The 72,089-nt window shown below is 39.8% G+C and overlaps 2 protein-coding genes across 3 annotated transcripts; one reads left to right on the plus strand and one right to left on the minus strand.

Moving 5' to 3' along the window:
* The first annotated feature begins 912 nt into the window (after positions 1 to 912).
* Positions 913 to 11,939, plus strand: LOC101164095 (tissue factor). The gene is made up of 7 exons (XM_004078886.4): positions 913 to 1,117; positions 1,706 to 1,820; positions 4,221 to 4,310; positions 5,316 to 5,416; positions 5,871 to 6,049; positions 10,535 to 10,700; positions 11,145 to 11,939. Exons 1-7 carry the CDS (start codon positions 1,051 to 1,053, stop codon positions 11,285 to 11,287), a joined length of 861 nt encoding a protein of 286 aa, XP_004078934.1. The 5' UTR covers positions 913 to 1,050; the 3' UTR covers positions 11,288 to 11,939.
* A 9,454-nt stretch (positions 11,940 to 21,393) lies between these two features.
* LOC105356173 lies at positions 21,394 to 39,217 on the minus strand. Of its 2 annotated transcripts, none has more exons than XM_020710846.2 (10): positions 38,913 to 39,217; positions 35,242 to 35,403; positions 32,451 to 32,648; positions 30,753 to 30,911; positions 29,424 to 29,501; positions 29,173 to 29,326; positions 28,051 to 28,095; positions 26,228 to 26,695; positions 24,632 to 26,130; positions 21,394 to 21,763 (listed from the first exon to the last, which is right to left on the minus strand). In XM_020710846.2, exons 1-10 carry the CDS (start codon positions 39,141 to 39,143, stop codon positions 21,722 to 21,724), a joined length of 3,036 nt encoding a protein of 1,011 aa, XP_020566505.1. In that variant the 5' UTR covers positions 39,144 to 39,217; the 3' UTR covers positions 21,394 to 21,721. The 2 variants fall into 2 exon arrangements, with proteins under 2 accessions (XP_020566505.1, XP_011484678.2); XM_011486376.3 differs by having other exon boundaries at positions 38,940 to 39,208.
* Between the last annotated feature and the right edge of the window lie 32,872 nt (positions 39,218 to 72,089).

Here is a 72,089-nt window from a genome sequence, read left to right on the forward strand (position 1 = left end):
GACATTAAATAATTTGTAGGCTTCATGGTTACAGTTAACACAAAGGAGAATTGAAACTTTGCAGGTAAGGAAACTAAAAAGCAAAAGTGAGGTCCAGGACAAGACAGGACAAGACTGTGAAGATGTTTTGATATGTTTTCAAGCAGAAACTCCTCAAAATCTCGACATCTAACCAACTTCCAACTGACTGCCCTAAAAAAAAGTAATAGAAAAAAAAAAAAAGTATGCAGTTGATTCAAAGCCAAAAAGATAAAGCAGGTTTCTCTAATCTTTCTTACTCTGACTTTGTGTTTTTCATCTGGAATGCGTATCTGTGTTCGTTGGCAAACAATTTGTCATTGCTTCTTTAATATAAATCTGAAAAAGAGATATTTGGTGCTTAACAGCTGATTTTATTGTTCCAACAGAGTTACTTGAACTTCCCTCCAGTTTTTTTGTTTTTTTCTGACAGGCTAGACTTTCTCTTTATAATCCTAACAAAGAGAACATCTTCTTTTTTTGTGATAATAAAAATTTTAAATACAGTGAGGTTTGTTCTTTTTAAACAAAAGCTAAAATGTTGTCGTTTGCCAACAAAAAAACTTTCCTGGCAAAATAAATCAGTTTAAAGCTCGAACTTGGTCACTTAGACAAAACCAGCTAGTTGTCATAGCAACAAGGACTTCCACCGCTTGCTTGTCAAAACATCTTAAGCTCTCCTGTTCCATCCCACAAAGAAAAAATGGTTAAAAATCCTTTTAAATGTGAGACTTTTGCCCAAAAAAACCTGTCAGCCTGGGGATATTTGTGGTGTCGGCGCATGCCTTGATATGGGGGGAGGACTTCAGAAAGACCCCCCATATGTGGGCAAACATGTGGGAAGAATCAGCAAGTGAGGCGAAGCAGAACCCTGAATGGTCCCCCTGCCACTCCCCCTCCTCCCCTTCACACACAAACAGCTCCCTCTCTCACAGTTTGGCTGAAAGAAACGGTACTTAGCTGCCCGAACAGAACGAGGGAAGTCTGAGGCTGGGGATCTGTAGATACAGAGCTTCTGAGTTGGGATCCATCATGGCATCTGTGGAAACTCTGCTTTGGGTTGGAGTCTGGATGTCTGCTTTTAGCATCACCACTGCAGGTAAACCCGTGGCACGGCACAGACAACTGGACGCCTTGTTTTCATTTTCTAAATCCGCACAGATTTACATCCAGGTGACAGATAAATACTGAGAAGCATTCAGTGAACTCTATGATATTGTACAAAGACATGGAAAAATCAAGAACATAAACTAAAGAAAATCTCAATCGAACACATTTTGACTGGGTCAGCCGTGAGAGCAAAGGGGATGAATCACGTTAGTGTTGCTCAATTTTGATGCATTCCTTTTTCCAGGCATTTGGTAACATTTGCAGAAACTCGCGAGCAAAAACTGTTTCAAAATATGTCTTTAAACTTCAAAAATGCAAACTGAAGATCTGTGTATTATTGCAGAAAGTTTTACCCAAGATTGTTTTGTATTTTTTTTGCTTGTCCTTCCTTTACTTCCTCTTCTGCAAATTGCCAAAGTATGACTTTGATTAGGGCTCATCTGTGAGTAAGAGTTCTGTTTTATTGACGCATGGTTCATATTAGGGTGTGTTGCTTCATTCATTGTCTCAGTAAAAAGAAAAAAACATTACTGGAAGTTTATTCATGACAGCCGAGCTGTGTAATGTCACTCCACAGATGACAACTCGGTTCCCAAAGCAGAAAATGTGAGGTGGATGTCTCTGGACTTTACAACAGTTCTCACCTGGACTGCAAAACCATCAAGCTACAGCTTCACTGTCCAGTACGCAACGTGAGTTTACACCCACATCCATACATTATACTAAATGGCCACTAGACTTTGCCTTCTACTGAGTTTTTCCACTGAGTTATGCTAGACTTTAGGCAGAACTTGATTTCAAAGCACCTTTCTTGCACAGTTGAAATATGGGATCTTGTAGATCATTTTGACTTATCTGCTTTCATTTAATAAAATTGAAGGGACTTGGATTAGCTTGGGAGTCTGCAACCTTTAATACTAAAAGAACCACTTGGCTAGTTTCATACTGCAACCAAGGGACAGCAGGAAATTATATTTATGACAACAGCACATACAAGTTCCTATCAAAATAAAATACGTCCTGTGTCAAATAAGATTTGCCTGCTCTCGCAGATTTAATTGAATTAAAAATGCAAAAAGGTGAAGTCAAACATTTTCTAACATTATGATGCATTTCCACTTTTACTGTCAAATGTAAACATGACTACCGGCATGTTGGTGAAAAATGCATTTTTGTAAAATCGGTGCATGTAGATGCAATTACATTCTTTAAGAACTTTGCATCTGAACAGAAACTATGGGAAGATGTGCTTTGAGCTTATTCTAAAAAATTTTTTTTAAGCCTTAGAGTTGGTGCAAAGCATCTGATTAGCATCCTGCTGTTTCTTCTGTTAATATTGCTTTACATCAAAGAGAGCAGACCTTAAGAGGGGTGGTGGGGGGCCCAATGATGGTGGTTGCTCTGTGTGTGCAGTGCTTCTGCTAAACTTCTTTCATTTACAACAGATGGATTAACCGAGGATTTTGGCTGGCAGTCCAGCTTTTTCTAACTTTTCTAACTCAAAGATGTCTCCTGAAGTTGATGGACAAAAGCGGCACGAAGTTAAAAATGATTGTGTCCTTGGAGGGACACTTAAAACCCATAAATAATACAATTTAAAAATAAATAAAATAAAAATAACTTTTGTACTTAACTACAATAATTACAGAGCCTTTTCAAGTGCTTTTTACTAATTTAGCTTTTGCCCTGAAACAGTTTTTTGTGTCAATGCCTGATATGCATTTTTGTAGAAAACCCCAGTTTCTTTTTTTTAAAGACCCAGTCCATTAAAAATCGTGTTTTGGTTTTTTTAAATGTATTTTTCCAATAATTTAGGACTCATATAAAGAAAATGGAGCTCAAAATTGTGTTTCTGAGTATTTCTTTAGTCAATCATTGGGAATAAAGAACAGATTAAAAAATGCCGTTGAAATAGCTTGTAGCTGGGATATACTGTAGGTGCTACATCCAACAGACCACAGGTTCCCGCTCCACTCCATTCTGATCCATCCACATTGATAAAAAATCAAATAAATCCATGAAATTCTTTGTTTTCCTCTTCTGAGCTGAGATCTGGCTCAAATTTTGCTGGATAGCTCCAATAATGCTCGCCATTTTTGTTGCCCCGGTAAAACTAGGTTGGGACTGTGGGTGGCTGCAAGCTAGCAGGAGAGACTGAAAACAAAGGGATGATGGGAAATGTGGACAAGGTTACTTTGTGTCGACAGCCCAAAACTCAAAGGCAAAGTTCTAATGAACTACTCCTGCTCTGCATAAACTATGTCCTAGAAAAACAATTCAGTTTTTTTCTGGCTAAAAACAACATAATCTTAATTAAAAGACCACTGCGCATGCCTTAACAATAGATATAAGAATGAGTGAGATTTTCATTTTTTACATCAATTGCCACAATAAACCTGAAACTACAAAAAAATTTCAAATAGTGAATTTGGTCATTTCTATTGCAAAAATCCCCCAAAATTGAGATCAATTCGATTTTGTGTTTATTAACAGAGATCAAACATGTAAGGACAAATTCAAATGAATAAATACAAAAAAAATGTTATATTAAGCTAAGACCATGTCAAAACAATGGGTTAACAATCGAAATTCAGGCAAAGAAATTCAACTCCTAATCCCAAACTTTAGAAGAAAACAGAAAAAATAAATGAAGGCACAAAGCCCACAAGGACTTGGTCAGGAATAAAATATTTAGTCACGTGTTGAGACATTTGTGCAAAAAAATTGGGGACAGGATACATGACAAAAGCTGACATGATCTAATGCTGCTTAAAGGTTTGCAAGTTTTTAGAGTGTCTCCAAGGGAACCAGAGAAACACAAGAACAAGTTTCTATTTTTTTTTAAATCTGTCTTTGTAGGCATTTTCTTTCACGTTTTTTTTACAGCTTTGTTAAGGAAAGTGAAAAAGCATGGATTTTGTGTGTTTAGATTTAAATAAATCTGTTAAATCTCCTGAGTTTTTATGTTACATGAACCCAAAAAGATGTTGCATTTTTTTGTTTTTAACTTTACTTAGTAAAAAAAAAACTGTTTCTCTACTCGAGTCAGGATGTAAGTGTTGGTTGTGGTCAATGTTTTGCTTTTATTGCAGAGATGGGGATGACTGGACTGAGAGTCCTGACTGCATCAGAATATCAGATACAAAATGTGATCTGACTGAACATCTCATACCTTATGACATGTAAGAACATTTACTTTTTATAACTTTTTTCACATTTCTTCCAGTCGTGCATTCTTTTGATTCTGGATGATAAAAGCAGTAAAATATTTGTGGTGTGTCCGACAAAAAGGCCTTTTTCTTGGAGAAAAGTGATTCAGAGACAAGGCTGAAGTTAGCCTCTAATTTTGAGCTTCTGATTTGACTGTTGAGCGGATAAATAGGGAACAACAGTTTTTTAAGTTTGCTCTTCATTTTCGCTCTTACGACAAAGCTGCTAAATTAAAAAAAATCCTTAATTTGGTTTTGCACTAAAAAAGAAGTCTCTTAAAATGACAATACATCTGAAATTACATGAACAGCAGCTAAGATCTTTGTCAAAAGCATTTTTTTCTGTAATAATTGAAACTTTCTCTTGGCCTGTATGGGATCTTAATAGTAAATCAATGGAAACAGTCTTTAAAAATAGCTGCCGACTTTTTATCTACATATAAATGCAATTCATTTTAGCCAAAAGAACAACTTACTTTTCTTATTTTATCAAATTCTTTAATATATTAAACCTGCTCTGGCCTCACAATTATATGTTCTTTGATTGTAGTTAATCTAAGATTTTTTTTTTAATTAATTCAATTCTAACTTTGTTTAGTTTAAATCCGTTGTTGTTGTTAAAACAGGGAGGCGGTTTAGCTCATGCTGGTTTGCGGCGCCTTCCGTCTGTGAAACCAGGATTCGACTCCGGGCTGCTCCCTGTTCCCTTCTCTACCTCTGCCGGTTCCAAGCCCGGTTTGAGAAGGTTGCGTCAGGAAGGGCATCCGGCGTAAAACAATGCCAACCTTACCATGCGACTTGTTCGCTGTGGCGACCCCTGATGGGAGAAGCCGAAAGTGGAAGGAGTTGTTGTTAAAACAGATTTTTTATAAGAAGAAAAATAGGGTTTGGAACAAAAATTTGAATGAAAAACTATTCAAATTTATAAAAACTTGTTTGAAAGTCTTTTCAATGGTTCTTTTTTTTTTTTTTAAACAGGAATTACATCGCTGATATCCAGACGGAGCATCTGGAGGCCGACTACGACGTGGAAAATTTACCTCACACTTATTCCCCTAAATTTAACCCTTTCAGCGAAAGTAAGACATCGATGTTTCTTTAGAAATTCATCAACTTTTGGATGTTAGGTTTTTTTCAAATGAACAGAAACAAAATGTCTAGCAGCAGTCATTTATATGGCAACAAATAAAAGAAACATTTTTTTGTATGACAAAGCAGTTGACTTTAAATCCTCATTTCCACTCTTGATGGTCGTGGGATTAAGGAGGCATTCACTAAAGGCTGAGTTTTTCACTTAACACAAGCTCTGAATTCCTAAACTGGGCTAAAGCTGCTTCTTAGTGCCAGGGAAACAGCCATAAACTGCAGGGAAATGCTTACTGTTGTTAAGTTCTGTCAAATTGCTGCAATTCCATTCATTATTTGTCTTGCAAATCATTAATTGGAAAAAGTGATCTTTCCTTCTTTGCTGGTTGCCTTTACACTGACGCAGCTGCTTTGGTTCCATTGGGCACATGTGATTGGCCCCTGCAGGTAACATCAGTGCTGTGGAGTTCTCTGTGACGCAGCTGAATGAGACCACGGTCTGCGTGAACATCACAGATCCGCTGACAGCCATCCATCAGAAAAATCAGCAGCTCAGCATCAGAGACATTCTCAAAAAGGATCTCAAGTACAAGATCAGCTATTACAAGTCTGGAAACACCAGAAAGGTACAGTAACTTTTGGTATAGTACAAATTATGAAGACCCACTCTAAACTTTTTATCTATTGTAAAAGTGTTCCCAGTGGTCTTTCAATAATAATTTTTTCATTTTTAGCCAAAACCCCCCACAAAAACAACAGTATTTTTAGGACTTAGTTTCTGCATAGCAGAAGGAGATTGTTAGGAATTCACTTCTAAATTGAGGTGGAGCAATCTCGCCCCCCCCATCTCCCTCCTAGTTGCAGAGCAGAGCAGGGACCTTGTGGCCTGTCCAGTGTATTTTCCACAACCCTGATTCACAGCACTTAAAATAAAGAAATACAGAGAAATGCATTTTTTACTTATTTTTTTTTTATGGATGATCAGAAAAATGTGACAAGAACATGTTAAAAAAACAACAAAAAAACAGATTTTCATCAGCGTGGGTCTTTAAGCAAAAAGGATGCTCAGATCAGTATAGATCAGCAAAATAATCACCTGGGCCTAATTATTTACAATCTTAGACTATATTTTGTGATTTGTGTTATTAAAAGTGTTAACTAACAACCTACAGAAACACACATCCTTTACAACTCGTCTTCTCTGATCAAAATGCATTAAAATCCATAAAAGACAGATATTTTAGCAAACATTAACCCCTTCTTCAGTGCCATTCCTTTCCATGTCTGAGGCTAATTTTTTACACCTCTCTGTGCACTATATTCAACAGTGTAACTAAGATGTCAATTTGGGATTGGTTTGAGTGCACTGAAAGGCGAAAGTTGAAATAGTTGAAACATTTGAGGGACATTTGGAGACAGATAACGGTGGACAAGATTCTGCAGTAAAGTCGGACAGTTATTAGCCTGATTTTCATGAAAACAGCAAATGTCCTTTATTTAGCGTAGATATTGATTCCTGAGTTTAGACAGCTCAGAGGCACCTCAATGAAAATCCTATTTTTAAAGGTAAACAAGACAGTAGTGTGTCCATTTATACTGCTGTTGTGTGTCACACATTAGACAGATCAACATAAAATCATGCTCTTTCTGTTCATGCGTGGCTTTTCTCTAGATACTCCAGGTTCCTCCCATTGTCCAACAACATGTCAAATGGATTAATCAGTACCTTAAAAATAACAACTGACCTTTAGGTCTGAATGTGAGTGTGTTAGTGAGTGTCGTTCTCTTTTGTTGTGTGGCCCTGTGATGTCTGGTGACCTGTCCAGGGAGTACCCCTCCCTTGCCCTACATAGTTCGGATAAGATCCAGTGTCCATGTGACCCTACATGGAATAACTGCAATTAAATAAAAGGACCCAGTTTTTGTTTAAAAGTGAATATCTCAAGGTTCAGATTGACACACGAACAGTTTTGCTCTTCTTCACATTTTTCTAAAAATATTCTGATTGCTAATTGCAGCCATTAATAGTGTTGATTCACCAAAGAAGCCTAAAGCACAAAAGAAATTGAAAATGTCTTTTGGGTAAACCCACATGGTAAGGAGTTGTAAATGCCATTTCCACCCTGTTTTGCCTCCTGCTGATAAGCAAGAAACAAACTACTACAGTTCTTGAGTGAATAATTTTTAACACTGATCAGAGAAAGTATTACATTTTACTGGGGTAACTGTTTGAGGAGTTGATTTTTCCAGGCAGTTTGGTCCTTTTCAGTTCAAGAAACACAAACTACGTAGTTGTAAAAGTATTTACATTATACACCCATTTGAACAAAGCCCATAGGACTATCCCAGATTTAACTAGCCTGACGTCACCAATAGATAACATAAAAATATAAAACGTAGTCCCTGTAATAATATTAAAATTATATTGAGAGGAATGACTCCCTGTTTATGAGTGATTGGAAAGAAACCTCCAGCAGAACCAGACTTGTTAGGGTCGGAAAAGACATTAAAAACACGAACAGAAACACCCCAAACGACTTGTTGTAAGAAAGAAATATTAGCAAGTTAGCCAGAGCAATAATGACATCACTTCTTTGGAAAAGGCAGGGAAAGGGAAGTTTTACAGTGAGGTTGGTGAGGAAAAACACCAATGTCATCCAAACAGTGTAAGTAAAGGCTCCTCTCTATGGCACTTGGAACAGTTCTCCACTGTAAGAAGTAATGTGAAGCACTGACCAACTTTGACACAACTGGGCTGAGATCGACACCCTTGGATTATTTCTGTTAGAAATAGTGATATCTGCTGGTTGTTTGTTATTAACACATCTGAGCATACATGCTGTCAAAAGACTTCAAGAAGATTTTAAAGCTCAGTCGATGTTTGTCTTTTTGTGAAATGTTTGAATAAAGGTGTGTAATTATTTTCATTTGATCTGGATAATGGTTTGACAACAATTTCACATGGCAAATATGTTGGATAGTTGTATTGGCAATATATGTACAGTACAAGCCAAACGTTTGGACACATCTTCTCATTTAAAGAGTTTTCTTTATTTTCATGACTATAAAAATTGTAGATTCACACTGAAGGCATCAAAACCGTGAATTAACACATGAGGAATTATATACATAACAGAAAAGTGTGAACTGTAAATATGTCATATTCTAGGTTCTTCATAGTAGCCACCTTTTGCTTTGATTACTGCTTTGCACACTCTTGGCATTCTCTTGATGAGATTCAAGAGGTGAACCTGAAACGGTCTTCCAACAGTCTTGAAGGATTCCCAGAGATGCTTAGCACTTGTTGGCCGCTTTACTTTCACACTGCGGTCCAGCTCCCCCCAATCCATCTCCATTGGGTTCAGGTCCAGTGACTCTGGAGGCCAGGTCATCTGGTGCAGCACCCCATCACTCTCCTTCTTGGTCAAATAGCCCTCACACAGCCTGGAGATGTGTTTGGGGTCATTGTCCGGTTGAAAAATAAATGATGGTCCAACTAAACGCAAAGCAGATGGAATAGCATGCCGCTGCAAGATGCTGTGGTAGCCATGCTGGTTAAGTGTGCCTTCAATTTGGAATAAATCCTCAACAGTGTCACCAGCAAAGCACCCCCACACCATCACACCTCCTCCTCCATGCTTCATGGTGGGAACCAGGCATGTAGAGTCCATCCGTTCCGTCTTTCTGCGTCACACAAAGACACGGTGGTTGGAACCAAAAATCTCCAATTTGGACTCATCAGACCAAAGCACAGATTTCCACTGGTCTAATGTCCATTCTTTGTGTTCTTTAGCCCAAACAAGTCTCTTCTGCTTGTTGCCTTTCTTTAGCAGTGGTTTCCTAGCAGATATTCTGCCATGAAGGCCTGATTCACACAGTCTCCTCTTAACAGTTGTTGTAGAGATGTGTCTGCTGCTAGAACTCTGTGTGCCATTGACCTGCCCTCTAATCTGAGCTGCTGTTAACCTGCCATTTCTGAGGCTGGTGACTCGGATGAACTTATTGATGCTGTGTCGAGAAAGAGGTGTCCAGCTTGTTAGGTTTGGAGTTGCTGGACCCAAAAAGGCAGACGAGGACTTGGTTTGATTTAGTGAGTTTTATTGTAGGATGAAACAGATGATGTTGGGCGTTGGATTTTTGGTGTTGGTCTTGGTTCTTTTGGGTTTTTGTTCTTTGGAGGAGGATTCAGAGTTTCTTGCGAAATTTTGATCTGGAGGCTTGGGTTCTTGTGGCTTCGGTTCTGGTGGCTTTGGAGTGGACGTTGGCTTTGGCGTTGGCTTGGGCGTCGGCTTGGCTTGGTGTGGACTGTGGGCGTTAGCTTTGGCTTGACTTGGCTTGGCTTTGGATTTGGCTTGGGTTTCGGCGTAGGTTTTAGCGTAGACTTCGGCTTTGGCCTTGGCGAGGGCTTTGGCGTAGGCTTTAGTTTGGCTTTGGCTTGGATCGGCGAGTCCTTCATTAGGGCAGACGAACCGACAATGGCTGGAGGGCCAGATGGACTAAATAGGGTCCCTGATTGGATGTTGAACAGGTGTGCGAGACCGGATCATCACGCAGGTGTGCGGGGACGACCCCGACGCCTGACACAGCTGGACATCTCTACTTACCAATCCCTGACAGTTGCATAGAAAATCAGTACATTATAAAACAATTGACCCTTAGGTATTGAGGTGAGGTAAAATACTGAGGAAGGAACCAATAAACAATACATATCCTTGTTCAGTTCAAAAACAAAGAATCTGTTTGGGAAAAACATTTGTCTTTGCTGACAGTGGACTCAAGAAAGTCAAAAATTGAATGTTTTAATAATAATTATTTACATTATTTAATCTAAAAAGTGATGATTGATCTAAGATTCTTGCAGACTGACTTCATATTCCATTTTCAGTATGTTTTTCCCCCCTTTGTATCATCTATGAATGCTATTATTCACAATTTTAAAAAGCAGTGCATAGTTTGCCCTATCAAGGTAAAACTTTGCAAAGTTAAAAAATGTAACAAATCAAAAGACAGACCTTTGGTGAATATTCAAAATCAAATTTATGCTTCATAACTGAGTTCCTAAAGGAAACTTTTGTGTTTTTTTACTGTAATGTACTGGTCATTCTTGACAGAGAGACTTCGAATCCCCCACCAGCACAGCAGAAATCTCAGGGCTGGATCCAGGCCAGAGTTACTGCTTCATGGTGGCAGCCTATATCCCATCCAGAGCCAAAGCCAATCAAAACGGAGCCTTGAGCTTGGAGCAGTGCACTGAGGGAGACGGCGGCATCCTGCAAGGTACACACAGCACATTACACAGTGCCAGACAACATCTAAAACTGCTACAGAATGTTGAACTCCAGAAGAACAAACACATTCCATGCCTTTTGCTAGCTCCTGTAGAGCATGTAGAAAATTTGAAGAGTAGAGGTGGAGTAGGGCAGGAAGTAGCAAAGATCTCAATAAGTGAGACCTTGAAGAGGATCAGGATCAAAGATCAGCTTTGAGCTACTTCACGCTTGCTGTGGTGATGGACAGACTGAGAGATGAGGTTAGAAATGACAGATGACATTGTTATCTGTAGTGAGAGAAGGGAGCAGGTGGAGGGACATCTTGAGAGGTGGAGGTTTGCCTTGGAAAATGAGACGAATGAAGATCTTTTTTCAGATAATATGGTCTGTTGTAGTTTGGGATAAGTCCCTGATGCACTGCAGTAACTATGATTCATCCTTTCTCTTTTAGAACTGAGTGTTGGAGCCTGGGTTGGAGTGGTCTTCCTCATCATCACCGTCATCATCGTCCTTGTCACAGTGATCGCCCTGTGCTGCAGAAATCCCAACAGAAACAAATCTCTCCAGTCAACTCAGTTATCTGCACCTGTTTAGGGTGTGATGTCATCTTTCTTTTTCTAACATAGAAGACAGTCCCTTCACTGCTTCCCTGTGTTTCAGGAAAAAATGTGATGCCTTGAAATTCAGTCCTCTATTAGGGGCTTAGCATCGTTGGGTGGCCTTTATACTGCAACAAACTTGCTAAAGTTATCTTTATTTTATTCTTGTGGATTTTTTTCTCCAGCTCTTCAAAGACAGTAAAGCTGCAAGGAAGGCATTAGGACAGAAATGTGCTCAAGTAAGAACTACCACAATTCTGGAAAAGGTGGGATATCCATAATTTTTCATAGAATAAAGGCTAAGGGACTTTTATATAAAATGAGATGACGTTTTGTTTAAAATACGGTTCTATTTTTATAAGCTTTTATCCACTAGTTGGATTGATATTAAATGTGATGCCTGCTGCACGTCTCAAAATAGTTGGAACAGGGGTTGAAAAAACAAAACATTTAAAAAATGGTTTCACGAGAAAACATCCAATCCCAGAAAAACTGCAAGAATTTGTGTTTGGTGGAATATCCCTCTGTTGTAACAATGTCCATGGGCCAGAAATGTTGTGAAGTATGTGGATTTTTCTTTTACAAATGTGGCACATTTTTAGGGAACTTTCATGTGTGATATATAAAGCAAAGTTGAAGATGTGAAATATTTGCCATATTTTCTCTACCAGCTGCAAGCAGCATAATTTACTGTTACTATTGACTTGCTTTGAGCTTCTGGTAGCTTTTGGCAGCACCTGGGTCTACTAGAAGCTTAAAACAGGTCAAGACCTTTTGTAACCTTGGGGAATTGTTTCAGTAGGCAGTATGGCAGTTGCCAGGTTCCCAACTGTAGTCTTTGGGGCTGACTGACCTGCATGTTTTGTATCCTGACCTGCTGAAACACACCTGCCTTTAATGGCGGTCATTGTCAAGTCCCCACAAAGGTTGATGATAAGTTTAATCAGATGTGTTGAGCACTGAAAACATGCAGGACATTGTGCCTGAAGGACCATAGATGCTTCAAGATTCACAATGCAACCTTTGATTTGAATGGGTGCTGTTCATAAAGCCTCGTTTCCACTGAGCAGTACTGTCCAGCTTAGAATGGTCCAGGCAATTCAGGTGAGCGTTTCCACTCAAAGTTAGACATTCACTGCGCATTCGGGGTACAGACCAATTGCATAGCTTTGAGTCATAGTAGGTCGACTACAGCAAAAATGAAGCTATCAACAACAACAGTGGAAGTCAACCAGCAGCTCTTTTTTTCCCGCTTGGCTTTTGGTACTTTATATACAAGTCAATTACAGTAAACCCTTGTTTTTCGCGGGGGTTACGTTCCAAAAAGAATAGAATAAAGAATAGGCAAAATCCGTGAAGTAGAAACCTCTTTTTTTTAAATAATTATTATACAATTAAATACTCTATTATACATTGAAAAGAAAGAACAAACCATTTTACAGGCTCAAGCATTTGTTTCACAAATCAAAGTACTTTAGAAACGTTTTTTTCAACAAATAACTTCTGTACTGTACTGTCAAATAATAATTTTAATCATCAATGTGGACAGAAGGCTTCAAATTGCGGAGATTAGCCCCGCCCACCGCGACCCGAGTAATTGGATTAAACGGCAGAAAATTTAAAATGATCATGAAAAAAATACAAAGTACAGTGGGACAAATAGTGACTCAGGTGTATTTCACTGCTCTTCAGACTGAGCTGCTTCATCCTGACTCCGCTCTGCAGTGCTTTCTCCTTTTGAAGCCCGCGGTGCAGGTGTGTTTGTTCGGGAGAAGAAGACAGTGATAGGCAGTTGTTGTCGCTCTTTTTACTATACTTTTAGAGTAACTCGAAATTACAAGATGATTTGCACGTACGTGTAAACTGCAACGTTATTGACGCACAGGTAGAGAAGAAGCAGAGGGACTTTTTAGCCAATCAGAATGCAGAACACAATGCAAATCCGTGAAGTAGCGAAGCCGTGAAAAGTTAACCGCGTTGTAGTGAGGGATCACTGTACTGTCGTTTGAGAGAAGATTGTGGGGGGTGACGAGGAATACAGCCGCTTTCTTGGATCGTCATAATGATCTTCCACCAATCAACGGGTTTCATCATGTGACGACGGTTGCTCCGCCCTAACCGATCCATTCTTTGCACCTACACATTCTGTGGGCCCAAAAAGGGTACGATTTGGTAAGGGTAATGGGTCCATTTCATAATGGAGACACTCAAAATACCTGACCAAACTGAACATTACCGTACCATGCCACTTAGTGGAAACGAGGCTTAATAGGCCAACTGACATTAGTGTTCTACAGAACCAAGTTGCAGCACTGTTTGGAGTTTTCCCTGCTACCATTGCTAAGCTAGAAGCAATGTTTCATGGAATGAGGAACTTTCTAGACGGATGCGGAGTGGATAACAAGACAACAGTTTCCTCAACCCTTGTAGAACAAGGTACTGCAGGCTGTTTTAGACCAGGGGTCCCCAAATCCAGGCCTAGAGGGCCAGTGTCCTACTTGTTTTCCAACCAACCTGCCATTGAAGCGCCTTGTTGACTAAACACACCTGATCCAGGTAATCAACAGAAAATAAGGCAGGGTTTCTGGAGAACCAGCAGTAAGCCGGCCCTCGAGGCCTGGATTTTGGGACCCCTGGTCCAGACAGACTGAGATTGACTGAAGAGTGACAATTTTTCAACCACTACAATGGGTTGTCCTAGAGGGTCAAAGTCTCTCAAAAGGAAAGTTTGGAGGAGCCTTTCCAGTCAATGAAAAAGCACAATAAAAGTCTGGAATATTTTGGAGATGCCACTGAAAGAGGAAACTCTAATCTTGGGGACATAAATCTTGAAATACCAACTACCGTAATGTATTTCTATTATAAGTGCAGTTTGTCAGGATCCATGCGAAACATTCTTCTGTCTAATCAGAGCATGCAAGTATTAGTGAAGGCTCCAAAACTGCTTTTGAACAAACCAGAATACTTCTTACTTTATGCATGTCCTGTATAAACAGGGATGAGATCAACATGAGGCAGCCACATTTATGAAAAATTGAAGTTTTTCATTTTGTGTGTGAATGTTAATTTTAATGCTTGTGCAGATGCTGGTCTGAAACCAGCTGCAGATGGGGCAATATATCTAGCTATTTAATGCTTGTTGTATTGAGACCTCTGTCTTTTCTTTCTTTTTATGAAAATATGCAAAATTTAAAATTGATTGAATGTGATTTTTTTTCCTGGCTAAATTTGAAGTAGAAATTGGAGTCGATAAGGTTTCTTGAGTTCTTTTCTGTGCCATTGGGTTGTAACTCCTTTATGGTGAACACAGAGTACAGGGATCGCTGCCTCCAGCTGGCCTGGATCATTTAGCAGCTGATCAGTCAATTCTTTTCTTAGTTTAAGTCAGCTTTTTTTTTATCTTGTGGATGAACAGGCTGTAGAGAGAATGAGAAGAAACTGCTGGACTTGGGTTTTCAGGCATTTTTCTCTGTCATCAACAGAGCTTGCTTTGGGTGATGTGGTTTCCTGATTTGCAACCATTAATCTGTATTTTATTTTTTTAACCCTTGTGCTATCCTAGGCACTTTAACATTGGGAGTTGGGTCATCTAGACCCACTAGACAGTGCGTTCGACCTTTTTTCTTCAACGATTTGTTAACGTCACTCATGTCCATAGATTACATGAAATCTTTCCACCTTTATCCACCTTTGTCATGGTAGGGAGAACACGTCAATGTCAGGGTGGGGTCATCTAAGATAGCACAAGGGTTAATGTAGGGTTTAATCTGCTTCTCCCTTGAGGGTGCTGTACAAAGCAAAACAGCACAAAGGTGCAACATTTATCAACATTTCTGCCAATTTCCAACAGGGTCTGTGGGTTGTTCCAGTGTGAAAGACTCAAACTGTTGTGTTTTGTCTCTGGTACAGATTTTCCAGAAAATATTTCACTTACTCTGTTAATTTGTTGGGATACCAAATTCATTAGCGGTGTAAAGCAAGGCTTTTTTCCACCAAGTGTGCATGTCTTCCAATCCACCTTGCAGGGATGCTGAAAAATTCCAACTCCTCAAAGTCTCAGAAGCACCTATAAAGAAGACATTAACATTTGTGTAAAGATGTGGCAGATAACATTATGAGTCTATACCAGAGGGTGTGTATTTTTGTGAGCAGTCATTTGTTGGACTGCAGCATCAGAGACAGCAGTTAAAATAATTCCTAATAAATGATGGAGAGAGGAGATGAGGACCCAGAAGGGACACAGAATGACGAATAAACACATTTACAGAACAAAAGGAATAGAACAGGACATCATTCCAGCCTGAAGCTTTAGTAGACATTTTTTTTCTTGTTTTATTTATTTATTTATTTTTATTAGTGATCTGCAAAAGCCAGAAAAAGCTTGAAAAAAGATGCTGAATAAAAGTTGAGATGGATCAGATTACAGAAGCGCCCAATGTTTGGCCGTTGACACAGCTGCTTAACACAATATTGACATTTTGATGCTAGAATTTGAATCTGGAAAACTTTTTTTTTTCAAAAGAAACTCTGACAAGTTTCAAATGTTAAATTTTCCAGAGTTGCATGTTTTCAAACAATCACTCAGATATTTCTGTCTCTTGCTTATTGTGGATTGGTTCATCCCGGTTCTCTTCAGGTCTACAATCCTGTCCCTGGTGTCCTTTGACAGAACGTTGGTCTTGGTCATGGTGGAGAGGTTGCAGTCTGTCTGTTTAACCCTGGAGAGCCCATGGGGTTTTAATTTATACATTCTTTAAATTATTTTTCTTTTTGTTCTTTAATTTTTATATTTTTGACTGCTGGTAATTGCTACCACCCAAAACAAACAAACAAATTAAAACATATTTAAATGAGCTTTAAAAGCTCGGAAGAAAATTGTTTTGGGTTCTCCAGGGTTAGGGGCGAAGTCAGGTGTCATGCTTTCAGGTGTCAAGGTGATAAGCTAGGTGCCATTAACACAGGTAATGAGTGGAGGATAGAAGAGCTTCTTAAAGAAGAAGTAAAAGGTCTTTGAGGAATAGAATTCTTACTTCTGTGTGTTTACACAAATATATTCTCAAAAAGAATCACACAATGTGATTATATGGATTCTGTTTTTAGATTCTGTCTCTTGCCTCTATCATCTCTTTTAACCCTTGTGCTATCTTAGATGACCCCTCCCTTGCATTGATGTGTTCTCCCTACCATGACAAAGGTGGATAAAGGTGGAAAGATTTCATGTAATCTATGGACATGAGTGACGTTAACAAATCGTTGAAGAAAAAAGGTCGAACGCACTGTCTAGTGGGTCTAGATGACCCAACTCCCAATGTTAAAGTGCCTAGGATAGCACAAGGGTTACGTGAAATCACTTGCAGAATTGGTGACTGCTTAGTTCTATTTTCCCCAGTTTATCTATCACTAGATTGGATATTATAATAAAACCAGGGAATCCAGAATTGTTCCTTTTATACAACTCCACAACTGTTGCTCAGAGGCAAAAAGTGTATAATTTCTTAAACATGAATAGATTTTTGATTTTTGATTTTGGATCATAAACCGGTGTTGTCAAGTTTATATTCAATATCAGGAAGAGAAAATGAACATTGGCTTACTAAAGTAGCCTCTTGTCATAACAACCAGAAATTTTGGACAGGGCTCATCTTAAATCCTTTTTGTTATGTTTTGTTTTTATTTCAAAAAGAATGTGTATTTACTGTAGTGAATAGAAATTTCAATTGTAATGTTCATAAAATATACACTTTTTTGCAATTAAATGAGTTCAAAACCACATTTTACAAATAATTTTATAATGGTTTGGAAAAGACGTTATTTTTTTCCTTTTGACACCCTTTTTGATGAAACTTTACTGGGTTTTGGTCAGTTGGAAACTGGCTTAAACGGCCCTTTTGGTATTACAGATTTCAGATCCCTGGTCTGAATTCTTTCTAACTTCATTGCAAATTACAGGCTGTCCTCTTGTGGCAAATCTTTGTATTACACAGATGAATACTCGATACGATTTTTTTTTTTGATTTATTGCATTCATTGATGACACATTAATGTGATTTCTTTATCCTTTGTATTCGAATCACAAAACACACACATACGTACAGGGAAACAGGTCATCAATCATACAGCTCACTGAACCCAAAAGCCTAATTTTGATAAATTAAGTTTATCTGAACAAAGATTTAAATTGGGATTTTTTCTGACTGTAAAAATAGAATAGTTCTAAACTGAATTTTTTTCTAATCCCATACTGTTGCAACTTTCCCCTTGGATAAAAAGGCTCTGCTAATGTCCATTTTCCCTCCTCATTGGTTTCTTAAAGTCCCACAAACATGACTTTATTTTCTTAAACAGAAAAAAAGGATAGGTTAGTCAGCATCTTCAGCTATTGAAAACCAAATGATGCTCACAGTCATCCAACAAGCTGTAGGGTGCGCACATGATGCAACCACTTTGCATGCACAATCTGATGAGATCTTTACACTTTCTTTGCATGAACTTTGACGATCCATAAAAGACCAATAAAAAAAATAAAAAACACGTTTCTGTTATGGCCTTTAAACACATGACCACGACTTTGCACAACAGTCACCTTGTAGCAGGATCAGCCTCTAATGGGCCTGAGTTAGGCTGATTACACTGATTATTATATAACTAGATCACAGTGGCCAGACAGTTAAGCACTGACAACCGATTGGTGTGGATTTTCTTTTTTAAATGGGATGCTACTGCTCTGGGCTTGCATTGTTTCAAACCTCCTCAACGTTAAGCATAATGCAATCAAGTTACTTGTCATTTACTATTTCCAATGTTCCACTACAATCAGCTGTTCCCAACCAAATTCTCCTCCTTCAATCTGAGAGGGCTGTAGAGCAATGCTGTAAAGTTATGAGAGCATACAACAGATTTCAGCTGTGATTTGCCAAAAAGTGGTTGAACGTGGAGATGCAGCATAATAATAGCTCTTGAGCATGAGCATATTAAAATACATAGATTTTCTAATATATTATGTTTGTTGTAACTGTCGTTTTAATGATGTTATTAACACTCGACAGTCCTAAAAAGATCTAGTTACTGGTGCTGAAGAACCAACCAAACAGACACTTCCACCTGAATTAAAATAAGTCAATCCTATGGCTGTAGGGGACATAAAATAAATGCTGAACCGCATATTAGTTCAATTTTATTGGCTGTCATCCAGATAGAAGTACAGCAATCCCCCATATCCTGTCCAAATTCTCAGAACTTTGTGCAACATTATGTCAAAAAGCTTCTACCGGTAGTTTGTTTTGGCGTTTGGAGTGGCAGGAAAATCCTATAGTGCTTATGTTGCCCATAAAAGTCACCTCAGCTTCCAAGCTAAAGGTGTTTGTCTGAGAAAGACAAATACTTTTGTATGAAGCAGCTGACAGACCAGGGGCCTCATTTATAAAACTTTGCGTAGGATTTGCGTCAGAAGTGGCGTACGGATGAAACATAGGATGTGCGTACGCACAGAAATATTCGGAGTTATAAAACCGTGCGCACGCACATCCTACGCATCTTTCTCTTAATAAATCACAACCAATTCTAAATGCTGCGCAGCTTTTGCGGCCTCATGACACGCCTATAGTTGCCCATAAATAGTCCGTGAAACGCCCACAAATGAATATTCGTTGATTGCGAAACCATGCCAAACACGGAGAGAAAATCAAAAAAAACGTAACTTCACTCAATGTGAAGTAGAAGTTATCGTTGGCGAGGTGGAAAAGAGGAGAAAAATGTTGTTTGGAGGGCACAGTGTGGCCTTACTATTGCCAAAAAGGCACGTGAGTGGCAGACGGCGGCAGACGCTGTAAATGCTGCAGCCTCACAACCTCGGACCGTGGCCGAAATAAAAAAGAAAAGGTCGGACATCAAAGTCAAGGCAAAAAAACGTCTAGCGCTGAACCCCCCCCCCCCACACACACACACCCGTGTCTGCCACGGGTGTGTGTGTGTGGGGGGGGGACACCGGAGCTGACCCCTCCTGATGAGAGACTGGCGGCAATAATTGGGGAATCCCTTTTAAGTGGAGTGGTGACTGAGGCGCAGGGGGACAACGACGCGCCAGATGCACCGGGTGACACACCCCCAAAATCCCGCAGAGGAAGTCGGAACCGGCTCATAAGCCACTCGTCCTCGTTTGCCAACAAGTTTCCTTGCTGTCTAAAGATGCGTTCACTCCGAATTCTTCCATTTGCCACATCTTCTAAGAGCGCAAGATCAGCCATTGTGCGTCATTACGCATTGTGATGGGGCATTTTATTTCCCTCCATTTAATTACATCTGACAAGCTGCAGAAGTCGGTAATAATCGACGTGGAAATGGGAAATTGATCAGCGCAAATGTAATTTCTTGTTGCTTTCTGAATGGTCGAGACATACGCCATACATTGTTTTATCAAAAATAAAACAAACTAAAGGCATATGCATGAATAACATAATTCTGTAGCTTATGAAGAAATGTTTTACTATGAAAACAACTTTCCCTAGTGGACAATTAATGCATCTCTCTCTATCTATCCATCTGTCTGTCTAATTGCACCTATATCTGCTCCGCCAGACGGACACATTGACGGAAATGTCAGTTTTGTACATTATTTCGTTCTGTTAAATATATTATTTATGAGGATGAATTGCACAACATGCCAATATTGCAGAACATATTTCACTTTTCTTTTTGCAAATATTTGTTCATTTGAATTTCTGTTGTAATTTTCGTTTGATTTTTTTTTTGTTTGTTTCACTGCTGATCGGTCCAACGGGTGTTCGTGTAGGCTGTTAATTGTAAGACTTGCTTTGTGAAGTCTTCATGTTATTTCTGAGAGGCAGGATCGTCATTTTCACTTTCACGTGTTTCTTCCATCTGCCGACGGTGTCGCCGTTTCTCATTTCACCCGTTTTTGTGCGTACGCCTGGGTCAGAGCTTGCGTGAAGGACCGCACATTTTCCCGTCAAGTATGCTTTTTATAAATCTCAACTATTGCGTAGAGAGTGGCGTACGCCTTCTTTTGTGCGTACGCAACGTTTATAAATGAGGCCCCAGGAAACCAACTGCACCAACTTACAGCTCTGTGTTCATCCAAATATTGATGCACCAAAGTTTAAAGTCTCACACTTGATACCTATCGTCAGAAGCTTTTAGCGCGTTCTTGAATGGGCATGGACACACTGGACTGTCCCTACCTGATACTAGCGCATGTCTGCCTTCTAGGGTTGGAAAAGGGTTGGTGCGAAATGTTGAAGTGGCACAAATATCGCGAATCTTGCTCCAGGCTTTTTCTTTCACTATTCTGATATAAAAAACTTGGTGCCCAGTCGGGCACAAACTGCAATTAGTAATTTTTTCTCCAAGATGAATTTTCAAACAGTCTGCATTTATGTGAATTAAAAAAGGAAGCAATCCATATGTCACTACCAAATCTGAGTCCTTAATTGCCAAAGGTTCAAGCTGTTTAACTACTTTCACCAATATTCTTGTTTTAACATGAACATCAACTGCAATATAAATAAAAATAAATGTATAAATTAACATAAATTACATATGTATTTACATTTTTCTTCTTTTTAGTCATGAGCGGAACAAAATCTGTGTTATGGACTGAGCAAGAACGAATGTCATTTTGAATCAATTTTGTTTTCAGACTCATAGGCTTTACTTCTTAAGCTAATTATAGAGATGAAACTTGACATGACAGAGGACATGGACAAACGAAACAGACAAACTAGAGATGTTCCACACTGCGGCTCATCCCTAAAATCCTGAGTACTGTAATCTCCTATAATGTAACAGAAAAAGAGTGTAGTTAGGGAAAGGACCTCCTACTAAAAAAATGAATGGAGTTGAGTCTTAAACAGTGCGTTGGATTAATTTAGAATCACAACAGTATAGTACAGCACACAGAGCTAATCTACGATACATTTGTTTCAGGTCCACTGACATTTTTCACACACTGTTAGCTAATCAAAAAAGGAACGTTTTTGTTTTATGTTGACCAAACCCCTATCCCCAAAAATCTTCAAATGAGAAATATTAAAAAATTGCTTTGTGGATTAAAACAACATGTGTAGTGAAATATCTGCAAAAACACTAGTTTGTACCTTTTTATTTTCATGATACGAATCTAGGCACAAAGCCAGAGACAAATCAGGTTGCATTTACTATCACCTAAAAGTTCAGTACTTGGCTGGTCCCAACATGGACGCTTCCCTTGTTTTGCATATGACAAAAATCAACAGATTTAACATTATAAATAAAAATAAGAGTTTTTTCCATCAGCTTTCCCTTGTTCTATTTACATATGTCCGTTTATCAGTCCGTGTCCTACTTTACATCATATTCCTTTGTTTTCTTGTGTTTTGCCTTTGCTGTATCAGCAGAGCTGCAGCCGCATCCTTGGATATTGACTTGAGAAAACTCACTTCAGGTCGATGCCCTTCGACGGAGCCTCTCCTTTGGCCTAAAGCACAGGAAATAGAAAGACACAAAAACATAAGTTTTGGTCAAGAAAGTTTCACAAAAAGTTTTTTCAAACTTAACATAAAAAGGTGGGCTTTTCAATTACATTAATAACAACAGAAAATGTATAACATGACAAATGTTAAAACTTAGCTGTGTTACACCTTTATGCAAAAAATCAGCTCACTTTGTTGGTTGCTACACTTGTCATAATTATTAGTTGTTAATACTGTTAAAACAATAAATGGCAGAAAAAGCAAGAAATTTTAAAGAATGTTCTATGAAAATATTCCAAACTAATTAGACTACTGTATTTTCCGGATTACAGGGCACACCGGATTATAAAGCACAATGTTAAGGAATGGTCTATATTAAGGGTGGGCGATACTGGGTATCGATCTGATACCAAAGAATTACAGGGCTATTATCCCGGATATCAATACAGATACTGATACCTTTCAAAAAAAATGCTGTATCATAGAATAATTTCAGAAACACATAATAACTAATAGAGACATTTGGCAAATAAAAATGTTAATTGACTAATCACATCAATCTAAACTGAACTTTCATCAACATTCATCCGCACAATTTGGGAGGGTATTTACTCAAATTGGGCTGTTTTTTTCCCAATCTAGCAACACTGCAGACAGATAGACGCTGTGCTTCCATTGAAAGCATCAATCCCACTCCGCTAGTATTGATACTTCACTTTTGGTATCAATACTATCAACACTGTTTTGTAGTAGGTTTAGGGGATGTCATCTGGACTTGGTTTTAAAGTTAGAAGACGTTTCACCTCTTATCCAAGAGGCTTTGTCAATTCTGAATTAGCTGGTCGAAGAGCTGGTATATATGCGCTCATAGGGGAGGAGTCAGACCTGAAACTGGATGGTATTGTCAACTGACTCCCTCCCCAAACTGGTCATCCCTTTCAGCTATTAACGACCCAGGTGGGTCCATCTGAATAAGAGGTGAAACGTCTTCTAACTTTAAAACCAAGTCCAGATGACATTCCCTAAACCTACTACAATGGAACCAACCTGGATGAATGAGAGTCTTCATAGACATATCAATACTCTTATTGATACGCCCACCTAGGGCCTAGTCTATCTTTTTAAACTTATGTTATACATAACTAACTATAAGGCTCATTAAAAGGACTGTAACATTCTATTCTTAAGCTTTTTAGAGTAAACTATATATATATATATATATATATATATATATATATATATATATATATATATATATATATATATATATATATATATATATATATATATATATGAATATGATAACATATTCAATTTGGCACATTAAAGAGCGTTTTTTAAAATAAAGTATTAGTTATTTTCGCAGCTAATTTTCATACTCGGAAGTTAGACTATCAATCTCTGAGGCACCGGTTTTCTCTCAACATACGAACTTTTGCAAAGATAGATGTGCATAATGTGCATGTAAAAGGAAAGCGTTTTGCTGATCACTGCTAGCTACGTGGAGAAAGTGTGTGTGTGTGTTGGGCTGGGGGCGGGGCTTGCAGCACAGACTCTTCCTGGAAGGGGCTGTTCTTCACTTTGTAATGTAACAATTTGAGGACCCACTCGTTTTCATGGCTTGGGAGGGGCCAGTGCTCAGAGAGTAGGTTTTTAGAGAAATACTCAGAAATACGTGAATACAGCAAAATATTGCCTTGGAGATGTTTATTTGTTAGGAATCAACATTCTAATACACCAAAAAGCTTAGAAGATTTTGTATTATATTGGCCCTTAAGGCAAGACAAAAGAGTCACAGATACGTCCGCCAGTCAGACATTTACTTACAGTAACTCGAGAACCTGTTTGTAACACATAAAAAAAGTCTGATACCACTGAAACAACACTAACTCCCAACCTTATTAGAAACCCGTAAAAAAACAAAAAACAATATAGCTATATATATGCTGTGTTAGCGTTTTCCCAATAACACCCAACAAAACTATTTTGACAAAGCTCAATGTACCTCTCAAAATTGCTTCAACATCAGTAATCACAACCAGAATTAATTCATATATAGGATACTCAAGATTATATTAAAGAAAAAAATAAGGATTTTAATTTGACCTCACAGTCCAGAAAATGTGGCAACTGCTCTTTGAATGACAATGTGATTAATGATTAACAGATGCCTCCGAGATGTAGAGTCTGTTAAAAATAGCAACGGCTTTTTACAGTGCATACAAAGATTCTGGAACACTAGAAAGTAATTACTGTGTTTCTGTGATCTTTTGCCTTCAGACAAAACTGCCAACACTTGTCATTATCGCATTGATGAAGTTACTTGATTATTTATGAGTGCTATGTCCCCTTTCTGCTATTTAATCGTTGTTTGGTTAAAAATAAAATGTTAATGCTAATTATTTGATTTTTAAAAGACAATCCAACAGAATTTGATCTAATAGCATCCAATATATTAGAATATTTGCACTGTATTTAGTAATGCTATTTTTTCCCAATCATTAAAAATGTAAATGCCAGATGATTCAGCCAGTTAATTTTTTTCGCTGTCTTGTAAACGCACTTTGACAGAATTAAGTAAGAAATTGTATCTACATTTCCACATGGACAGGTTCATCCTGCATGTGTTGATCTAAAAGGGAACAATGGTTTCCCATTGACTGCAATATAAGCTTAGCTTAGCTATAGTCCCTGCCTACAGTCTTTACTTCACGCTCCCCTCTTCTGGCTTCCCCTTCATATCGTGTACTTTTTGTCTTTTTGTTTAAGTGTGATGTGTGTTAAATTGTATTCACATAATACAAAATGTAAAAGTTGCTGTTTTTTAAGATCATAAATTTGTTTTTTTTAAAGGTTTTAATTTTTCATCTTACCCTGAGCGATGGCCGAGGGGGTCTAACTGGCTTGATTGGTTGTGCACACTCGGCTACTGGGTGTCTCTGCCTTCTTTCCAAGGGCTCCAGGTCCTCGGCTACGTCAGGACAGCTGATGTAGCCACCAGCGCTGAACACCGACCCTAAGTCACCTTCCATCAAGGTTTGATGGCGTTGTGAAGTGAGCCTGTCCGGATCCTGTTTGGGTGGTGTATTGCTAATAGCAGTGAAGCTCATGTCATGTGTAGCGGTGTTCCTGGTGTTTGAAGCACTGGTACTTGAGCTGAAGAGCTCCAACCTCTCAAGGTCTTCTGATGTCAGATCACTATCTGAGCTGTTACTGGAGGAACAAAGATTGTGTTCTAGTTTAACGATGTATTGGTTGTTGTTAGCCTCAGGTAGATTGTCCTTACTAGACAACTCCAGAACCTCCTGGTTGACATGGCTGTGTAAATCCATCAGTTCTTGATTTTCATCACAACTAGGAACAGGAAATCCCTGGCTGAAATGGACATCAGAAACAAATACTTCCTGGTTTTCTTTGCTGCTTAAATCCAGAATTTCTTGGTTTTCATGGCTATCTAAATCTGGTACCTCCTGATTTTCAGGCTGGGAGAAGGTCACCAGGTCCTCACTGCCATAGCTACAAAGTAGTAGCATCTCTTGGTTATCATAGTTGCAGGGTTCTGGAAGTTCCTTGTTGTCAGTATTAGAGCAAGGCTCCACCACCTCCTGGTTCTCGTAACAAAAATCCAGAACTTGTTGATTTCCATGGGCATGCTGCTCCCTGCTTTCAAGTCTTAATGGTCCCAGCACTTCCTGGTTTGGAATGTTTCTGCAGTCTCCCAGGTCTAAGAGATATTCTCCGCAATGCTCAAGCACTTCTTGATTTTCACAGTTAAAAGGTTTCAGATCATCTTGGTTGCTGTTGTTAAAATGCTCTGTTTTCTCATAATTTTCATGACTGCTGAGTCCAATTACCTCCAGGTTATCATGGTCACAAAGATCTATTACCTCCTGGTTCTCTTCCTCAGGGCTGAGTTTGAAACCATAAGGGTCAGAGTCATGCACTGGGAGTGAGGCAGTGATGTCAAAACTGTAGAGATCAAATTTTAACTGTGACTGAGAAGACATGGCTTCGTGGTGGAAATTCAAATCACTTTCAACAGAGTCTGGACTCTGTTGATCTTCATCTGGGTCTAGAAGGGTCAAACTAGAATGCTCTGGACTGAGTTTAAACCCATAGGGGTCGTAAGAAGATTGACTGGTTGGTTCATAGTTCAACTCAAAGCTACTTTGACCTGATTCTGGCAGGGCAGCAAGGTTCTGGGTTGTTGCAGTGTTGTTGTGTTCATCTTTGACAGTGTCAGGATGCTCTGCATCATAACTTGAGGGTAAATTATGGGGTGGATTTTGATCTGTGTCCTCCGTCGAATCTGGTTCTGATGGAACATCTGGGTTGCTTTCAGGGACATCCTGAAAAGGGTCTGAGCTCCAACCTAAAAGCAGCACAAATAAATGAATTTCTTAAACACAGTCATGTATAAACTACACTGAAAGAGAGAAATTGTAAAAGCAAAGCTTAAGTCACTCCACCTTGCTGCAATGCTGTTGCTCCAGTGGCAGTGTCACCTCCTAGAGATCCAAGACTGATTTCTTCAATGTCAGAAGGTGGGGAGACAGGACAAAGGTCCAGTTCATACCCATTAGGGTCTGATTCCACAGAGTACTGGCCCTGGGACCTCCAGCCCTGCACTGGTTCTGGAGCCAGCTCTTCTGATGAGCTCTGAATGGGTTTAAATCCCTGGGAATCTTGCGCCAACGCAATGGCGTCCAGGTCCTCTCTGCTGTAACTGATCTCAATGTCGCTGTCTTCATCTGGAAATTCGGACTCAAAGCACTGAGTTCCTGTTGAAGCTTTGTTTTCTGCACAGGACAGGCTGGTTTCTGCCTCTTCACAGACACCTTCTATCCTCTCATCAGTGGAGGAAGCGTTTGCCTCGGAAAATAGCATGTCTGCAGCAAACGGGTTGCTTCCCTTGAAAGGGTCAGACGCAAATCCACCTATGGAACAAACCATTTAACAGAAATTTAGTTTATTGCTGTAAACCAGGGGTCTGCAACCTGTGCCTCTCAAAGAGCCATTTGGATCAGTTTCCCACTGAGATGAAACCACAGGGAGCCGCAACACAAGGTGTGTTAGAAAAAATGTTTTTGCCGACATATTGTGATAGTTTATTTGGCATTTCTATGGATGACAACTATTTTTTATTAGGAAGCAGCTGTTAGTTTGTTGCGGGTCTGGAATCATAAGCGGTGAGTCTAAGCCCCGCCCCCTCCTCTCTACCTGTTCGTTGTTTTCCCTCGCATGCAACCCCCCCCTCCAGCGTGTTCTACACAGACAGTGCAACTTATGGTCATCGTAGCAGCAAGGTGACAGGATAGTAAGGGGGCCCTAACGCAAATTTAATGATTTTAAGCGGAAATGGGTGGTTTTAGTCAAGGGGGGAAAAAATTGCTTTTTTGGGGGCGCTCATGTGTCCCCTACGAGATCTTTCCATCCCATAACAGACTCAGGTCGGCGTTCACAGCTTCAGACACGCCCCTTCCGCGCGTTCACGCTGCTCTCTTCCTCCTGCCCGCTCGCACTACCTGATGGTGTTAAAGGCACCACGACAATCTTAGATCATGATGGTTATTTTAAAAAACCACAGAGAGCCGCAGCACAAGGATGAAAGAGCCGCATGCAGCTCCGCAGCCGCCGGTTGCCAACCTCTGGCATAAACTTAGACTCACTCTGATCATCTTTTGATCTATTGCAAACGCCTTCCCAGTGGCCTTTTGATCATGATTATGCTAGTTTTTAATCAAAATAAAAAAAACCTGTGTTGTTTCCTAGGACACAGCAGCAGTATGTCATTCGAAATTCGCCTGTGAGTTGTGGGTGGGATGTTGGCACGGAGTAAGCCCGCCTCTACTTCTCGCCATTCATCTGTGCACGCGCTCTCGTACTAGATATCAGCTTAGACGAGGAAATGAATATGTAGGAAAAAAGTAGATGCATCAGAATGAAGCGGAGCAGGGATCTCGAGGCTTGTCTTGTACGTCATTTTTTGTCTGCTCCTGATACCCAACAATTTCAATAAATAGAACTCAGAAACACAAATTTAAGCTGACCTGACTTTATATATGTCCTTCATCTTGAACCACAAGAACGTGATAAAATGAAAAACACCAAAAACACAATTTTCATTGGAGTGGGTCTTTAAAGCTGTAAATGTGGAAACCTGATTGCAACAAAATGCTCCATAAGAGCAGTTTTACATTTGTTGATTTCACAATAACAGATAAAGCTTAAAATGTTGTGGGATCTTATCTTGTCTAATCTTCACATCCATGGTAAAATGTTATTCACTTACCAGAGGAGTCGGTTTTAGGGAACAGATCCTCATTGAAGAGATAATCTAACGCAAAAAACAAACAAACAAACAAACAAATAAACAGCAATTTGGAAATGTTTCAATGGAAGTAGTGCGACAATGAGGAAAATAGGATCATGTTTGATAATTCTGTATTGACCAGCTATTTAATATAATGATGAGTCAATTAGTTAATGGTGCTCCAACTATTTTTTTTCTTTCAAGATCCTTAATATTTTAAGTCAAATACGTGAATGAATAATTCAATGAATGAATGAATGAATTATTACTGGCTTGAGGCCCAAATGTACAGTGGCCCTTAAGTGCAACAAATCTCATAAACAAATCACACTATGCAAAAACAGTTTTAAGATCACAGGAATATTTAAAAAGCACAACAAATTTTAAACAAATAGCATTACTTAAATAAATAAAAAAATCCAAAAACAAAAATGCAAAAAACAAAAATGAAACAACAATTCAGAAAACATAAATACTTTCCAGAAAACCAATTGAAACGCTAACAAAAACATAACCCAATGAGAAACTGGAAAAGGTATAGGTACATTGCTGATTGGATGACGATATCCAGTATTGTCACATGCTAAATAACGTTTGATGGACATGATGGAAAAACCATGAAAAAAAAGTAAAGCAAAAGTAATTTACAGATATCAAAATGAAGTGTAGGTAGGTGTTGTGATTTTTGAAATGTTTTTGCGTCGATTGATTTTTTCATGTGATTTTCATTTCAGGGGCACTGTACAAAAAATAAGCCCTTAAAAACAAACAAATAGAATTTTTTTTTTCATATAAAGTACAATAAAATAGAGAGCATATAAAAAGAGAGGAACAATATACAAAATAAAGTAAAACACAAATTACAAACTTAAAAACTGAAGGGATTAAAGAAAAACCGCTGTAACCATAACTTTGTTTGAAAAACATGCAGAGTTGCAACATTTTGGTTGTCTCATCTAGACTGACACTAAATGTGAAAACCTGTTGGAGTATAAATCTAACAATAACGAAACAGGTGCGTGGTATGTAAAGGTTAGATCATGACCAAATACAAAAGCTTCCTGCAATTTGTTTTTCTTGTGAGTAATGTCAAAAACCTACGATCGCTCTGGCAGTGAGTGAAGGGGTTGTCCTTGAAGAAGTCCAGCTGGTTTAGCGCTCCTGGGTTTAGATCATAGTCTTCATCCTTTCGTTCTAGGTCCCCTTCAATCTGGATCTCCCCTTCATCTGTCTCCTCCTCAATGTCTGATCTGTCCTGTTGACAGATTTAGCATCAAAGTGTGACCTTTCTAATTTTAGTATTTGTCTGAACAGATAAGCAAAGCAGGAGGACTTGTAGTCCACTACAATACCTTTGATGAACTGGTCCCACTGTCCTGTTCTTCTCTGGTGCTTGCGAGATTGTTGCAGAAAGGTAATCCATCAGCAGCCTGTCAAAAACAGCCAGCAAATACAAAGATATTCATCAACTGTAAAGGCAAAAACATGTGTTGTTGGAGACAGTAGCATCTGCATCGTAAACATGTGACTTTCCTCCTTTTATTAAGACATACTCTGATGGAAATTGTGTTTTTGTTGTTTTTAACATGTTTTGTGGCATTTTTTCCATAATGGAGGACATACATAAAGGAAATTAAGCATTAAATTGCATTTCTGAGTATTTCTTTTATCAAATCATTCTGCAGAGTTTGTGGGCGAGTCACAAATTCCCTGCTCCAAACACTCAGATAGGGGATGAAAAAGGGCGTGGGGGTTGCTCTGTGCCAACAGTCCTCCCCACAACACGGAGGCAAATTTCAAATGAACTAATTTTGCTCTGCAGAAACTACGTCCTAAGACACAAGTTTTTTTATTTTGGCTAATAAAAGCATAATTATAATTAAAGGGCCACTCGGAACAGCTTTAAAATAGATCAATAGATGATCAAAGTGGGACTTTAAGCCACTAAAAGAAGCAAAATTTGCACATTCAGCTGTGTAATGGCCTAATGGGTCGAGGTTATTTTACTTTTTTATGCTGAGGCAGCAGAAAGCTAACAAAATAATAAAATTAAGAAAATGTTTGTTTGATATTCAGTTGAAATTGAAACATTGACAACGATGGATAATCACAATATGTAAGGCTTGAAGTAATATAAAAAAACAAACTCAATCCTTGTAGAGTTTTTTTTTCCATATTTCATTTTATATCTTACTGCAAGGAAAACTAGGTTTTGGATTTGAATTTCTCTTGAAATGTTTCTTTTCCACAAAAAGCAGCAGCATTGTCCTTCAGATTCAAAACAAATATGACACAAAAAACTGTAATAATAATGAAAAAAAAGAATGGACAGACAACATCTGCATTATAAGGTTATCAATGACTGCATGTTTTATGCGATATCTAAAAAGCACTCACTCATCAATAATATAAAATAGTTTGTTATTACATAATAGTGACATATTATTATTGGTAATCTTGGCTGAAGGAAACAGGTACCAGAAAGGTGATTATAGCATTCGGGAACAAGAAATAAATTCAGACTATTAGTCCAACTCTCATAAATTTGTTGGGCAGTTTATGTTTAGTCAAATTCCTGTAGGTCATTGTTTTCATTTAGCCTTAAAAAAAACATGTTTGAAAATATGAATCATATTTTGAACGTTTTGAATGCTTTTTAAATTCTGCAGGGTTTATTTTACCATAATAAGGTCTGCATATGCAGGCAGTGACTGGCTCCTTCCCCATGGCCTCATGGGAAGTGGATCATCATCAGCTGTGTCTGCAGGGGAAGCTGACTGCTCCAACATGCTCTCTGGAGTTACCATGCCTCCTGACAAGGAACACAGAGTGTTTTCCTCCTACAGGGAGAAACAAAAAGGTTTAGGATTAGCAACTAAATGCAGACGTTTAGAAAGACACACGGTTTATTTAGTTATTTATTTGTGTGTGTGTGTTATTTTGACACCACTAGTCATTTATTTTGGCATACTGTTTGCAAAGGAAGAACTGACATCTGCCTGTGGGTTACTATACTGTGTGGGAAAAATAAAAAAGGGTGGGGGGTTAAGGAAAGAAGAGAATGATTACAGAAGAGGGGTGGGTAGCAACAAGTTGCTAGAAATTTATAATCATTGCTGTCAGATGTAAATGTTAGTCTAAAAGGGGCGGGGCTTGTCTACACACACTCAAACGTTACATCAATGTTACTCAAACATACCAGTTTGCTCCAATAATGTTCACACACAGACATGTCAATGAGGACATAATACAACTAACATTCACCCACACATACTAATGCATTCAGACTAAACCATGTAAAAACCTTTCATTCAGTCACGAAAACTATTTGTGCAAAGGTAAGGTAGCACCTGTGCTCAAGTTAGTGCTTATGTTCTGCTGAGGTGGATGACGGATGTGTTTTGCACTTTCAAGCAAAGTAGGAAAGTCCCATACGGTCAGTATTCGCCATTTACCATGAACACCAAAAAAATACTCCTACTAAAAAATTTATCATCTAACAGCGCTACTAAGGTATTGTAGACATTATTGACTGCATTTCATACAAATTGAAATGCACCACAGGAATTAGCTTCTTATTCTCCATTGATGGGACTTTTTCCCCAAAATTCTTGCATAAACGATTTCGAAGAGAGTAACCCTTGTGCCATCCTAGGCACTTTACCATTGGGAGTTGGGTCATTTAGACCCACTAGACAGTGCGCTGAACCTTTTTTCTTCAATGATTTGTGATCTTCACTGGTGTTCATGGATTACATGAAATCTTTCCACCTTTATCCACCTTTGTCATGGTAGGAATAACACGTCAATGTGAGGGTGGGGTCATCTAAGATAGTACAAGGGTTTAAGGAAAAATTAATTGCAGACCTTGGACTTGTTAGACTTGATCAATAAAGAAAAATAACCAACCAACAAAAATTTCCATCTGAAGTGAGCTGCAGCTGATATTATCTTGGTTTTGAATTTACAAATGAAAATATTGGATGTAGATTTCAGTTCAAATCAGAAAAAGGGATGTACTTCAATCTCATTTGGCTGAACTAATGTGAATGACAAAAGCTGGAAAAAAACAGTACCACTTGAAAAATCAGTATCTGTTTGATCTGACTGACCATTTGAAGATACAAGTTTCTGTATTTGTAGTGACTCAATTAGTGTAACCATTTTGTCTGACAGTACTTCCAAAAATCTGTGAAGAATAAAGCAGCACATATTTTATCAGTCTTACCAACATCAATTATGGCAGCTGTGGTCAAAAGGACAACTGATAAGAACTCCACCTAGTTTCTCAAAAATATTTCTGGTTAAATTTAGTCCAGTAAGTCCTATCCTACATGTGTAACAGCATGAAACAAAGTACTGAAGGGGATCTTTTTTACCTGCAGTATTTCCTCATACGACTGTCGAATTGAGTCCTGCAAAGGTGTGTTTCTTTCTCCAGCCTCCTCCACCTTCTTCTTTGCCTTTTTCACTTCTTCCCTCAGCCTTTTCAGTCTCCACCTCGCCCTGGCAAGTTCTCTTTCGTACTCCTCCACCTGGTTTTCTTTTTGCACTTCTTCAGCTTGCAAAGACAGGATCTAGAATGAAAGAACAAATACTTTACTCATCAGATAAATACAAAATAAAAAACTACTCACAATAGTTGGGTCTTAGTTTCCATCTTTATTTTGCAAACCACAAAAAACCCAAAACAAAATGACGGATTTGTTGAAAAATGCACGAGGACTAAGGCTACACATTTACAAAACTCCGTAAGAACAAACTGCACAATCTGTTGCATTTCTCTCCCTAAGAGAGGACGACAGAGGGCAATAAGCACATGCATCACTTTAAAAAGTGAATTCCCCACAGAGGATGACAGCAAGAGGTTATGGATATTTTTAACCACACTCCCAACACCAACAGACTTGAAAGAGATCTTCAGCATGTTCCCACCTCAAGTGAGCTTGACCTTGAAAACATGGAAACCAAGCCCCTGTCTTATGGAATAAACTCCCAGCTCATGTAAGAGAGGCCGACTCAGTTTCTACATTCAAAGCTAGACTGAAAACATTCCTCTTTGGACAGGCTTATTGTCAGACTAGTTAGTATTAAGAGATTATTTAACTTAATGTTAGTTTGTTTAAATTAAACTTAATAATAACTATTTCTTTTAAAAGGCTGCTAGAAGTTGAAGCTGGGGTAACTATGGTACACTGGGGTTCTGTCCTCTTTCCTTTTTTACTTCTAGCCTTCCTCTCCTCTATTCTTGATCATAATTTATCATTTAGTTCTCCATGCCTCTGTTTGGTGCAGTGCGATTCATGTATTGTCCCTCTTTTCCTCTCCCCTCCTGGGGAGTGGGAGTGCTTCCAGACTCCAGTTGGCTCATCCGTGCTCCAGTTCCTGACCGTTTACCTCGCCTTTGCTCCTGCTCCTACACCTGGCTGTGGATCCTGCCTCTGGCTCATCTCTGGCTCGTCTCTGCTCTGTACCTGACCGAGTACCTCGTCTCTGCTCCTGCTCCTACACCTGGCTGTGGTTCCTGTCTCCGGCTCGACTCGCGCCTTTGACTGTCCCCACAACCACGGCTGGATGAAGCTCGTCTGCTGGACTTTTATATATGTAGTTGTAGATTTAGATAAGTTAATTCTTCTCTAAGAGTTCTGGTAAATCGCCTGTCCGTCCTGGGGGAGGATCCCTCCTTCATGTGGGCACCCCTGAGGTTTCTTAGTTTTTTCCGGAATCCGGTTTTTTTGGGAGTTTTTCCTTACCGCGAAGGGGGGTCTAAGGGCAGGGATGCCAGTATAGCTTAGTCAGTTTGTTAGTTCATTTTAGTATTTTTCTATTGAACTCTTTGTATTCGTGATCCTTTTGATTTCATGTTTTACTTCGAAGCCCATCGAGACAACTGTTGTTGTGATTTTGGGCTATACAAATAAAATTGAATTGAATTGAATTGAAATGTACTCCAAAATGGAACAACAACTTTCATGTTCTTGGTCAAGAGAGAGATACTGAATCAAAACTGGGTGTGTTTTCATCATAGCTTGGTCGAAGATGGCGGAATAAGATAGGTGGGACGAATGGATGATGAGAGAAATCTGAAGGCACCAAGCAGCCAGTCTATTCTGATCTAACCTTTTATGTTACATGAATTACTTTCAGTGTCATTTGGTATTTTTGTTATAATGTTGTTAAATATTCTTTTGTCTGAGTCCGTCCTACTTCTGGGTTTTCCTATACCAGCCAACTGCAACATTTGCAGGGGGGGGTATCATAACCAGGTTAATGAAATTGACCACTATCAAACATCTGCGAGAGTGTAATTGTTGCTTTTATAAACGGAGAGACTGGTGATAAAATTCTCTGAGGGGAGACAAACGGCTTTTAGGTACAGATGAGAGTGGAAGATCAGCATGACTTTCAGAAAAGGTTATGTTTCCACATCTCGTCTAGCATCTTAACCCTTGTGTTCTCTTAGATGACCCCACCCTTACTTTGACGTGTTCTTTCTACCATGACAAAGGTGGATAAAGGTGGAAAGATTTCATGTAATCCATGGACACCAGTGAAGATCAGAAATCATTGAAGAAAAATGGTTCAGAGCACTGTCCAGTGGGTCTAGATGACCCAACTCCCAACGTTAAAGTGCCTAGGATAGCACAAGGGTTAAAGGAGGCTTTGAAATAACTGTCTCTTTGACAGAACAGAGAGTGTAACACCAAAGTTAAACCTGGAATCTCTCACTTTAAGGAACATGGACCTTGAGGACATTTGGGAGTTATGAAAGCACGAAATTAATCAACGTTACCTGGTGCTAATTATTACCAATACTGCAAGGAAGATGGAAGTGGAATCTTAAAAAGGTAACAGATTTGAAAATACGAAAGTACTCAAGGTTTTAGGTAAGTGAGAAAGAATTTTGACTGAAATGAATTGCTTGAAGTGACCAGAAGAGGTTAGAAACTAAACAGCACAACTGAAGTATTAAATTGTGATTTACTTTTTTTTTAAACATGAATTACATTCAGTCTCGTCTTTTTCTCCAGTACAGCAAACTCCACTGAGCAAAATTTCCGACGAAACCATCAAGAACAGAGATCGCCTACAGGCGCTTAAAATGAATTAAGGCAGGGTATTTTATTCACTAGTAATGCAGAACTCAAATGCGGTGGGACAATGTTTCACCTGTTGACTTTCTTCATAGCAGAGCTGTCTGGTTTCTTTTATTTGCTGAATCAGACTGTCTTTGTGTTTGTCCAACTTCAGCAGGGTGTCCTCCAGTTCCTTCCGGTCAGACTGCTGCTCCTGAAGCTCCAGACTCTCCACTGTCACTGCATTCTCCAGCTCCTATATGCAAAAGCACAAACACACACAAACCGCAGCAGGATTAGAAGGAATAACTGAGTCAGTAACATGCATATTAATGGGAAAAATCATTTTCTTGATGATTGAATTTGGCGATTGCATTAGCTGGATTGTGGGATTGTGATTTACAACATGGTCTAAGAAAATGAAGATATGATCTTTTGATGAATTTTGAAGGAAAATGATATAGAAATGTTCATAAACAAAAATTTGAAAAATAAGAACTTAAAGAGTTCTACAACACCAAATTAAATAAATTATAGAGTAACAAGTTAAGAAGAACTAAGTAATTTTTTTTCTTCAAACAGTAGTTTAGTGTTTGTCTGCTTCTCTTTCTAGCACTCCTGCAGTTGGTAATTGACCTATTTTTCATACGGTGTTTGTCTTTTTCCTGCACCGTTGGAGCCCAACTGGTCACGGATGAGTGACCTCATTGAATCTGGTTCTGCTGGAGTTTCTTCCTAATCTTCCTAAGACATTTAGGGTGGCTGTGGTGCAGAGGTAGAATGGTTGACCCCTGAGCAAAAGATTGCAGGTTCAGTTCCTGCCTTGTCCACCCATGTGTCAAAGTGTACTTGGGCCAGACGGTGAACCCCACATTGCTGCCAGTGTTAGGCAGCGAAGCCACCATTAGTGTGTGAAAGTGTGTGAATGTGGGTGAATGAGACTGTGTAAGGCACTGTAAAACACCTTAGGCCTTTTAGGACGGTAGGAAAGCGCTATACAAGTATACGCCAATTACTGCCGTTTACCGTATCCTTTCCACATTCATGCTTTGTGTGATCAATATGAAATTTGACCTAGAATCCTTTGATGTTTTCTAATGATCACTTATATAGGCTATTATATAACACATATGATGACAATTTAGCCCGACTGGAATCCTCTGGGCTGGATTGGGTTTGTCATTTGATCTTTTCTCCACAACTCAACATTTGTTGCAGACACGCTGATGTATTCATCATGATTTTACAGTCAAAGTTAAGTACTTTACATTGGCCCACTAAATTGCATACACATTTATCATGAATACTCAATATAAAGAGTTTTGTTTATTTGTAATTGTTTTGTTTCAATTGTTTTTTTTTTTTTGTTGTTGTTAATCAATTTAAATGACCAGTGGGAGTGGCTTAATGTTCTTAAAGCATTAGTCCTGAGCTTTCAGAGTTCCCTCACCGAAGTGACTTTCTGATTCTGTTCAATTCTTGTTTTGTGTACTTTCACATGAGGTACTCCTCATGTACTGCCCTTTTATTGGTACCTGCTATTAGAACATAGACTCATGGTGAAGCTTCTTTCCAGTATCTTGGACCTCACCTCTGGACTAACTTACCTGTGGACTTGAGAGTTTTTGCAACATTTAACATATTGTCATTTTTAAACTTAAATGCATTTTGTATGTATGTTGATATGTATGTATGAGTTAACATGTCCTGGTTTACCAGTACCTCTTCAATGAGTTATTATCATCAATGTTGCCTGTTATTTTATATAGGATCTTTTGAATATGATTGTGTTAAGTTGTGTGTTGTGAGTGGATTAGAGCTAAGACTACTCATTGTTTTAACCTGGTTTTTATATCTCTCTGTTTCTAAGCTTGTGGCCTAATTGTGTATGATGAAAGGCGCTGAACAAATAAAGTGATTAATTGATTGATTGATTAATGAAAACAGCACTGGAAAGAACCCCTGACTGCAGTTTTTCTGAATGAATGAGCTTTCATCAACTGTCAAGTTATCCCATAAACAGACAGTGTGATGCACTCCAGCCCATGCATTCTGCATCACTAGATGTCCTATAGGATCAACATGGGCATGTTGTTCTGCTCTAGTTCCCTTTGGCAGCACTACATCTCTGAGTTGGGTTTGTCTTTTAAATGAAGGGTAGTCTTGTGCATTTTCTTTGCCATTGAAAAACCTTTTAAAGTGTGGTACTTGCAGTAAGGCACATCTGTTGGGTTTTAGTTCTCAATTTGATGTCCCTCTGTCCAACTACTTTGATTCATAATTACTCTCATCTCTCTAGTCCATTAAGATCTTTTATAGCCAGTCCTTTTTCTTGTCTACTAAAAATGTCACCATTGTGAGGCTGTCTTTTAGATTTTGCTGGGCTAACCCCTCCTCCTCCTCTTCCTCTTTATCTACAATCTCGTCAGTCATCCGCAGCATCCGCAGCCTGGGGTCCTGTCCACTGTTCCCTGCTTGAAATTGTCTCCTGCATCGTTTTTTTCCATTTATGAGAAAAAAAAATAGTTTTATACTTTGTGTACTGCAAAAACATTATTTTTTTTTCCTGAATTTTTGAAGTCTTCAGCTGAATCCCTCTCTATGAGAAAGTCTCCTACACACTTAGTGGAAAGGGGGTCTAAGGGCAGGTATGCCAGTACAGCTTAGTCAGTTTGTTAGTTCAATTTAGTATTTTCCCATTGAACTCTATGTATTCATGATCCTTTTGAGTTCATGTTCCACTTTTTCAAATACCGATACGAAGCCCATTGAGACGACTGTTGTGAATTTGGAAATTGGAAAGTGCTTTTCTGCGAGTGATGTTCACACATATGCTAAAATACATCAGGGCAAGCATGAACATGGATGTTTTCATATTGGCTGACACCCAAGATCTACAGTGTCACATGTGGCACACCTCAAGGGACTTTACATCAAAGCAGATGAAACACCAGAGACTTTCCATTCATGCCAGCATTGGTTGGAGGAGGTGGAGGAATAATCAAATTTAAATTAGTCTGGAATCAGTGTTTGAAAAGATTTTACCCTATAAAACCCCTAAAATTTTGACATCATGTCTAAATTTTCTTTAGACATGATGTTCACACAGTGATCGCCATCTAATCTTCATCTGTGGAGGACTTCGGTATTCCATGCGAAGACGAAAACTGATCTATATCTGTCATAGAATGTCACAGGATGATTCAAAGAACAGTTTGTAGAATCAGACAAATGAGGCTCAACATCAAAGATCAAGGACACTTATTATTTGGACTCCTGAGATCAAAGCTCTTCACAGTCTTTCCTATGATTCCATTCCTGACATCTGAGGTCACTTTAATACCATGACTATCCCTTTTGGTGGGCAGGACCAATTTTTACAAAAACTGACCCATTACAAACATTTTTTCGTTGGGCTTAAAGGTAGTCAACGATAAAAAAAAGAACCTACTAGATACATGAACAGCTTATAACACGTATGCTCATTCATATTTAAAGCCTTTATCAATTCAATATATGCTAACAAGGTCCCAGAGCTCACAGCAGGTTGTACATTGTCATCACAGATGCTATTGCTGGACACGCTGCAATGGAACTGAATACATTTTAAGAACATAAATATTGACATGTATGATGCACGACCTGGTCACATGACAACAGTAAATAAAGAAAGAAAGCCTCTAAAAGATGATACCACAAAACATATGAGCATAGACAAAAAATATATACAACACTCTTTGAAACATACACATGCACACAACACACCAGTGCTAGGTGCTGCGGTCTTCTTACTCTAATCTCTGCTTTCTTGGTGAGGATTCTCTCATCTGTTTCCATGACGTCTGCAGCATCCCTTGGAGATGACCAACACAGGAGGCAGGAATGCTTGAGGAAAGTGGAAAGAGAGCACTCATTTTTCCAGTCTGCCTTCCCTCCGTCATCCGCATGTTCCTGAGATGCCTCTATTTTTTCTTGCTGCATTGCTGGCTCCTCCATTGCTGCCCTTCCTGGCTGTCGCTACACTGCAGAGGAGGCGGAGCCACCCTTCTCAGCGTGTCACGGCTTGTGTGTGTGTGTGCGCGCGCACGTACATGGAGTAATGTTTGCAGGCAGACTGCACCACTTCAAGAATAAAAGGAAGCAATGGGATGAGTCAGGCAGAGAGAGCATCTATTGAGGTCTCTCACAGGGTTTCCTTGTGTTATGTTCCCTGCCTTCATGTGTTTTCTCTTCCTCATTTTTTCCCCTCCCTCAGCCTGGCGGCTTCTCTACTCTTTAACAGTCACTCCTGCATTCCCTCCCCCACCCTTCATCTCCATCACTTCCCTCTGCAGTATGCCTCCATCTGCACGCAAACACCCATACGAGTGTGACTGAGTCATTCATAAAAACTAAGATTAGATATGACAACAGATGTTTAACTGTACACATAATTCTTTAGTCCTTTTAGATTCCTTTAGAATAATCATCACAGTAACACATTTGATGTATTAGCGTTATGAAAAGTCACATGCCAAAAAAAGAGCAGTTTTTAATTTTAATTTATGTAAATGTTTTTTTCATTTGTTCCAAAAAACCTGCTGAAACACAGCTTGGTTACACAAAAATTTAGGTAAAACATACTATGTAACTTAATCCAGACCACTATTCTCCAACCTACAAATCTTTTAAAAGCAACAACATTTTGCAATAATTCCCTGTATAGCTTATGTCTCTCCATTTTTTGTGAAAGAAATGAAAAAGAAGAAGACTATACTCTTCTTCAGTTTGCAGATTGCAAAGGGCATAGTGTACATGAAAGGAAAACACAATCAGCAAATGTTGGGTTTTACTGCCACAAGCGAAGCATCTCAATTTAAAGTGGATTCTGATTTCTATGTTAAAATTTGTTTGATTTATCTTAAAAATTTTCTGTGTATTCCTGAAAAGAGTTAACCTACTGATGGACTTCATTGTGGCGCAGTTGTCAGCGCTCTTGCCTCACAGCGAGAAAGTCTCTGGTGGTTCCTTTCTGTGTGGAGTTTGGATATGTGCAAACTTGGGTTTTCTCCTGGCACTCCAGCTTCTTCCCACAGTCCAAAAGCGTGCTTCAGAGGTTCATTTGTGTCTCTAAATTGCCTCTAGGTGTGCATGTGAGAGGTTGTGTTTGTCTGTGTAGCCCTGCAACAGCCTGGTGACCTTGTTTAGGGTGTACTCTGCCTTTTCCAACAGTAGCTTTTCATTGTGCTTGAGTCTGTTGGTTGTTTGGTAGATTAGTGAATCTCTTCAAACTTAAAATTAAAGGTACACATGACAGACGTTTTCTTTATTTACCTTAAACATCTACTCTGGGTACAGCATCTCTTCATCATCCACTCCAAAAGTGATTAAACTCATCGACCATAAGTCACTTTTAACAGATGTCTCACTCTGCCTCCGCCAGTTATTGACCTTGTGTCCTTCAATCTTGCTTTAAGCTCCGTTTCATGCCATGTTGTCAAACAGTGTCAATAACTTTAAACACAAACACTTTGCGTTTTTCCATGAGATTGAACATTCCCGAATAAACAGCCAACAATCCGCAGAAAAAAAAAACAAAAAACGCCCCTCTCACCCTCCGCGGGTGGTTTCTCCTCTAAGCTCGGGTCCTCTACCAGAGGCCTGGGAGCTTGAGGGTCCTGCAGTATCTTAGCTGTTCCTAGCACTGCACTTTTCTGGACTGAGAGGTCTGAGGTCTTTCCAGGTATCTGTTGTAGCCACTCCTCCAGCTTGGGGGTTACTGCCCCGAGTGCTCCAATTACCACAGGCACCACTGTCACCTTCACTTTCCAGGCTTTCTCCAGTTCTTCTCTGAGTCCCTGGTATTTCTCCAGTTTCTCATGTTCCTTCTTCCTGATGTTCCCATCGCTTGGCAATGCCACATCCACCACAACGGCTTTCCTCTGTTCTTTATCCACCACTACAATGTCTGGTTGGTTCGCCATTACCATCCTATCAGTCTGGATCTGGAAGTCCCACAGGATCTTTGCCCTCTCATTCTCTGTCATCTTCGGAGGTGTTTCCCATTTTGATCTTGGGGTTTCCAGTTCATATTCTGCACACATGTTCCTGTATATTATTCCAGCCACTTGATTGTGGCGCTCCATGTATGCTTTACCTGCCAGCATCTTACACCCTGCAGTTATGTGCTGGATTGTTTCAGGCGCTTCTTTGCACAGCCTACACCTTGGGTCTTGTCTGGTGTGGTAGATCTGAGCCTGTATTGCTCTGGTGCTCAGGGCTTGTTCCTGGGCTGCCAGGATGAGCGCTTCGGTGCTGTCCTGTAGGCCAGCCCTTTCTAGCCATTGGTAGGACTTCTTGATATCAGCCACTTCAGTTATGGTCCGGTGGTACATCCCATGCAGGGGTTTGTCCTCCCATGAGGATCTGTCCTCCAGCACTGTATCCTCTGCTCTCCATTGCCTGAGACATTCACTGAGCACACTGTCAGTTGGGGCCTTGAGCTTGAGCTTGAGGTACTCATGGATCTTGGATGTTTCATCCTGGATAGTGGCTTCTACACTCACTAGTCCTCGGCCTCCTTCCTTGCGGCTAGCATACAGTCTCAGGGTGCTGGATTTGGGATGGAACCCTCCATGCATGGTGAGGAGCTTTCGTGTTTTAACATCCGTGGTCTGTATCTCTTCCTTTGGCCATCTTATTATTCCTGCAGGGTATCTGATAACTGGCAGTGCGTAGCTGTTTATTGCCCGGGTCTTATTTTTGCCATATACATTTTGCAGATATATATATATAAATATATATATATATATATATATATATATATATATATATATATATATATATATATATATATATATATATATATATATATATATATATATATATATATATATATATATGCATACATATATATATATATATATATATATATACAAAGATTTAAATGCCCAAGACAGAAATGTAAAAATAAGAAATACAGAATTCTATAGTAAAAGAAAGGTCTAGTTGTAACCAAAATCTTCATCTTGTAACAGAAGAATCCTGGTTGCATTGAGCCATCACACTCTGCAGTGGTAAAGAAGGCCATGGGCTGTAGTCTGAAGACTATAAACCTGGATGTGACATCAGTCGAACCTAGACCTCCCTTAGAGAGAGGCAGAAAAAGTGAGGCTTCATAAATCCAGTGCTTCTCAGTCAAATATGACAATATAAACAATTTTAAGACTCAATCGCTGCTCCCTGTCAAGCAGCTCATTGGCTTTTGAGTAAACCAGTCTGCAATGATCATGTTGATTGGTCTTAACCCTTGCCACCAGAGGCAAGGTGGGGTTCAGTGTCTTGCCCAAGGACACTTGGACACATGGGTGTGCAAGGTGATAATGGAACCTGCAATCCTACAATCATGGGTCGACCGCCCTACCGCTGCATCACGGCTGCCCACGCTATCCTAGGCACTTTAACATTGGGAGTCGGGTCATCCAGACCCCACAGGACAGTGCACTGAACCTTTCTTCTTCAATTATTTGTGAACCTTACTGGTGTCCATGGATTACATGAAATCCTCTCCACCTTTTTCATGATAGGAATAACACGTCAGTGGTCATCTTGACCCCATAGGATCGAAAAAAGGTTAAACACATGGGCATAGTCAGGGTTGGCCCAAACCACCATGACACTAAGCCGCGACGAAAAGAAAAAAAACAACAACACAGCATCTCACAACCAAAAATCTTACTGTTAAAACTTACAACTGCCCACAAATAGGACTGCCTTGCCATATAAAATGGGTCCGCTAAGAGCAAGCTCTACTTTTACAAAGAACTTAGCACCTGTATTCAACAGTTTCAAGCAGTTTTAATAAATTTTTTATGAATCCTGAGAGACTTCACCGGTTTGAACCAAAGAACTCACCCTGAAAATGATACAAATAAAGGAGTGGCAGAGTGGCCACTCCCTCCAAAGTTGAGTTTGAATATCTGGGTTTGCTCTTGGATCAAAAAGTAAAATAACAAAAGTCCTGGTGAGGCACCACATGGAAATAAATCTGTAAGGAGGTACAGGATTGCCCTGACTGAAGAGGAGAATACCAACAGTTCCCTCAACCTCACCAAGTGTCCTTTAGAATGAAGAAAGCATGATGGACTGTTCTTTTAACTTGACTTTTTTTATATAGTAACTTTGATTTTTTTAATTCTGTTTTTAATTCAAAATTAATCCATTGATGTGTTTGTCTGTGTGCGTCTTGCTGTCCATCCTGAATTATTATTATCATTTTTTTAAATTAATTTTCTATGTTCTCAGTAGTGTGTGGGGGAGGGACTGGACCACAAATACTATTGTTCCTGCCCACAGATGGTCATTTGTTTTGAGGCAGTGAAGCATGATGAGAGCACTCGCAACAAAGTTGTACCTCACTTTACGAGACAGACACACAGACAAATAAGTAGACAGATATTTTTGTTACTTTGACTTATGCTGTCGGAGCCTAAACCAGCTACTGTTGAGCAAAAGCAGTGAACAACCTGGACAGGTCTGGTTAAGAGTTTTGACTTTATCAATTAATAGTCTAAATCTTATTTGCGGGTTTTGAATGAATATTTAAAAATAAACAAACAAAAATGAGCTTCTTTTTGTTCACAGTATTTGTTTTGATCACAGAAAATGACGTGGGTTTGTGACTTACCTGCAATAATGAAGCTCTTATTTACCATTATCATGAAAAATCGACACATTACTGCTGCATAAACACTACAGACAAAATTATAGCCGTTCTGAGATTTTAACAATCCTCATTCCAGTGATGTTTACCCATTAACACCTGAATTTATTTCCAGCTACGAAAAAAAAGTCACTTATGTTTTTACTTTCATGTTCGTTTGGACCATTTTTGAGCCAAAGTGTTTTGATCCCTATTTGCATCAATATCCATCAAGGGGTTAAAGGTCGTTGCAGTCACTATGATGTTTTCTGTGGGGTTGTTTTCATAGCGGAATTCATTTTACACAACTGATGTTTACCTTTAACACAGCTGTCTGCCAATACCAATGTGCCACTGGTTTTAATGTGCATATCCCTAAAATAAAACGTTTCAAACAAAAAGTCATTTTGTTATTACAGCCCAACGATTACTGGTTAACCATTTTAAATCAACTTGAGAGTACTCGGAAGAGTACTATTTAAAACTAAGGTTCTTTAAAGAAATGTAATTGAGTAGATAAAACTTTTACTACCCTGATTATATAATATTCAATGTTAGTAGCTATTAATGTATACAGCATTCATAAACTCTATAGTCACACATTTTGTTTCAGCTTTTTGGTGAGATGAGAATAAAAGATCCCTGAATCCCTGAAAAGACATTTATGTCAAATTACGTTATGTATAACTCTTCAAAAGCAAATATTCATTGCTCCTGTCTATTATTCCATCCTCATTACTTTACTCACATGATATTATTATTGCCATGATTAGCCACGATTAGAACAGACCCAGTTGTTTGAACCCGGAAAGATCACGCACACAGGTGTGAATTGAGACGGATTTATTTTCCATGATGTTGCTGCACGAGAAAGAGTCTTGTGGACGTTGACACCCAGAGATGATGGAGACGACACGGGGACCAGAAGGTGAGTGTCATTTTACTTGAACGGAGAGAAGCACGGGTTTGACAAGGCAGAGGATGTTGAACCTTGAGATTGGTGATCCGACTGTGTGGCGTGGAGTCGTAGCGTGACATGTAGACATGGCGTGGCTAGAGGTCAGGATGATAGGCGGAACCAGATGGAATGAGCTTGTAAGCAAACCCAGGTTGGCACTAAGTTACTAGAATTTTACTAGAGCTAGATTTAACTTGGAAATCAAGCCGTTAACATGAGCCCAGGTACTGCACCACAGACAGCATCGAACTGGCAGGGAATGCTGGAGAAGGTCCATCTTTAATAGCTGGAGAGCTGATGAGGTGAGTGCCAACAGCTGGGTCCAATCTGGGGAGGAAAAGTGGAGAAGGGAGGGGGGAAGGAGAGGGCTCCCAGGAGTACCATGACATTTATTTTATTTTGGTTTCATCTCAACTCTTTGTATCTATTATTCTATATCATCTTATACCTGTTAATGCATTTGATTTTAAATGTTTTACCAATTAAGCACCAACATCAATAAATGCAGCTGTGGGTTTTCTAATCATCATTATCTGTATTATAACTGAGGAAGAGTATGTTTGGGATAATTGTAAAAAGGTTTTCATGAATCAGCAGTTTCTGCTGCTGCATCTTTGACGAGCCACAGAGGTGCTGGTGCTTTACCTTCTAGTCAACAGCAGAGGGCGCTCAAAGAGCAGAAATGACAAGAATTAGATGTGATGGTCTCTAGCTCATCAATAGTGTTTGTTTTGCAATTATGTTTATTTATTTATTTATTTATTAATATTATTTAAGGAGATCACTATGGACCACAAAAAGAGAAGGCCTTGAAGAGTTGATAGAACCTGAACACTAAAGACTAGGACCAAATTTGACTCAAAGCATCAATGCAATATTTGTATTTGTTTACAGATTTTTATTGATTGATTAAAGTCATTTTTGGTTGATAACTGTAACTGATTATGGTGAGAAAAACCACAAGTATTGACCATAAAACTTGATATATTTAGACTGCATAACAACTCTCTTCCAACTTCCACAGAGGCAGAAGTTGTGTAGCTGTTGCACACATCTATGTGAGTGCACTTCTCAAGTAGCTGCTTAACATCACAGCAAAGCTGCAGACGTTTCCTGCACTTCCTGAAGTTCCAAGTGGCCGGCTCAGCGGCGAGGACGTCCGTCAGGAAGACAGGACGCTGAGTCAGGGACTGATGCAGGGCAGGGAGGGAAGAAACGACAGCGGAATGAAAGGGGGGGAGTGATGACGCAGAGGGAATAAATTAGTAGTGGGATTGGGGGAGGGAAGGAAGGAGGGAGGGAGAAAAAGTAAAAAAAAAAAAAGATGGGGGCCAAGGAATTGAAAAGGAAGCAGTGTCACAGTTAATCAACACAAAGAAGCTTCTCAGAGAGACTGATCTCAGAAACATAGGTTTTGATTTTGTTGTTTAATTGAGAAAAAGGAACATATTGGTCCCCCCCAGGGCAGACTCATACAGTAGAGAAGCTACGCCGGAGGAGGCAAGGGTGGGGCCACAAATCCATTTGCCAACACAAACATTTCGTCGAAGCTGCAGGGGACTGGGATTATGTAGCTCATTCAGACACCGCAGATTATGTCTGACCAAACAGACTCCATTGAAGAGGGAGATTAAGAGCTATTTTCTATACTTTAGTGAAGTGAAAACGATCAGTTTTGCCGTAACAGGATAATCTTAAGGCATCAAATGGCCCACAGATGTAAAAGCGACAGTAATGAAAGACAAATCTTTTCTGCAAATCCCCTCAGATCAGTTCTTTTCAATATGTTTTAGACATTACATGTTAATTGGCTTTTATATTAATCCCCAAAAGATTAAGATTGAAACTCAATTAGAAGAATGAAATTTTAATCACAAGCATCAATCTAAACTTAACTGTTATTAATTAAAAAAAACATCATTAATGTCGATAAATTAAATGCATGTTTTTCAAAAGTGTAAAGCTCAAATATCCTTGAGTATCATCATGCATGACATATTTCCAGCCTATTTTTAATTATAATTATTTATTATAATGACCAATACACAAGGAAAGAAAAAGTTTTTCAGATAATTGAAATATTAAAAAAGACCATTCAAAAAAACATGCTTTGCAGTGCTTCCTTTCAGAAGTTTATACACTTTCCCACCAGAGACAACAACACACTGGATTAAGTCTACTGCAATATTCCAAGGGGCATACAGGGCTGCAGCAGCTCCTCACCTGGGCATGTCGGATCACATCTCTTTGTGGAGTTAACCCCCACATACAAACCTCTGATCTGCAGGACCATACCAACCATCAAAACAGTTCAGGTATGGACTGAAGAGGCTTCTTCAGCATTACAGGACTGTTTTGATCTCACTAACTGAGGTGTTTAAAGATGGCTCTGACCTTGAGGCCTACACAACATCAGTCCTGAGCTATGTGCAGTTTTGCACTGATAATGCTCTGCCCACAAAGTCCATCAAAGTGTACCCAAACCAGAAACCATGGTTTGATGGCACAACGCTGACTCTGCTCAAAGCTTGGGATGCTGGCTATAGGTCAGGTGACAGGCTGGCCTGCAGTTGGGCCCGGACAGAGCTGAGGAAGGGCATCGACCAGGCCAAACGCAGGTACAGACAACGTGTAGTGGAGCACTTTGCTAATAACAACCTGCGGGAGATGTGGAGAGGCATCAGAACCATCACAGACCACAGGAGCAACACGCAGCAGATCACCCATGACCCCACCTCTCCTGACACCTTAAACACCTTCTTTGCACGCCATGACACGCCCAGCAGCAGAGACACTGGTCCTCTCTTACAGCCCCAGAGGAACAGTCCCAACCTCTCGTCCTGCAGCTTCATCAGGTGAGCTCCACTCTGAGGAGGATTGACACCAGCAAAGCCATAGGACCAGATAAGTTGTCAGGTCAGGTTCTGAAGCTATGTGCGCATCTGCTGGCTGGAGTTTTTCTGGACATCTTCAACTGGTCCCTGCAGCTCATCTCAGTTTCGGTGTGCCTGAAGTCCTCCATCACTGTGCCGTTGCCAAAAAAATCATTTGTCTCGTGCCTCAATGATTACCGGCCGGTCGCTCTGACACCGGTGATCATGAAGTGCTTCGAGAAGATCGTCCTGAGCCACATCAAGGACATCATCCCTGCTACTCTGGACAGTCATCAGTTCGCCTACAGGGAGAACCGATCGACAGAAGACGCAGTCTCGTTAGCCCTGCATGGTGCCCTGTCGCACCTGGAGCACACTAACACGTACGTCAGGATGCTGTCTGTAGACTTCAGCTCAGCCTTCAACACTGTGATCCCAGACAAGCTGACACTGAAGCTTCACAACATTGTTTTAACACCCCCCCCCCCCCCCCCACACACACACACAGTCTTAAACATAAGCCACTAATCCTCTATCACTACACAGGTGACTATGCTCTGGCTGCACTTTAAATCATGTATGCAATACTCATTCCATGTGTGCAATACCCATTTCATGTGTATAATCATCATACTCATTTGATGTGTGAAATATTCATCTTTCTTTTTTACTGTACAGTTTTTATTATAATTTATTTTTAATATCTATTGGAAAAGAGCTGATGAAAACAATTTAATTGTGTACTGCATTATGACAATAAAAGATTCTGATACTGATTTTAGCCCAAATATGAGACTTCAATTAACAATGTTCATTTGTTTACATGGCTAGTCCTTCTTTTGCAAGAACTATTGCATCAACTGTACTGTGGATGTTAGCTTGTGTCACCATGGTGTAATGGAAGGTCAGGTTGCTTTGATTGCTGCCTTTAAGTGTTCTGCATTGTTGGGTCTGGTGTCTCTCATGTTAAGAGTCTAGGTAGTTTTGACAGCAGTCCATAGATTTTACTTTTTTTTTTTTAAATCGGGTTCAAGTCAGGTGAGACTTGCAGGCCAATTGACATCACAGTCACTGATTGGCTTTTGATAGTTTTGACTGTGTGCAGGTACCAAGTACTGCTGGAAAATATAACTCGTTTCCTGGTAGAGGTCTGCATTGGCTGTGGACCTCAGAAAACACGGTAGACCAACACTCGTATATGACATGACACCCAAATCATCACTGACTGGATTTCACTGGATTTCAAGAAAATTGAAGACTGAATGTGAAAGAAATTACTTTCATAATGTAATACAGTATTTCCTCGACACATCACTGTTTACCTTTTACAGTTTTTTTGTGTGCAATTTTGCATGTTTATGCCTTCATTTTTTTTTTACAGTGCAGCATTTCATGTGTCTTGATTGGTTGTAGAACTTTATCAACCAATCTCCTCCATGCTGTACAGAAAGCTCTTTAGTTTGCCACTTACATAAATTCTTGTTAGTGATTGGATCTTTGTTTTTATTCCATGATACTGGACTTATTTTCATACGAAAGTTTGAACTTTAAGAGTTTAAAGTCCCAGTCTGATCATCTTTTGATCTGTTGTAAAAGCCTTCCCAGTGGTCTTAAGAAATTAGCCTGTTAGTTGTGGGCAGGACTTTTGGTGTAGAGTAAGCCTGCCTCCCATCATCCCTTTGTTAACAGTTTCCTCTAGCTTACAGCCCCTCACACCCCCAACCTAACATTACTGGTGCAACAAAAATGGTGAGCAACATTGGAAATGTCCAGCTGGGTAGTTTAGCTTAGGCGAGGAAAACATGGATCTATTTGTCTCCAAATAGATGCATCAGAAAGGAGCGGAGCAGCTTGTAGCCCAACAACTGTATCACCTATTTCACACCTGCAATCTTATTCAAACTGCATTTTTTGTTGTCTGCCTGTGATTTACAGCAATTGAATAAATACATACTTTGAAATGCAATTTTAAACCTAATTTTCTAAATATATGATCCCCTTCTTTAGAAAAATGCCACAAGAACATGTTGAAAACATTAAAAAACATGGTTTTCTTTGAAGTTGATCTTTAAACAAGAGAAAAAAAAGTGTATTTTGTATTTAATGAGGCGTTTTAGAGCCTTAAAACATTTGGGTTATTTTCAGAACATAAACCCTGCGATAAATTAGGGAACACTGAATGGCAGGACACAATATTGTCATAAACATTTAATGTTGTTCACGTACGTATCCCATTTTTTAAATTGTTTTATAAAGAATATAAAAAAAATCCCTCTTTGAGACCAAACCACTAACAACCTATTTTTTTCTTGTATAAATAAATTTTCTGACTTCCCTAAATATGGAAAATCTCCTGCAGGGAACAACACTTTTCCAAGCAGTGGGCCTACTTGTTTAGTATGAACCCCAAAGCTGAAGCTCTGTTGCCCATGGAGACTTTGTTTACATTCCACCTGCACTGCCACCAAATGTACAGCCCTATTGGAGTTTCAGTTTCGTTCTCTTAAATCAAAGTCCTTTGTAAACTAAATGTATTTAGGCAAACACAACTTGACTTGTTGGCTATGACTTGGACTGATCAGCCATGAGGATAAGATGTTCCTTTATACATACGGAAGAGCCACCGTGGGCAGATCCGAGTGGAGGTTCAGCGTTGGATGATGAGTGACACTCTGAATGCACATTCCACTTGATTTGCTCAGAGATTCAATTCACTGATGGTTGGCCTTTCATCCCATTAGCTCTAAATTCCTATAACTGGGAATCCAAGTACTTGGGCCCCATATCAGGGCCAGTCCCTGCTGGGAGGGCATATGGGCTGCTTTGTTTGCAGGACGGGAGTGTGTGTGTAGGGTCCACCAATCACTGCCCTCGCCTAGGGAGTTAAACAAATTGATTGGCAGGAAAGTGGCGGCCAGTTGCAGACACTGTGGTCTCCATTCTTTAAAGCTGTTGTGAACGGATTGAAAAGCTTTTTCTGAGGCTTACACAGTGGAGATGTTTTTCTTTATAAATTTTCATAATAAAATCTTGTATAATGAATTCACTGTTGATGGTAGGAGTTCCACGTTGAACAACATGTCTGCAAAATGAGGAAATGTACTGTAGTTGGTCTGTAAGTCTTTTTTATTTTTCATCGTCAATGAGTTTTGAGCTTGATCCTACTTTATTATTTTACAGATCCTTGTGGTACATTTCATTAGTGCAGACTTAGTAGGGTTAAACGCTTTTCCACTTGGTGGCGTACTGCGCTGTGGCCTTGGTTTTCTCGTTCATCCTTTCATATGCTCCGATTATAACGAGTCAGGACGGACACAATTTGTCAAATCAAATCAAACTTTATTTATAAAGCACCTTTTCAAAGAAAACACAACACAAAGTGCTTTACATTAAAACCAAATAAATGATACATAAACAAGCACGAAAATTAAATGAAAAAGCACGAAAATTATAAAAGCCCCTTCCCCGTACCTACACACAACCCCCCACCCCTTTCACACTTCCCTCTAACTGATGGGGAAAGACAATTAAAAAATAGGAAACAGGCTGAGCACGAAAACAGAATGTTTGCCATTGGAAATGCTAATAATAATTGGAACCTTCCTCTCTGTGAACAGCTGCATAGCCAGCCAAAGGCAGCATCACAGGCGGGGGCCGGCCTAACCACAGCAATGCAGGTCCCTATCTAGAGCTGCAGCGGCTGAACAGCAGCCGACCCAGAGCACCGGAAAATAAAACTTAATTAAACACTTAATTAGACAATTAATAATTAAACATTAAACATACTGATAAACCAATAAACCAATAAACAATAAAACATTGAAATAAGATAAATTAAAATAAAGCATTGATAACCTAAAATTCATAAAACAAGATCAAATAGGTAAATAAATAAGTAAATAAGTAATAAACAAATAAATAAATAAACAACTAAATAAATAAAATATTAAAAGTTGTAAAACTAGCTCAAAGCCAGGTTAAAAAGATAGGTCTTGAGCCTTTTCTTAAAAGCATTAATTCTGTCTGCGGCTCTCAGGTCCTCTGGCAGACTGTTCCCCAAAGGGGGCCATAGTGCTGAAAAGCCATAGTTTTTTTGTTTTTACAGGTTGAATGGTTAATAGACCAGTGCCAGAGGATCTCCGGTTCTGCAAGGGTTCATATTTGACTAAAATGTCTAACACATAAGATGGCGCAAGACCGTTAAGATATCTAAAAACTGTTAAAAGTATCTTAAAATAAATCCTGAAGCATATGGCGAGCCAACCTAGGGATTTTAAAATTGGGATGATGTGAGCCCGCCTCCAGGTCTTGGTAAAATCTCGGGGAGCAGAGTTTCTGGAGGAGCTGAAGGTTCTTAATATTAGTTTTTGGAAGACCAGCAAGCAGGGCGTTACAATAATGAATTTTACTCATGATAAAAGCATGCATTAGCATCTCCATATTAGCAAGAGAGAGTCTTGGGCGGACCCTAGCCAGATTTCTATGATGACAAAAAACAGTTTTAAAAACCTTTTTATATGAGGGATAAAAGTTAGCTTAAAGTCGAAAACAACGGCCACGTTTTTTACTGTTTCTGAATGCCTTACTGAAAGTTCTATTAGCTTCAGAAACTGTTTCTCTCACTTTTCAGGACCAATAACTGAAATTTCAGTTTTTTCTTGGTTGCTGCACAAAACTATTTGTCATCCATAAGTTCACATCTAAAATAGAGTTAAAACGTGTCTCTATTGATCTTGTGTTATTAGGACACATAGCTATGGACAGCTGGATATCATCAGCATAGATATCAAAACTGATGTTGTACCTTCTGATGACATTCCCCAGAGGACGCGTGTAATTGTTAAAAAATCAAGGGACCAAGGATGGAACCTTGAGGCACACCACAATTATTTTCATGGACTCCAAAAAAGCTTACCATAAAGTTTCTCTCCACGAGATAAGATTCGAACAACTTGAGAACAGTCCCTGAAAGGCCAAGACTTTTAAATCTGTTTACAAGGATCAGGTGATCAACAGTATCAAAACCTGCACTTTGATCTAGCAGAGCTAGTACTGAGATCTGACCTGAGTCCAAGGCACACCTGACATCATTAACTATTTTACCAAGGCTGTCTCTGTACTGTGGTTCGTTCTAAAACTAGACTGGTTTATCTAAATACGTTGGTTTGTGAGAGAAACTCATTCAGCCTAATAAAAACAAGCTTTTGGTTAAAAATCGTAAGTTGGACACAGGTCTGTAGTTATTAAAAACTGAAGGGTCTAATTTGGTTTTCTTTAGTAACGGTTTCACCACTGCCGTTTTAAAGGCATCAGAAAAATTACCTGTCTGTAGAGAGGAGTTCACGATATTTAAACTCTCAAAAGACCCGTAAAATTATTTAAAAATTGATTTAGGGATGGAATCTAAAAAACTAGTTGTTGGATTGACTTGGGAAGAAACTCGACCAAGTGTTCCAGCTTCAACCAGGTCAAAATTGTCCAGTGCTTCCTCAGGTAAGATCAAGCCAAAGAAAGGCTTTTTTGTTCATTTATTATTATTATTATCTCCTGAAGTGGTTTACAAAGTCCTCACACTGTTTTACTCATTGATTTCTCAGTTCCCCAAGGGGGCATGGGTGTGATCCTTATTTTACTATATTTTAGTGGAGAAACTGAATCGAGACTGGATTTTAATTTACTGTTAAAACTTTCTACAAGTAAGTCGCAGGGGGCTGGTAAGACAAGTGGAGAGTTGGAGCGAACAGATGTAATACATTTTTCGACCACTTCAGGAGTCAAGTAGCGTTTCTTTACCGTTCTCAAACAGGTCTCTTGTTAAATAAAACCAATTATTTTTTTTAATAAAAGCACACAGTAATGGTCAGATACAGCCAGGACATGGACATGATAGGACTCTGCCATGTTGTAGCATTTGGATTGAGGTACGGAAGTTTTATTTTACTATAACAGTAAAACAACCCAGTGCATCACAACAGACAACATATGTGATACATGATCATACCATTATTACAGTCTAATGTGTGGAAACACTGAATTTAGCAAAAACATGTGATCATACAGTGTGGCAGAATGTTCTGCTAATATTCCATTTAGATTAATTTGATGTGGAAAGTGGGCTGAACTTTATGAAACTAAAATATGAAGGGATTAGCCATACATTCTTGTTTATTTGTACATATATTTAATTTAAAGTAGATTATCTTCCAAGAAGTACGAGGTATCTGGAAAACTTAACCCACACTGTTCAGTACCCATGTATTTACACTGGTTGAATTTTTGGCTGAAGATGTCCTACATTGACTTTAGATCAGTGAACTGGATCATTCAAAATGAACCAATATCAACAATGAATCAGATCAGAAAAGACAAATTTTGAAATGAATCAAATTGGTGTTAAAATGATTTGTAACACCCCTAGGTGAAGATGCTTTCAATTATTTGATATTATGAGACCCGCAAGGAACTACACTTTTTTTAAAAAAATATTTTCTTGCTGCTTTTTCACCGTGATCAGAGCTCCTTTCAGCCAAAATAAACCCCAAATGAGCAGCTGTTGGAACACTAGGATTTTTTAAAGCAGTTTAAGTCCAGAAGCAAACCAAACAAAGGTCTCATATTTATTAGAATTTCTTACATATTCAAGTTGCAACAGAAAAAAAGAAAAGGTGCAGGAAATCTTGAACAGAACCAAAAGGTTTCAGCCAGAAAACAACATAAACAAGAATTTTTTTACTCTTACGTCAATATTCTATTTTTATTTTTTATTTCTATAGAAAGCTAATATCCTGACTTCAGAACATGCTGACTGGTCTTATCTGGAAAAAAGGTCATATTGAATAAAAGATCTTGCAGGATATGTAATATATTTCTTGATCATGGCTGAACACCTTAATCTTGATAACCGCAATCACTGGAAAAATGATGCACTGAAAGTCGTTTTTATGTTTTAATGAATACCCCTCAGTGACTGAATGATAATGTCTCTACAGGGAGCAATTTTGAACTCTGTGAACCTTTTCCAAACTTTTCAGAGCAATCTGGATGTTATTTGTTAGCTAATGTCTGTATCTAGAAACTAAATGTTTGTTTTATCCAAGTTGAAATATTGTAGTAAAATATATAAGCAAACACATATTCTGAACTTTTTCATGATAAGCAAAATGGTGATTTTTTTTGCTACTTTATGAAGTGTATAAATACATGTAAATCTTCAAAATATGGTGTTTATGAAGACTGTGACATGCATGTAAACACATTTCTGCAAATTAGATTGCAATTTCGATTGCTTATTTATTAGGAAGTTCTCCTATTGTTGTTGTTTTTGTGTTTTTATCATTATATATTTGTTTACAGTGTTTCCAGTCCACACACAAGGCCATGCAACAGCATTTGTGTTTTTGTGACTTCACAGTAAGAGCTGATGATTTAAGTAAAACCTCTTTGGCCCCCCAAAGCCCAGATGTTCATATCCGCCCCTCTGAGTGATAGCTGTGGGTTTTTTCTTGTTGGGACTGTTAATAAGGCTCTGTCATGCCTGTGTTCAGTCAGCACCCACACATGAAGCCTATTGAAGCATGACTCCTGACACTGCCTGAATTCATTTTTCCTCTCCTTTTTATTTCCCTTTCTTTGCATTTGATTGTGTCATTTTGCTGGGATGAATGAAAGAGGCTACCATGGGGCCTCTGTGGCTTCTGCTGCATTTTAAAAGGCTCCTGGATTCATTCCAGTTCATGAAAAAAAGCCTCTTCCAGTTTATTATGAAAGTAAAAATAATATTCTTGTTTTCCTTACTGAAATAAAGTTGGTGTTATGGGAACTAATGTGAAAAGGGGAGTATTTGATGAGAAAAGTGACAGAAGAGAAAACATTATCCACCTTTCATTAAGTCAGTACATGTGTAGCTTTGTTTTTCTGTGTTCTTGTGCAATCTGCAGGGCTAGAGAGCCTGTTCCACAACATTTACTCCAAACTCTGGGTTTTCTTTTGACTTTGTAACAAACAGGGTAACTGTTGCAAAAAAGGCATCACTAGAATAAAACTAAACCATCTCATGTTCGTGAGTGATACACTGAGATGAAGAACACCCTCTAATTTTCTGTTGTGAGACAACAGCAAATATTTTAAGTGTTTTATCAAAAAGAGCTATTTCATTTGTACTCACTAATGATGTTTGGTAAAAACGTATTCACCCCCATCTCTGTATGTGTGATGTTTAAAAGTAGGTCTCATGAATGGATTCATTCAGTTTAAGAGAAAAAAATGTATTTGCTCTGGTACTATTCTTTTGTTTCAGCGCTGGAGACATTTCACTTTTTTCAACCTATTTTCTATGTATTACACGACATTGCATTCTGAAATACTGTGTATAAAATTAGGCAGACACTGTTTTATCCATTCCTTATCCATTTGTTTTCTTATCTTGAGTATAGGCAACTCAACACCAGTGCTGGACATTATACCCCAAATCATGATGGACCCCTAATAATTTAAGATTTCTTTATAAATCATTGATTGTTTGGATCATCAATTTCAGTTAAAGATATCTAGCAGATGAAAACAGTGATATTTGAGAAGTGAAATGAAGTTTATTGGATTTAAAGAAACTGTGCAATAATTACTTAAACAAAAATTGGCAGGTGAGTAAATTTGGGCACCCCAACAGAAACATGCCATCAATATTTAGTAGATCCTTCTTTTGCAAAAATGACAGCCTCCAATCTCTTCCTATATCTTCCAATAAGGGTCTGGATTCTGGTTGAAGGTATTTTGGACCAATCGTCTTTGCAAAACATCTCCAGTTCAATCAGATTTCGGAGTATGGACAGCCCGCTTTAAATCACACCACGGATTTTCAATAATATGTTACGGGGGCACCAGGATGACCCAGATGCAGGACAAGACGACACGTCATAGAGAGAACTAAAGTATTTAATAACAAAACTCATACTGCAAAATCCTCACAAGAGCTAGAATAGGACAAGCTACACTCCAACACAGAGTGCAGACACAGAGTCACCTAAATACAGCTCAAACAAATTAACCTAAAGTGCAGGCAGCTGTGTGCCACTCCATGGAGGGCCACCAGGAAGAGGGCGGAGTCCTCCAGGAGAGCCACAGCCAACCTGCACAGAGAAACACAAGAATGAGGAAGACAGACTGACACGGTTACAGAACCCCCCCCCCCCCCCTTACGTCCGGCTACCAGACGGACGACACGGTTGGTCCGGATGATCCCGGTGGAACCGGGAAACCAAGTTCTTGTCCAGGATGTGACGTCCAGGGACCCATTGTCGATCAGCCGGACCATAACCCTTCCAGTCCACCAGGTACTGAACACCACGGCCCACTCTCCGCGAAGCAAGGAGCTTGTTGATCGTGTATACGGGGTCACCATCAATGAGACGGGGAGGAGGAGGACCCGTAGGAGCAGAGTGGAGGGTACTCACTATCTCTGGCTTCAGTTTGCAGACATGGAACACTGGATGAACTCTCAGGGTGCGCGGTAAGTCCAACTTCACGGCCACAGGGTTGATGATCTTGCTGATGGAGAAGGGACCGATGAAGCGAGGATGCAGCTTCCTGGAGCCACCCTTGAGGGGGATGTCCATGGAGTTGAGCCAGACCCTGTCCCCCACCTTATACTCAGGAGCAGGGGTCCGTCGACGATTGGCAACAGCAGCCAGCCTCTCCTGGTTTTTCAACAGCAGTGTTCTGAAAGTCTTCCAGGTGCGTTGACACCGGCGTACGAAAGCCGCTGGACCAGTTGTGGATGCCAACTGCTCCTGATGGGGGAAGAGGGGAGGCTGGTATCCGTAAGCCGCTTGGAAAGGTGAAAACCCAGAAGAATTAACCAAGGAGTTATGGGCATATTCGGCCCAAGTTAGTTGGTTAGACCATGCACTGGGATTCCTAGAGCACATGGCTCGAAGAGTGGTTTCCAGATCCTGGTTACAGCGCTCCACCTGGCCATTTGTCTGAGGGTGGAACCCAGAGCTCAGACTAGCTGTGATCCCCAACAACTTGCAAAATTCCTTCCAGAAACCAGACACAAACTGAGGACCTCTGTCTGACACTATGTCTTCAGGTAGACCATGCAGGCGGAAGATGTGTCTGGATACCACAACAGCTAGCTCCTTAGCTGAAGGGAGTCTCTGCAGGGGAACAGCATGGACCAACTTGGAAAACCGATCCACAATAGTCAGGATGACAGTCTTACCCCTGGAGTTAGGCAGACCAGTGATGAAGTCCATTGCAATGTGTGACCAAGGTCGAGAGGGCACAGGTAGGGGCCTTAGAAGACCTGCTGGCGGCCTACGTGGAACCTTCACACTGGCACATACAGGACATGAGGAAACGAAGGTTCTTATGTCGGAAGACATAGAAGGCCACCAAAATCGCTGTGCAATCATAAAAGCAGTCCGTGTAACACCTGGGTGACATGCCAGACGAGATGAGTGTCCCCATTTCAGCACCTGGGGACGAAGAGTGGAGGGGACAAAAAGACAGCCTGCAGGACATCCAGCAGGAACAGCAGAGAGATCGTTAACCGATGCCTTAACTTTACGTTTTAGACCCCAGCGTGTGGTACCCAACACTATAGAGTGTGGAACAATGGGGTCACTCACTCCATCCACCACCTCCTCCTCCTTCTGGTACAAGCGAGAGAGTGCGTCTGGCTTATGGTTCTTACTGCCAGGTCTGTAAGATAAGGTGAACCTAAATCTGTCAAAAAACAGGGACCATCTCGCCTGCCGGGGGTTGAGTCTCTTGGCGGTACGGATGTATTCCAAGTTCTTGTGGTCAGTCCAAACTAGGAAGGGGTGTTCAGCCCCCTCCAGCAAGTGTCGCCACTCCTCGAGGGCCAATTTCACCGCCAGTAATTCTCTGTTCCCTATGTCGTAGTTTCTCTCCGCAGGAGTGAGCTTGCGGGAGAAGTACGCGCAGGGATGGATTTTGTTATCAGACGCTCTCTGTGACAACACAGCTCCCACTCCTGTGTCAGATGCATCCACCTCCACAATGAACTGTTTTGAGGCGTCTGGTTGAACCAGAATGGGAGCTGTAGAAAAACGTCTCCTAAGTTCAGAAAACGCTTTGCTGGCCTCCTCATTCCAGACAAAACGTACCTTTTCAGAAGACAGCCTATGGAGAGGTGCAGCCACGCCACTAAAGCCCCGGATAAAACGCCTGTAGAAATTGGCGAAACCCAGAAAGCGTTGTAGTTGCTTTCTGCCAGTAGGAACAGGCCACTCCAAAACTGCCTGAACCTTTGAATCATCCATTCGAATGGCGCCTGGAGTAACCACATGCCCAAGAAACTTAGTCTGAGTGGTATGGAACTCACATTTCTCAGCCTTACAAAATAGCTGGTTCTCCAAAAGGCGTTGTAAGACGGCTCTGACGTGCTGCACATGGGAAACAGGGTCTGGAGAAAAGATCAAAATGTCGTCTAGATAAACAAAAACAAACTTATTGATCATATCTTTAAGCACGTCATTGATTAGACACTGAAAAATTGTAGGAGCGTTTAACCCAAAAGGCATTACTAGGTACTCAAAGTGTCCAGTAGGGGTATTGAAGGCTGTCTTCCACTCGTCTCCCTCTCGAATGCGCACCAAATGATATGCACTACGGAGGTCCAGCTTAGAAAAAATGTTAGCACCCCTCAGTAAATCAAAAGCAGTATTAATCAGTGGAAGGGGGTAGGTGTTGCGCACTGTGATACTGTTCAAACCCCTGTAGTCAATGCAGGGACGTAACCCTCCATCCCGCTTCCCAACAAAGAAGAACCCTGCCCCAGCAGGAGAAGAGGAGGGTCGAATGATGCCGGCTTGGAGACCGTCCAGTAGGTACTCCTCCATAGCGTTTTGCTCAGGTGAGGACAAAGGGTAAATATGTCCTCTAGGTGGCTGCGTCCCTGGGAGTAGGTCTATGGAACAGTCGTACGGCCGATGGGGGGGAAGAGATTTTGCACGAGCCTTGCTAAACACCTCTCCAAGATCGTGATACTCAGGAGGAACCCTGCTCAGGTCCAGAGGAAGATGCGGAGGAGGGGTAACTGAAGAACGAACAGGAGCGGCAATTAAACAGTTCATCAAACAAAAAGGACTCCAGGACAACACTCTCCCTGAGGACCAGTCAATGTGGGGAGAGTGTCTACAAAGCCAAGGAAAACCTAAGATAACAGGAGGTCTCATTGCCTCTACCACAAAAAATGACATAAGTTCAGTATGATTACCAGATACAGTTACAGTAACTGGTACCGTCTTTGCCGAGACCTTGTGAATCAAGGAGCCATTTATAGCATTTATCTGTAATGCAGGAACTATAGGCTCAACTGGAATCTTTAGTCTGTTCACAACCTCCTGAGAGATGAGGTCTCCATCAGATCCAGAATCTATAAGAGTCTCAAACTCACCCCCTGGTGAGCATGAGTCACCAAGAGTTTGTTGGAAGGGCGAGTGGGCAACGAAAAAAGTGAAGTACGACTCACCAGCTGCCCCGCTGCTCGTGACTGAGGTCTCTTTTGGCAAAATCTGATGTAGTGACCTGGCTGCCCACAATAAATGCACAGGCCACCACTCATACGTCTCTGTCGCTCTGCAGTGGTTAGACGTCCTGATCCCTGCTGCCTGGGCTCTGGGGAGGGAGGAAAATCCTGACGTGGATTACAGGTGTTGGAATGGAGTGGAGGAACACCCACAGGAAGCGGCATCCCAAGGCTTGCGATGCTGCGTTGCTCTTGACCCCGCTCTCTCATCCTCCGATCGATGCGCACGGCCAGATCGATCAGCCCCTCCAGATCCTCCGGAACCTCCCTCGCCGCCAGCTCGTCTTTGAGTACGTTGGAGAGGCCTTGAAGAAAAACGTCAACTAGCGCGTCGTCCGACCAGCGGGTGTTGGCAGCCAGAGTCCGGAAATCCACTGCGTAATCAGAAACGCTGCGGGCTCCTTGTTGGAGACGGAGAAGCTCAGAAGCCGCAGCCCGATGAGGAGTGGTTGGATCAAACACAGTCAAAAGTTGGTTGGAAAATGCCCCAAAAGAGTGACACAGTTTAGCTCCGCGGTCCCACTCTGCCAACCCCCATCGCTTGGCTCGACCAGTCAAAAAACTCAAAGCGAAAGCCACTTTGCTCCGTTCAGAGGGGAACTCACTTGGATTGAAGTCGAAATGGAGGCGACAGGAGGTAAGGAACGTCCGGCAGTCCTCAGCAGTCCCATCAAATGGCTCAGGATGGCCCAGTCGAATTTGTCTGGGTGGAACTGGGGGTGCGTGCTCCAGCCTGGAGAGACGATCTCGAAGCTGCTGCATTCCAGACAAACAGCTGCGCATGTCCTGGATAAAGGCAGAGTTCCTCTCCTCTGCTGGAGAAAAAAAGTCACAGGGTTTACTCTGTCCTGCTGGGTCAGACATGGTTGGAGTGTAATGTTACGGGGGCACCGGGATGACCCAGATGCAGGACAAGACGACACGTCATAGAGAGAACTAAAGTATTTAATAACAAAACTCATACTGCAAAATCCTCACAAGAGCTAGAATAGGACAAGCTACACTCCAACACAGAGTACAGACACAGAGTCACCTAAATACAGCTCAAACAAATTAACCTAAAGTGCAGGCAGCTGTGTGCCACTCCATGGAGGGCCACCAGGAAGAGGGCGGAGTCCTCCAGGAGAGCCACAGCCAACCTGCACAGAGAAACACAAGAATGAGGAAGACAGAAAACAGACTGACACGGTTACATAATATTCAGGTCTGGTGACTGAGATGGCCATTCCAGAACATTGTACTTGTTCCTCTGCATCAATGCCTTTGTAGAATTAGAGCAGTGTTTAGGGTCATTGTCTTGTTGAAGTATCCATTCCCGGCGCAACTTCAACTTTGTCACTGATTCTTTGAGATTGTTTGTAAGAATCTGCTGATACTGACTGGAATCCATGCGACCTTCAACTTTGACAAGATTTCCAGTACCTGCACTAGCCACAAAGCCCCAAAGCATGATGGAACCGCCACCAAATTTGACTGTGGGTAGTAAGTGTTTGTCTTGGAATGCGGTGTTCTTTGTTCGCTAAGCATACCGCCCCTTGTTATGTCCAAATAACCCCATTTTAGTTTCATCAGTCCACAGCACCTTACTCTTCCATTCAGCATCTCCTTGTGCAAAGTGCGCTGAATGGTTGAACGATGCACAGTGACACCATCTGCAGCCAGATCACTTTGTAGGTCTTTGGAGCTGGTCTGTGGAATGAGTTTGATTGTTCTCACCGTCCTTCGGCTCTGCCTATCTGAGAGTTTACTGGGGCGGCCACTCCGGGCCTTTGCTTGAACTGTGCCTGTGGTCTTCCATTTTCTCACTGTTTTCCTCACAGTGGAAATTGACAGCTGAAATCTCTTAGCAAGCTTTCTGTATCCTTCACCTAAACTATGATGTTGAACAATCTTAGATTTCAGGTCATCTGACAGCTGTTTTGAGGTTCCCATGTTGACATTCTTCAGAGAAGATGCAAAGAGGAGAAAAACCTGCTCTTGGTCACCTTAAATACTTCTTCTCATGATTGGCTTCACATGTCTATGTAGGTTAAGGGTCAATGAGCTTATAAAAAAGTTTTTGTGTTCAAATAATTATTGCTAAAGGTAGTCAAATTATTAAAACAACAGGGGTGCAAATTTACTCACCTGCCTGTTTCTGTTTAAGTAATTATTGCACAGCTTCTTTAAATCCAATAAACTTCATTTCACTTCTCAAATATCACTGTGTTCATCTGCTATATGACATATTTAACTGAAATTGATGATCCAAACAACCAATGATTTATGAAGAAAAATCTTTAGGGGTGCCCTAACTTTCTAATACCACTGTGCCAAAGACACTTCTGCAGTCAGCAATGTCAACAAAACCTTCAACTTTGTGCAACAGAGAAATGTTGGGATGGCTGCTGTATGTGATTGGTGTAGATCACAAACTTGTACTTACTGTACAGTACCAATGTCAGTATATATGGATTGGCATGCTCATAACTTTACAGTTACATATTAATCAATAAATTAATTATTAAACATCCATGACAAAATAGTTGAGAATGACATCATCATCATGCTTAAGAACTTAATGACTGGCAAACTGCAAATGCCATAGCAACTGGCTTGTTTGTTGTTCTTCATCAATGGACCTATGTAAAGTGACACGTGTCTGCAGGTGAAAACAGCTTTTCAATTTTGACCTGTGCATTTCTATAAAATGTTGTTGACTCCTTGCTAACTCTACCAATATGCTGACAGTTCTGCTTAGCTTTCTTTATGTACTCCCACTTTCACGTGTTCACTCTCCGCTGCAGCCTCCAACAGCTGCAGTTAAATGTATTTTTGTGAACTTTGAGAACGTTGATCAAATGGATGCATCAATAGCCTGTGTGGAATTACCACACAGCCCGCATTACCATACATCACCTTGCTGCTCAGCCAGAGGCAAAAAAAATCTGTTGACGTTACATCGGCCCACTAGGTCAATGCCTGGTTAGCCCAATGATCAGTCCACCTTAGCCCATGCTTGTAGACTGTATTTAATAAAGTTTCAGAAAGTGACTGAAGACTGTAAAAAAATTGACCATGAGCCTCGTTTGCCTTGTGTACTGGCCATGCCTCCTCTAAGTTAAACCCATATTCTTCCCGTTTCAACCAACGAGAAGCAACTAAAACATTCTACAACTCTTGTGGAGTGGAGGGACATGAGGTAATAAATACAACAAAAGCGAGCAGTTTATCCCACTTCAGCAAACCTGATCAAAGATCTAGAACTTAAAAGATTTTACAGGAGCTTTGAACTAGACTACCGTAATTATAACAGACCAATGTCACAGACTGGAGTGACTAAAGTCTTATCTCGACAAGCCTTGATGTTCTACCATCAAAACATTAACGTGACAAATGGCTGTCACGTGCCGAGAACAACTCATCAGTCCTGGGCAGTAATGATGAATGTAAATCTTGTCAGTATTTCCACTGGAGCCCTCAGGTAGCTTGTCAAGTTACATAAGTAAACTTAATGGTGGACAAACATTTGTGCAAGATAAGGAAGCCCTTGAAGTTGTGAATCCACCTGTAGGTTGTTTGTCTTCTGTCAGTGAGCTCCCACACATCGTCAGACAAAAACTATAAACACACAAGTATTGTCAAACACTGAAAGGTGCTTACCAGAACTGGAGTGATACAAATTTGTATCCTGGAGAAATATCAATAGATGAACCAAAAAAAGAGAAAAGTTTTATAATGGATTTGAAAAACTCTTTATAGCAAATTAGAACAACTGAGCAGAGCAGTAGCAGATATGAAAACACTACAACGTTGTAAGTATTTGGCACTTTACACCAGTAAAGCATTTCATTGCTATTTGATCACAAAAGATGCCATTATTCGTTATGAAACCATTCACAGCCAAAGAAATTGGTGAATTGAAAGTTGGTAAAGTAATTCAAAAATACGTTGTTACTGTAATCTCTTGTGAAGCAAAGGGATTTTTCCAGAAATGTGAGCACCACCCCCAGGTTGTTGCACAGTTGGGCACTGTAACAGAGAGGTCACAGAGTTCAAGCCCAGATAAGGTTACAGTTTAAATGTATCTGGATGGATATTAATCTGTTGAAATATCAGAATCAGAATCACTTTATTTTCCAAGTACAGTGCATGTACAGGGAATTTGTCTTCAGTTACTTGTGCTCTCGTGCAAACTAGCAAGGTATAGAAAGTGTGAGGGATAAGACAAAAAAAGGATAAATAATAAAAAGGAGGCAGATATAAGGTAGCTTTATGAATAAATAAACATAAATAAATAAATAAAGAAATAAAATAAAATAAAATAAAAAAAAGTAAAAAATGCAGCAGCAGTATTTCCAGTTTGGCAGTTTCTGTGGTTGTTCATTGTCCTTGAGTGGTCCGGAGTCAGGAGTTCATAAGAGTGACAGCTTGGGGGAAGTAGCTGTCTTTGTGGCGAGTGGTTTTGGTGCGCATTGTCCTAAAGTGAACAAAAATTGTGAACAAAAATTCACAAGAACTTGTTAGGATGAAGTACTTTTAGAAGCTTTGTAGTACAGCTGACGTCTACTGTTTTTGTGATTTTGGAAATGAAATCAGTTCATTTCAAGCAATTAAAAAGCAAAAAAGACAAAAAAAAATATACATAAATATATTTAATTCAAATATTTAGTTTTCTCTGACTGGAAAAGAAGAAACTAAAAGAAGATCAAGAAATGCTCATGTATAAATATGTACACACAAACATAAAATAACATTTGTATAAGTCCACGAGAGCATGGAAATGATTTTATTATAATTACTTTTAATAATTAAAATAATCAAATGGACATATTTGCACTTATACATACACTTCTACCTTATTCACAACTGTCCTTATGGCTGGATAACTATGCGGGCGAAAAAAAATAAGTAAACTTGTTTGGGGCACTCACATGGCAAGCATAAAATAGCAGGGTCATAGACCACTCAGTGAGACCATAGAGATCAAATGTTAATGCACATTTGTTTTCTATGAGCATGACAGATTGTGCTGAACACTTAAGCAATACGTAAAAGTAAGTAAAGGTTGAAGTAGGTGAGATGCAGGCACATCGTACGATTTTTTTCATTATTGCATCGTACGAGGGGTTGACTCGTGTGGGTGCTGAGGATTTTTGGAGGGAAGTAAATAGAAGGTGTGTCTTGCAGTTAACTCAAGACCATGCAACCAATGTCCGAAAAATGGAACGTACCATTGTCAGCATGTGCTAACTGTATTGTGAAGTATTTGTACATGTAGGTTACATGTACTTATGACGGACAGGCGATCCTATTGCATGGTGCCCTTAAGCCACGCTCTAGTAGTTTGTAGATTTGCAGAAACTGGCTGCTTACCGATCTCGTGCATACGCTGCAGGAGATGGATGTGCAGGTGAGACATAAGTGCCTGTAGGATGCTCAGAGAAGGCACACACAACTACACTCTTATGGTCTAATTTCCCGATTTCCTACAATTAGGCTGCCAGCACAAAGCGCTCAACGGGCACCCAAGGAGTGTGTGCTTATCACTTGAGCAGAGCTAACATTGCTTGCGTTGTACAAGGGGCCTGCTTTTGTTGATTACTATTATATTGTCTAACATTATCAATAAAACTTCTAGTAAATGACAGCATGTGACAATTAGGGGGCATAAAACTCAAGGTTTTTAAAGTTTTAAGAAATGTACAGAACATTTTTGTTGTAATCTGTGCAGTTAGCTCACAATTTCTCCACATATGCACACTTTAAATCCATCCATCCATTTTCTGAACACGATGAATCTTTTTTGGGGTTGGGTGGTGGACCTTGGACAGGCCACTATTTTGTTGCAGGGCCACACGATTTCCCACCTATGGGGACAATTTCAGAATAATTAACCTAAGAAACTTGTATTTACTCACACATGCACAAGGAAGACAATGCAAACTTCACCTGGAAAGGAACTAGCTGGGATCAGGGCCTTCTCACTGGGAGGTGAGAGTGCCTACACCATCGTGTTTTAAACATTTATAAAAATAAAAAATAAAAGCATAATGTCTAATTACCATGAAAAAGACTTAGGTGTTTACAATAAAACATTAAGGTGAAAATTTCTGGTGGAGCAAAAGTTAAAGGTAGAACTTTTTATGGCTGTTCAGTTGTACTGCTAAATGAATCTCTTCACTGCCACAGTATGAACATTTAAGTTATTTTCTGTCTGAAATGAGTACCATTTTAATTTTGTGTTTAGCAATGTTTTTAAAACCCCTGTGCTTACACCATGTCACGTTTCTCTCGCTCATATTTGCAGAAATGGTCAGCAAATATCATAAATGCCAATAGGCTGGATGCTGAGTGTTCCTGTAAATTCACCCAAAGTGATGGAGAGACACTAAAGTTTATTGAATGTAATCAAGTTTTTTTTAAAGACAACATGGAGTCAGTCAATGATTGACTAACCCAGACTGATAAAACACATGGTGAGTGGCTGTCGTTGAGCTTTTTAACCTTTATGATGTTGTGTTGCATGTTCCCCGCACCACATCTGTACATGCTGATTATGAGCCAACAACTCTAAAAATTTCTTGACTACTGCTTGAAATTAACTTCCAAGTAGATGAATAGGAATGGGAACAGACTTTTTAAGGTTGCATTCCCAATAATATGCCTTACTTTTAAACAAAATGTCATAACTATAAAATATTTTGGGAACTTACTTTATCAAATCTGTCAAATGCGCAAGATTTGTGAAAAGTCAACGTAATGTTAGTTTTTTTGTTTACTTCAAGAAAACCTTGTGACATGCAGCAAAATGCTTCTGGTATCACTTACTTTTGCTGCAAACTGTTCATCTGCTTTTATCAAACCTCCATGCATATCCAACAAGGCATCAGTTTGACTTTTATTTTCTGGGCGACTTTGGCCCAAAAGGGTCAATTTTCATATCTAGACTAACAGAAAGTGGGACCTATCTTCCTTTTATTTTTGTATATCTGATAAATTATGCCTAATTGTATTTAATAACTTTAAGACCTTGTTTTTCACAACTATTGCAACCACAAAATCTATACAAATATTTACAAAGCTATTGTACCTCTGTAAATGTTTGATAAAGTATGTCCAAAGTGTATGTATTTATTTACCCATTGTAACATAAAAGGCCCATGTTGTTGACTACAGAGGTTATCCTGACCATAAATCATTCAGATATAATACTGAATATCTGATATCGTTTTAAGAGGCAGATTTTAATATTGCAATTTCTCAAATATAGGTCAAGCTGTACAGAACATGAAACCTACTGGTTGGGCCTTAAAGCTGAAAACTTTAAAATTACACAAATTCTCTTTAATCATTTTTATAGTTTTATATTATATATTTATGAAGATGCAGGTAGGCCAGCAGCAGACTCTACTTCCTGAGGAAATTAAGCTCCTTAAATGTGTCCAGTAAGATGCTCAAAGTTTTCTAGCACTCTGTTCTTCCCGGTGGTCTGCTGGGGGGTAGCATAGCTGCCAGTGACACAAAGAGACTGAACAAACTGATTAGAAGGGCTGGCTCTGTAATTGGGTGCAAAATTGACACATTTGAAGCTGTGATGGACAGGAGGACTTTGAATGAGCTCGTATCCATCATAGATACTCCTGAGCATCCTCTCCATCCTGTGCTTGATGGTCAGCGGAGCACTTGTTCCAACAGGCAAAGGCAGCTTTGCTATCACACCAACCACTACATGAGATCATTCCTACCTCACTTCATTAGACTTTATATCTCATCATCCATTTATTAAAAAACTCAATCGATATCTGTTTTCCAGAGCTGTCATTCGAACTGATTGTTTTCCTGATTGTCACTTATTGTTTGTTTGTATTGAGCCTGTATCCCAATCACTACAGTAACCCAATTTCCCAAGCTGGGATCAATAAATTATCTTTATCTTTATCTTTATCTAATGCCATTGTGGCCTTCTATGACTGAAAAGAGACCATCCATTTTGGCTAACTTCTGCATTCAAAAGCGCAGAACAGCTTTTTGCTTTTCCAAGCCTTTTGCTGAGCAACAACAAATCTTTGCATTGAACTATTGCAGAAATGATAACTTCCTGTCATACTCATTATTAGGGAAAAATCCCACACATTTCTAATTTTTTAACCCCCCAAAATCATGCAACCTTTTCAAAGAGCATGTTGGCACTGTTCACGTGACAAGTGTGCAGCCTGACTGTTAGAATTTACAAAATTGGGCAATCAGAGCGTAGTTTGTGTAGCCATTCTACCAGCACTGACATGTCACCTTCACACCCCCTTCATGTGGCAACTGCAAGCAGACAATAAAAGACCATTAGGTGCAGTCTCACACAATTGACTAAATTGTGGCGGAAAGGACACCATATGAGAGCATCCCTAAGTGTGTGCAACTCACAATATCTTTCCAAAATACTTCATGATACACTAACCACAAACATGATGATTGTACTTTTCATTTTCATTAGTTTCCTTGAGGGAGCCGCATGAGCCTCAAAGGGGACTGCAAGTCACACCTTTGCTCCCCCTAATATGTGGCCAATCCTGTCAAAGACCCTCCACAGCCCAAAAATCCACAGCACTCATATGGGATAACCCCCCCATACTGATGCATGTCACTAAGGCTTAAGGTGCGACAGTGGTGACCCTGATACACCCTTTTGTAAAACTACGGTCACTTATGTCAAAATGCCACCGCTCGGCATTCTAAATGCAAGTTTAGTCACATTTTCACACGCTGCGCGGCGGCCGCAAGGGTTTTAAGGAAAAGGTCAAATTTAACGGTGAAAGGGCAATTTTTTGACTTCGGTCAGTGGACGCCCGGGCACATTTGGCGGTCGCGCAGTGGCAGTTCAGCGGCAGGTGGCTGGCTGGAAGGCAGCAGTGTTATAATTCACTTATAGGACGTCCTCCAAATTGTCTGATGATCGGTCGATTTCAGACTGCTCCCGTCCTGCCATCCCACTGCCACTGTCTGATTGTTGGAGATCGTACGGTAGCAGCGCGGGGGCACTCACCGGGGGCCTGGCGATGACTTTGGTCTTTTCTTTCAACTGTTTTAGTGTTAGACTTTGGAGGCATCTTATGAACATTTCAATATTTCTATAAAAGTTTAAATGAGTATCTACCTTCCTTGATCCAAACACAGGTTAATGCATTGAAATCAACAATACAGTAGTTGATAGTGTTTGTTGACTTTTTTGTTGTAACATTTTTTCTGGTTTGAAGCCAATTTGGGCCTAAATATCCAAAAGTTTGTACGTGTGAAAACAAGTGCAACTTCAAAAGCATGAACAAAAACATGGAGTAGCTGATTTCCCAACAAAACCCAGTGAGAACTGGGTTTTGTTAAACTTACAAAAATATATGTGCATTAAAAATAAACTTCTGCTTGATACGTTAAACTGTGATTTGTGTTTGAGTAACACAGTTTATTTTTTTTAATATTTACTTTTATTTATCCCACAATGGGGAAATTGTTCTCTTTGTTTGACCCATCCCCTGGGGGGAGCGGTGAGCTGCAGACTAGCCGCACTCGGGGGGAGACAGCTGGCTGGGGAGAGCGGGGATCAACCCGCCAACCCTACGGTTGTTAGATGACCTGCTCTACTGCCTGAGCTAAACTGCCGCCCACTGCCTCTTCTCCAAGGGGCAGTCAAGCTAGGGGAAAAAAAAAGATTTATAGTCCTTTAAAATTGCTGTATTGACAATGTAATGTATAAAAATGTACTATAAATGTGTTTTTATTTTGTTTTAAATAATTTTGGAGACATATCTATTGGTTTGTCTGACATTAAGCTGCTGCATTAGGATAAAATTCTTTAGGCAGTGCTAAATCTTTGATAAACAACACCTTGGAGCTTCTCATCACAACAGTTAAGCTACCAGATAAAGATAAAGCACATAGTGAGTGCACACACATACAACTCCTGGTTCTATTGATTTTTGGTTAATGTACAACTTTTGGATTAGTACATGGTCAACAATGAAGTGCATTTACCAGGGTTCCAGAGGCATCATTCATTAAAAAACATCAAGCACTTGACAGCATGTTGGACATGATCAAGCTTATGTACTAAAACAATGACTTTGTTTCCTTTTCTAAGACACAGTTGTCTCATAAGTGTACGTATAAAAATGGTACCTAAGAAGCTTGTACCAGCCATGTTTGTTGATAAAACATGGTATGCAGCTTATAATAACTAGAGGTTCAGACAATGGGGATGACTCTGTAGAGCCATGACATACAGAGGAATGGTTGGTGCATTCTCAACTAGTAAAGGAAAATCTACTTTAAACTGGACAGACTGGGCCTGACTTGTGGTTTATGAGGTGTTAAAGCAACCAACAATTATGAAATGCTGACCTTTTAATATACATCTCAGTATGTTAAGAATTCTTGGCTGTTCCCCACAGGAAATCCTTTGTTGGGTGAGAAAAACTAAAGTAATTCTACCACTTTCTTGGGTTTGGTTTGAAACAGTCCTGTTGCACTTTCTAGATCCCGTCTAATCAAAGAAACAATACTTTTTTCTTTCTTTGTACTGTGGATCTTTGTAGCAGTGGTCTACTCAGTGAAAGTTCTCATGAAGCCACTTGGATGAGTGACTATACGTTTCAAGATAGGATAGTATAGGATAGGATGGATGCCATGACTCAACTTCAAAATAATGGTCCACTTCCAAACAGTTTTTAACCAGTTTCTTGAAAAATCGTGTTCTCAATGATTGTTATTGTATAAACACAGATAAAAGGGATTAAAAAAAAGTTACTGTTTATTGTGATCACCTCGTCTTTTGTTGGCGTTCGGTGGGTGAAATGCATTGTGGGAGTTCACTCTTTGTTACTGTTCTGTATCAGTTTTAATTATGGCTAAGTGAGATAGATTAAAATGTTATTTCCTCACTTTGTCATTAGTGCAGTTTCTTGTGTAGTCTGTGTGTTTCTAGTGTGATTGAATTTGGCATCTTGTGCATGGGCAAATGGGCTGGATCTTGGGTAGTCACCACATAGGCCTGTCTTCCTGATGCTTGTTTTAAGTTTCAATGTGTTTACAGTCCCAAAAGCAAAAACATTCCATGAAAAATGGATGAGCTTCAGAACGGAAATTAAATTCATCCAGTAAACTGTGGGACCTTAATGAGCCAAATGTGGAGAACCACATTGAGGTGAGATTCAGGCGAGTCGTACAGATCATTCTATTGTTCAAATTCCACAAATCCTGCAGACTGCAGGTCCATAAGTCCCGTTCACATGATGAGTGTGTACTCTTTGTGGGCTCCTTTCTAGTGGTTAGAAATTAGGAAATAAACAATCAGAATTTGTATGGGAATCCTTCTGGCATCACAGGCACTTATGTAACACATGTACACCTCCTGTGTGCAGCATTCTATGCGGCTCAATAAGAGACCAATACTAGCACTTTACTGATGGCTAGAGTGTGGCATAATGGCATCGTACGACAGAATCCCCCATAATAAGCGAATGAAACTTACATAAGCCTTAAAAATACTTCACAATATACTTAACACACGCATGGCAATTGCATGTTCCATTTTTATGACTTTCCTTGAGGTGTACATTTCAGAGGAACTGAAGGACACAATAAGATGCGGCTACTCGTCTCTTTGAAAGTCCATGGACCTGGACAAGCAAACCCCCTGTTCAGGGGACCATGCCAATGGCTTAAGAGATCACTTTCCTCTCCGAAATTAAAACTTTTCCTAACCTGATTTCATTTCATTTTCTGAAGAAGTATGTTGGAGGGATTTTAAACAAATGACAGTTTGTTCCTTTTTGGTGCCCTGCGATATAATAGTGACCTGCCCAGGAAGTGTATTTATGCAGTGGAGCAAGTAACTCTTTTCCATAAATAA

The sequence above is a fragment of the Oryzias latipes genome, chromosome 17 (assembly GCF_002234675.1).
Source record: "Oryzias latipes chromosome 17, ASM223467v1".
Classification (NCBI taxonomy): Eukaryota; Metazoa; Chordata; class Actinopteri; order Beloniformes; family Adrianichthyidae; genus Oryzias; species Oryzias latipes.

Excerpts from the sequence above, each read along its gene's own strand:
- LOC101164095 (XM_004078886.4), top strand. The coding sequence starts at position 1,051 with ATGGCATCTGTGGAAACTCTGCTTTGGGTTGGAGTCTGGATGTCTGCT. Across the intron at positions 1,118-1,705 it reads TTTTAGCATCACCACTGCAG|ATGACAACTCGGTTCCCAAA; the intron begins GTAAACCCGTGG and ends GTCACTCCACAG. Across the intron at positions 4,311-5,315 it reads CATCTCATACCTTATGACAT|GAATTACATCGCTGATATCC; the intron begins GTAAGAACATTT and ends TTTTTTAAACAG.
- LOC105356173 (XM_020710846.2), bottom strand. The coding sequence starts at position 39,143 with ATGGAGGAGCCAGCAATGCAGCAAGAAAAAATAGAGGCATCTCAGGAA. Across the intron at positions 29,502-30,752 it reads CATATGCAGACCTTATTATG|GCTGCTGATGGATTACCTTT; the intron begins GTAAAATAAACC and ends TGTTTTTGACAG. Across the intron at positions 21,764-24,631 it reads CCCCTCGGCCATCGCTCAGG|GCCAAAGGAGAGGCTCCGTC; the intron begins GTAAGATGAAAA and ends CCTGTGCTTTAG.